Source organism: Nicotiana tabacum, chromosome 1, assembly GCF_000715075.1.
Source record: "Nicotiana tabacum cultivar K326 chromosome 1, ASM71507v2, whole genome shotgun sequence".
Classification (NCBI taxonomy): Eukaryota; Viridiplantae; Streptophyta; class Magnoliopsida; order Solanales; family Solanaceae; genus Nicotiana; species Nicotiana tabacum.
In genome coordinates, this window is record NC_134080.1 from 14,375,367 (window position 1) to 14,447,455 (window position 72,089).

The window sequence follows — 72,089 nt, forward strand, 5'->3', positions numbered from 1 at the left end:
TTGGAAATCCAAATCAAGGAAAGACACGGTTACTGCAGTGTAATCGAGGCGGGATCAAATACGCAGCCTTGGTACCATGACATCAAGAGGTTCCTGAAGACGCAAGAATACCCAGAGCATGCTACTAGAGATCAGAAGAAGACCATTAGGCGACATGCAAGTGGTTTCTTTCTAAGCGGTGAATTGTTATATAAGAGGACCCCGGACCTCAATCTCTTACGATGCGTCGATATCGAGGAGGCAAGAAAGATCATGCACGAAGTACACGCAGGTGTGTGTGGACCTCACATGAACGGGTATGTCTTGGCGAAGAAAATCCTTCGAGCAGGTTATTACTGGATGACCATGGAAAAGGATTGCTTTAGTTTCGTTCGGAAGTGTCATCAGTGTCAGGTGCACGGTGATTTGATTCATGCACCTCCCACGGAACTGCATCCCATGTCCGCACCATGGCCATTTATCGCCTGGGGCATGGACGTCATTGGACCAATTGAACCAAAGGCCTCAAACGGACACAGGTTTATACTAGTTGCCATAGACTACTTTACGAAATGGGTAGAGGCTGTCACTCTCAAGTCGGTCACCAAGAAAGCTGTAGTGGATTTTGTACACTCAAATCTTATCTGTCGCTTCGGTATTCCTGCGACTATCATTACAGATAATGCGGCAAACTTGAACAGTCAATTGATGGGAGATGTGTGCGAGCAATTCAAGATAACACACAGGAATTCCACTCCTTATCGGCCAAAAGCCAATGGTGTTGTGGAAGCTGCAAATAAAAACATCAAGAAGATTTTGAGGAAAACAATACAAAGTTCCCGACAGTGGCATGAGCAGTTACCTTTTGCATTATTGGGGTACCGCACTACGGTACGCACATCGGTGGGAGCGACTCCTTATCTTTTGGTTTATGGGACCGAGGCTGTAATACCGGCAGAGGTAGAGATTCCTTCGCTTCGAATCATTGTCGAAGCAGAAATCGAAGACAGCGAGTGGGTTAAGGCTCGACTGGAGCAATTGACGTTGATTGATGAAAAGCGAATGGCCGCAGTTTGTCACGGACAGCTGTACCAACAAAGGATGGCCCGTGCTTACAACAAGAAAGTCCGACCCCGGAATTTCGAAGTAGGTCAGCTGGTACTAAGGCGTATTCTGCCGCATCATGAAGAAGCAAAAGGGAAGTTTTCCCCAAATTGGAAAGGCCCATACATCGTAAGGAAAATATTGCCAAGAGGAGCATTGTATTTAGGTGATATCGAAGGAAATGACCCCGACACAGCAGTAAATGCAGATGCGGTCAAGAGGTACTACGTCTAAATCATACTCCAATAGTCCTGACACGTTGAAAATGGCGAAGGTGTTTATTCCCCACTACTCCCCAAAAACTACCCAATTCTCTCTACCAACTTTTGAGCCGCTTACAAAACAAAACAAAAAAAAAAAGAAAACAAAACAAAACATTGATTGAGGCCTGAACTACGTTTGACTTGATTCCGAAAGGATACGTAGGCAGCCTCTCCCTGAGGTTCAGTCACACCAACAATAAAATCCCATTCACCCTGAAATTGAAACCGGGGCACGTCGAGCAGTTTAGAAGTTAGTATCATCTACCAAGCACAAGCCTTCAAATCAATTACCAAATATGGTGGGGAATCAATAAGCGTCACAAACGAAGACCATCACACTCTGAATTGAGAGAGATAAAATGAGAGAGCCTCGGCGGTGAAAACCTTCGGGCACCACGAGGCGACGGGAATAGAGAAACCAAAATGAGAGAGCTTGTTTAGTAAAAACTCGCAAAGAGTGCTATCAAGCGATGACAGGAAGAGAAATGAGAGAGGTCAGCCAGCGAAAACCCGCAAAAGGGCGCTGTTGGCCGAAAAGAATGACTCCATCCCAAGAAAGTTTCGGCAGAGTGCCACCAGTTTGGAATCACAGATCCGTTCTGGTTCAGGAAAACGCAAGCCCTTAGAAGGTCAGACGTCCAGTCCAAAGAGCATGTCATGCCATTTAAAGCCAGCGTTTATCTTCCTCAGATAAGTCTTTCTCATCCCGAAAAGGGTATTCCTTTTCTGATTTGTTTTCCCTTTCTTTGTTTCTTTTCGAATCCCTTTCGCATTTTAACCCCGAGTTCAGGACACACCGGAAAGGACAGGTGGCAGGTTTGTTTGCACGGAATCCCGTCTCATGAAGGAAAGCACCTCATCTCGTTGATATGATTACCCAAGCATGATGAATCATGACGTTTGATGGTGTTCCGGAGTAAAGGAAAAAGAGAGAAATCTTGAAATCTTCCCCAGCAAGTCCACCTTCGGACAAATCCCCACAGAGTCTCCCCCTGTACAGAACCCCACAGAGTTTCTCTTTTGTACAATCTCCCACAAAGTCTCCCCAGTATAAAAAATAAAAAAAATAAAAAAAATCCCCGTTGGAATTTCATCAGCACATCCCCAGCGAGTCCTTTTGTAAATATTCCCCAACAAGCTTACCCCAACAAACCCTGGGAAACTCATTTTGAGATAAATCCCCAGCCCCATTGTACAAAAATCCACACAAAGAATCCACTTTATAAATATTCCCCACAGAGCTTCCTTTGTTGTACAAATTCCCACAAAATACTTCCAATAAAATCCCCGTTAAGAACCTCCAAGCAAAACGGGACACACACAAAAAAAAAAAAAAAAAGCCTTACGAAGCAAGTCATCACAGAATCCGGAAATACAAGCCTGTGCAGTCTAAAGGTTTCGCCATTCGAATCAAATCAATGGCGGGACTTCGCAACAGAAGTAAAGACGCAACGAAGCAATTGGGAACGATCAAGGTCACCGAACCAACCGTCATTTCCGAACTAACAATTGTTCTTTGTCTGAGAAGTTGAAACAGGTGTTAATCCAAGACAACCGTGCAAGAAGCAGGTGTCGCCCAAAGAAGAAGGTACACGGGTACAAGAAACATTTTGGCAATAAGGAATTCACTCAAAAGGTAAGTTCCCGCAAAACTCCCTTTTTATCTTCTATTAAAACAAGAAAACTCAAAAATAGATCGTGTAGTATTCTCGAGCTTTATCCCCAGCCAATCAGCATTAGGGTTTTAAACCCTAAACTGAATTTTCCTTTTAGTCAGCATTAGGGTTTTAAACCCTAAACTAAACTTTTTCCTTTCAGCCAGCATTAGAGTTTTAAACTCTAAACTGAGCTTTTACATGCAATCAGCATTAGGGTTTTAAACCCTAAACTGAATTTTCCTTTTAATCAGCATTAGGGTTTTAAACCCTAAACTGAATTTTCCTTTTAATCAGCATTAGGGTTTTAAACCCTAAACTGAATTTTCCTTTCAGCCAGCATTAGAGTTTTAAACTCTAAACTGAGCTTTTCCATGCAATCAGCATTAGGGTTTTAAATCCTAAACTGAATTTTCCTTTCAGCCAGCATTAGAGTTTTAAACTCTAAACTGAGCTTTTCCATGCAATCAGCATTAGGGTTTTAAACCCTAAACTGAATTTTCCTTTCAGCCAGCATTAGAGTTTTAAACTCTAAACTGAGTTTTTTCCATGCAATCAGCATTAGGGTTTTAAACCCTAAACTGAATTTTCCTTTTAGTCAGCATTAGAGTTTTAAACTCTAAACTGAGCTTTTCCATGCAATCAGCATTAGGGTTTTAAACCCTAAACTGAATTTTCCTTTCAGCCAGCATTAGAGTTTTAAACTCTAAACTGAGCTTTTTCATGCAATCAGCATTAGGGTTTTAAACCCTAAACTGAACTTTTTCCTTTCAGCCAGCATTAGAGTTTTAAACTCTAAACTGAGCTTTTTCATGCAATCAGCATTAGGGTTTTAAACCCTAAACTGAATTTTCCTTTCAGCCAGCATTAGAGTTTTAAACTCTAAACTGAGCTTTTTCATGCAATCAGCATTAGGGTTTTAAACCCTAAACTGAATTTTCCTTTCAGCCAGCATTAGAGTTTTAAACTCTAAACTGAGCTTTTTCATGCAATCAGCATTAGGGTTTTAAACCCTAAACTGAATTTTCCTTTCAGCCAGCATTAGAGTTTTAAACTCTAAACTGAGCTTTTTCATGCAATCAGCATTAGAGTTTTAAACCCTAAACTGAACTTTTTCCTCTCAGCCAGCATTAGAGTTTTAAACTCTAAACTGAGCTTTTTCATGCAATCAGCATTAGGGTTTTAAACCCTAAACTGAATTTTCCTTTCAGCCAGCATTAGAGTTTTAAACTCTAAACTGAGCTTTTTCATGCAATCAGCATTAGGGTTTTAAACCCTAAACTGAATTTTCCTTTCAGCCAGCATTAGAGTTTTAAACTCTAAACTGAGCTTTTTCATGCAATCAGCATTAGGGTTTTAAACCCTAAACTGAATTTTCCTTTCAGCCAGCATTAGAGTTTTAAACTCTAAACTGAGCTTTTTCATGCAATTAGCATTAGGGTTTTAAACCCTAAACTGAATTTTCCTTTCAGCCAGCATTAGAGTTTTAAACTCTAAACTGAGCTTTTTCATGCAATCAGCATTAGGGTTTTAAACCCTAAACTGAACTTTTTCCTTTCAGCCAGCATTAGAGTTTTAAGCTCTAAACTGAGCTTTTCCATGCAATCAGCATTAGGGTTTTAAACCCTAAACTGAATTTTCCTTTTAGTCAGCATTAGGGTTTTAAACCCTAAACTGAACTTTTCCCTTTCAGCCAGCATTAGAGTTTTAAACTCTAAACTGAGCTTTTCCGTGCAATCAGCATTAGGGTTTTAAACCCTAAACTGAATTTTCCTTTTAGTCAGCATTAGGGTTTTAAACCCTAAACTGAACTTTTCCCTTTCAGCCAGCATTAGAGTTTTAAACTCTAAACTGAGCTTTTCCGTGCAATCAGCATTAGGGTTTTAAACCCTAAACTGAATTTTCCTTTTAGTCAGCATTAGGGTTTTAAAACCCTAAACTAAATTTTTCCTTTTCAGCCAGCATTAGAGTTTTAAACTCTAAACTGAGCTTTTCCATGCAATCAGCATTAGGGTTTTAAACCCTAAACTGAATTCTTCCTTTGTTCGGCGTTAGGGTTTTAAACCCCAAACCGAACCTCTCCCCAGCTAGCCGGTGTTAGGGCTCCAGCCCTGAACTGAGCATGCATATCCTCTTTAATCAATTTTATGAACTTCCTGGTGAATAATTAACGAAATTTTCCTAGTGAAACTGGGGCAGAAAATTTCGTTCGTTTGTTTGTTTTTTCCCGCAGGTCTAACCTCGAGCCACACGGATCGAAATGACCCACGAGATGAGTCTCAACTCAAAATCAAAGAAGAAAAAGAAGTGTCCCAAGATTCGGAGTAAATGGAAGGCGGATTGACTCCAGCATTTAATTAAGGTCCTGAACCCTGCCAGTCGCGCCTCACTCAGTATCCCAGAGATTAAACAGGTCACCACAACTCGCAAGCATCAAGATTCAGATCGGAGTCTACAAGCAGAATCAGCTAAGACCCAAGATCAAGTCGTAAAAGAATCATAGATAGGAATCTTGTAACTAGCAGTTGACATACATATAAGTAGTTAGTTCAGTTTCTAATTTTTGTTTGGTTGTAATAAGGCGGTCAGTGACGTAGCAGTGACAACAGCAGCAGCAGTAGCAGCAAGCATTGCAGTCCCATGGTAGTCCCAGCTACCAAAACTTCTCGAACTACATTGACTTGATTCCTGTTTAGCCCAAGATATGTAGGAAATCTTTGAAGCAAGATTCGGTCAGATCTTTCAAAAAAAAAATGCTTCATACGGAGTGGTCCATAGGCAAAAATCGCTCATACACGCTCACTTTATCTTTGCACGAAAACTCTTCGTGTTTCCGAACAAAGAGGGCAGCTGTGAGCACGTGATTTTTGTTTCGCACGACAATCGCTCCAAAAAGAAATAAGAAAAAAAAAATAATTGGCCCTGCTGCACAATTTTTGGATTTCTGTGCGGCACCTTGTTGATTTGTTTGTAACTTCGGCCCGTTTTTATTTATTTACTTTATTAAAACAAAATTTAAAAAAATATGTGTCCTGCATAATTCGAACCGTAATCCGGTCGTTAAATAGAAAATCATGAATAGGCATCTTCGTCCGTGATTTTATTTTGTTTGACTTTACCTGTTTTGAAATATTTTAGTGTGTGTGCAAATAATTGTATTGAGTGTGTATTTAATTTTAATTTGATTTTTTGGCTTAGTTTTGTTTTAAAATAAATGAGAAAAAAAAGAGAAAAAGAAATAAATAAATAAATAAAAAAAAGGACCCCTTCCCTTCCGGACTTGGGCCAATTTTGTTAAAATTGGCCCAAACGAACAGCCCCAAGACCCAGGCCTGCCCGGTCCAGACCACCTGATACCCAGGGTGTCCAAACGACGTCATTTGAGTCGTGCCTGATCTGGGCCGTTGATCTCAAATTGATCAACGGCCAAGATCAATTCCCCATAACCCACCAATAAACCCGACCCGTCTCACCCGGACCGACCCCAACCCTCAACCCTCAAAACGACACCGTTTCATTTAAGACCATCAGATCCAAACCGTAGATCTAGATTGATCTAACGGTTGAGATCAACCCACCCACTAACTATATAAGCCTAGATCCTTACCCTGCCCCCCTAGCCAACACCCCCGCCTTCGTCTTCACCAAACCCATCCCCTTCAAACCCTAGCCGCCCTTGCACACCTTCACCAGAAACCCGGCGGCCTGAACGCCGGTGACCTCCACCTGAACACCATAGAACCCCCATGCCATCCTGAACCTAAATCTACCAACCACACACTTCGAATCACCCCCAGGTCCTCGAATCTTCATTTGAAGATTCGAGTCAAAACTCGATCTACACCAACCAACCCCAGCTTCATACCAGACACTCCCCGGACCCTCCTCGTGACCGAACCATACTTGGTTTGGTCCGAATCTAACCAGGGAAGCACGAATATTAGATCTGAGTTTTGAAACCACAAGGTCCCTCGTCACTGGTTCAAAACGGTTCAAACCAAAGAGATTAAGGTCTAATGGACCTTAATCGAAGTGTTTCTCATCTGAGAAACACTTCGATTAAAGTCCGTTCAGCCTTAAGAAAGGTCTGTCCAAATCCGGGTTCAAACTTTTAACTTTTCAAGTTTAAGGTGAGTCTGCTTTCTTTTCTTTTATTTGTTTTTAGCCCGTGTGATTTGTTTTAAAAGACTGTTCATATTTGTTTTAATTTTATCAACTTTTGTTTGTCCACTTTGTTTGAACCTCTGTGTTTGTCTGAAGCCCTCCCCTCCTATTCTGATGAGGCATGTGTATTGGTTGTATTCCAAATTTGTACTGACTAACTAATTCCTCGAAGTACAATTCTGTTTTAATCAGTATAAGTCGAGTCATGTGTCCCATACTTCTGAATGTCTGATTTTTGGCTACGATTGTGTATGTTAATGCTAATATAGTCGAGTCGACATGAGTCGTCAATTAGTTTCAACTGTCTGAGCATAGTAAATCAACTTGCTTCTGTTGAACATTTGTTGAACCAATTAAAAACCAAATTTGTTTACTTATAGCTGTTGATTTGGATCAGTAATGTAAAAGGGATGTTTGGTTTAAATGCTGAATTGGAGGGCATGTGCACTCTTGCACAGCATGTGCATTGGTGCACCTCATGTGCATTGGTGCACCTCATGTGCTTTGTGCACAGCCTGTGGCCTGCATAAAGGTTTTTTGTTTAATTTTAAAATGGTTTGACAGCATATGCTGTCAACATATCCTACTGCCCATACTTGCTTTTAGTTAAATAAAATGGAAAAGTTAAATCTACCAGGGAATGATGGGGTTTTTATGCCTAATTAACTAAAGTGGAACTGAAAAAGGTTAAAGGCACATGGGAGGGGTATGGTAATAGTCTAAACAGGCTGTTTAGAAAGGGGTAAGGAAGGCTTATAAAGAGGAGGGACAGACATACAGAAAGGGGGACTGACTTTCAAGGTTAAAAAGAAAAACACACTGTGAGGAGTTTAGACAGGAGAGCTGAAATACATACAAAATAGATACACATAGATAGAAAGAGTTTAAGGGATAGAAGGGATACAACCAACAATCAGAAGCTTTTTCCTCCTATTATTACTGGGTTTCAGTTGTTCAACCTGTTCAAATCAATTCTGATTCTTTGAAATTCCAGTTGTGTCTATTAGTCGAGTGTTTTCATTGGTTTACTACTGGTTTGGTCTGTCTGGATTTCTGATTCTATTCCACTGGGTGTTGCTGCTATTTGGCTATTGCTTTCTATTGGCCATAGTTGCATCTCTGCACTCGAGCCTGTTTCTGGCTGTATTGTTTTGCCTGCTGCTATTCTGCCTTGTTGCTACTGATAGTGCTGTTACTGCTGCTGCATTTGTTCATTGTTACTCTACTGATTGCCCTCTTCTTCAATTGCAAATATTCCCAGGTACACAACCTTTGAACCTTGTATTTTTGAAAGTTTGAAGTTGAAGCAGAAATAAAGAAATGAACATCAGTTTATGTTATAGCATTGGTGTAAAAAGATAGTTCGAATGTTAGTTGGGCCTGTATTTTTACTGCGAACTGCAAATATTCTGTATAAACTAGCATACATTCTGTTTAAGATGAACTGTTAGATAGCATGGTTCAACAGTAATGACAGCATGACATAGACAGCATGTTCTGATTTAGTATATATTCAGTTCAGTATAACACTTGTTTGGTTTAGTTATGACTGTATAACATAGAGTCATGGTAAGCACTTGTATGTATTTTGCCTAGACCACTGAATTGACAAAACTGTGGTACTGGGTCCGGGATAAATGTATCCCAAACAAACTCCCATACAGTCACATTAAGAGTCTGGCTATGAATGCCAGTTCTCCTGTCAGTTTATTCGTTCCAATGCAGGTTCGATACTGGGTTTCGGTATAGATTCTTTGTTTCGAAATGATGTGATGATTGTTGAGAAAAACTAATAATCATTTTTGAGTTCAATTAGTAGTAATTTCCCTAATAAAACAGCCGATTTCGTTTTTTTATCAATTTCAAATAGGTTAGAGTGTTAAAAATAGAACTTGGAGGTCGTTAAACATAACTCAATATATGTTGTTAGTTTGTTTGCAATCTCACTTAGCGAATTAATAAGCATATTCACTCGATGAAGACAAAGCATGCGGTAACCCTCACCTCATGAACAATCAATCAGGTAATCAAACAAGTTTAGGTTCGGCAAACATAATAAGGATTCAGTCCGTATTTGTCCAAACCAGCAAAATTCGGCATCATCCTTCTCTTTAAAGATAAATGTAGTAGAAATGTAGTCATTATAGGGTACCCTTCTAAAATAATGAGACGAGCCTCGCCGAATAAAAAATGCAAATTGCGGGGCCCTCAATAATTGATCATAATAAATACTTAGAATTTGGGACGGGCTGTTTAGTGAATTCCACTGCCCTCCCCAAAGACAATAACGCGTTAGATTCTTTAGGCGCGACTTAATTAAATTACATTCTTAAATTCGGGTGCGCATTTATGTGACCCAAATTCAAATCTCAACGGAGTCGAAATGTGTTAACAACTACGGGTGCATTGATTGTGACGTGGTTCGAGATGCATTTTCACGACGTTGCAATTCTATAAAAATAAATGATAATAATAAAAGCGGTTTAAACTTAATAAAAGCACGTAAGTCGTAACATGTATTTAAATCAGATATTTAGCCATTATAACAATTTAAGCGACCGTGCTAGAACCACGGGATTCGAGGGTGCCTAACACCTTCCCTCGGGTCAACAGAATTCCTTACTTAGAATTTCTGGTTCGCAGACTTCATTTGGAAAAGTCGAAAATTTCCTCGATTTGGGATTCAAGATAAACCGGTGACTTGGGACACCAAAAGTCAAACCTTTCCCAAGTGGCGACTCTGAATTAAATAAATAATCCCATTTCGAATATTGTCACTTAAATTGGAAAAACTCCACCCGCGCATCTTACCCCTCGGGGCGGGGCGCGCAAAAAGGAGGTGTGACATATGTACTCACGCTACACTTCTGCAAAAATGTGCAGGATCTGAGGCAGGTGCATCTGGATATCAGTCTGACGCACATCCCTGATTCCCGAGACTTTGCGGTGAGCTTCCATTCTGAGCCCTTTCTGCAGCAGTCGGAATCTTTCTTTTGCTGTATTTTTTGTTTATTTCACTTCAGACGGTAGACTAGTATTCTTTTATATATTCTACTAGTTGCTCATACACTTGTGACACCAGGTCTTGGCACATACTAATAGACTTGTGGTGTTGGTTTATTTCTATGGTTATGATTCCATTCAACTGCTTTCGTTTTATTTATTTTAAATATGTTATTTCTTAAATTCTTTAAATTAAGGAAAGTTTAATTACTTAGAAATCTTAAAAGAGGAAATCACGAGATTAGTTCACTGTTGGCTTGCCTAGCGATGGCGCTGGGCGCCATCACGGCCTATAATAGAATTGGTTCGTGACATTTATAGTTGGGAGGTTCTTTGCCCAAAGAGAGAGGAGGGTGGACAAGCAGTGTTCTGTTTATACAGTGTCATCCTTTTTTTAATTCTACTGAATATTACTATTTAAACTTCTCACACTCGGTATATTAGTGTTGATATATCGTTATTAAAAGTTCATTAACTCAGTTAATGTGAATTCATATGGGGTAGGCGCACCATGGAAAGTAAAACTACCCCGTAAAAAAAAATCCATTTTCAGAACTTAAACTCAAGATTGTGGGATCCCAGCAACTCATAATGTGAATTTCATGGACTAAATGCAGGTAGGCAACAAAATAAACACACAATAGACTTAATAGTAAGAATATTTGTCATAATTATATTTTATCTTTCTCTTAAATGTCCAACTTAATGAACACTTAAAGATAAATTTGAAAAAGAAAGGTAATAGAAACTTTTTTTGAAATGACAAATACCTTGGAATAAATTTAATTTGTCAAATGACAAAAATATGAACTGAATATACTATCTTGTTGCATATTTCCGTACTGATCATAAACTCATGATGTTTAATATATGTTATATACATCTTTACATGCTCTTAAATTAAATGTGGTAATGAGATGCAAAATTTTTAGCTCTTTTTCACGCTTAATTACCTTTGTGACCTCATTTCTGGGTTCTGGTACTTTTATTTCGATTTTCTTCTTTACCCATTTCTATTTTCAAATGTGTCCACCGATTTTTACTCATAGCGGAGCTGTAGCCGGCGAATGATGGCCAGTTGAATACCCTTTTTCAGAAAATTATAATCACATATTATTTTATATATTAAATTTTGAACACTTCTAAATAAAAATTCTGATTTCGCTACGTACCAAAGATGTCTCTTAATGACCTTAGCTTGTAGCATGAAACTCTCTCGAAGTATTTAAACATTTAAATCTTCAATTTTTGCTAATTTGTTCTTCTACTTGATGTCGCGGTTAACAGGAAAATTCGATAACATTGGTCACTTGGTCGGTAACAGATTGCAAATACTAAATCAGTCAACCCCTGCATGCATTTAGGGAGTGAACTTGTAAATGCCAGGTCTGCACCAAGATATGATAAGCTCAACTATTTTTACTTAAAGAAATAGAAACTTTCACAAACCACTATGTTTTAATGGTTATTAGCTAGTTGTAGCTATCATTTATTATATTACTTTATATAACTGTGTTTTTAGATTTTTTAGAGTGTATTCGATGTATTTAAGCTATTGTAACAGTAGCATTTCTATGCGTGAAACATGGGATTATAGCTAGACAAATTTTTATATTCAAGTGTATTCGACTGTATTCATGGCGTGATGCATGAGATTACATCTGGACAGATTATTGTATTCGACTGTATTCAATTGTATTCACGACGTGAAACAGGGGATTACACTGTGTTTAAACGAAAAGTGAATCAATTAACATAATAGACTCCTAAGTCCTAATATAACTTAACAAACTCAATTGTAACACACAAATTTTGTATTTCCAGTTATAAAAAAGATTCTCAACCGAAAAAGACCCCAAAAACATAGCAATCTTCAGAGAAATTATATAATACATCTGAATACATAGATTATATTAATTAAAAAAACATATGAATACATTCATGGAATATAGCGAGACAGTGAATACAATGAAATACATAGAATACAACGGGATACATTGAAATATAATGAAAAAAAGAACAATGATACAATGAAATACATAGAATATAGCGAGATACATTGAAATACGATGAAAAAAAAAAACAATGAATACAACGAGATACATTGAAATATATTAAAATATATTAACAGAAAATTCAAGTTGCTTAGTCCCCAACTCCGTCGTCTTTGTTCAAGAACAACCCTAATGTCGTCTCGTTGAAGCAGCATCAGTATCCAATCCTCGCTCGCCGTCACCGTTGCCGACGATTAGCAAGTAATTACTGGCGAAATAACGGAGGCTTTTGTTGATCTGATATGTTGTATCAGAGAATGAGATTGGGAGGCTGAGGGCGACGATATCAATGAATAATGGCCACGGTCGAAACAGTGATGGTGGCAATTGCTCCAGCGTCCAGCGGAGGAGAAGACATCAGGAAGTAGAGAGAGAGATGGAGAATAGATATGGGGTAGGGGATAAGAGAAATTTGAGGGGATATGAGAGAGAAAAATAATACAAAGCTTATTTTATGGCTTAAGGGTAGGAGGTGACCATAAATAGATATTTGGCTATAAAAAATCAAAAGGTAGCTATGGAATATAATTTTTTAAAAGGATATTTATTTAAAATAAATAAGGTATCAACCTTTCCTACAGGAGGTAACTAATCCTTAAAAAAATTTAGGCCCAAATTATTCCCTCTACCCATGAGCTTTGTAAGATTAGGAAAATTTACGCGACACAACAAACATAAAGTACACTATATTTACCATTCGTAGCTATACTTTCAGAAAATTACCGTTCGTAGCTATATTTGAATTTTATAGCAAATCCACTTGTAGTACTGAAACAAGAGATCAATTGTTTTGAACTAAAATAAAAGAGCAACAAGCTCTTGTAATTCAGTTAGTTAGAGCACCCGATTAGTATGTGGAGGTTTTGAGTTCGACTCTCAACGAAAGCATTCTACAGTTGATAATTATGCAAACTATCCAACGCATTATGCATTGACCAGGCTCATAGTTATATAATCACAATTTAAGTATTATATCATTACTTCGTAGGCCTATCAATAATCTAAAAAGAGTTTAAAGTAACATTACTTATTAAGAGGTCAAAAAATTAACTACGGATATGAAATAATGTTGGTTCAATGATTGATTATTAAATCTTATCAACTTGTACCTTTTTAAACACTGAGTGCGCGAAACGTTTAATTGGTCAAAGTCCATTTATTCTAAACAAATGAGCCATGCGGTTGGACGAGTAAATGAGTTCTATTTTAGACCCATAGTTTATCATCTGGGTTGTAATTGGGCCTGGTTCGGGTCAACTTCTCATAAGCATGCCTCATATACTAGTGTATATATATATATAGGGATCCATCTAAAATCTTTTCTATTTATCCTTTTATCTTTCCAAAATATTGGTACACAATCAAATTAATTAAATCATGTAACTATCTCTTTACACAATCAAATTAGTTAAAAGATGTAATTATCTGAACATGAATGGTAACTTAGAAAAGATGTTAGGTGACATGCTTAAGAGGTAGCCCAGTGCACAAGGCATTCCATATTCACATAGGGTTCAGGGAAGGGTCGTACTCTAGGGGTGTAATGTAATCCTAATGCAAGTATTAATGGTTGTTTCCACGGCTCAAATCCGTGGACTATAGATCACACGGAGACAACTTTATCATTGCTCCAACACTCTCCTTCAATAGGTGACATGATTTTCGAAAGATTAAATAATATTGAAAGTGTAAAATTTATTTATGATAATAGATAACATGTTTCAACACGTCAAATTATATTGAATGTATAACATTATTTATGTGTCAGTGGACATAGAAGCTAGAGATAATTATCTACACATAACATTAGCCAGTATAAGAGTAACTAATTTATACAAAGAGACAGACAAACCAAAAAGTATATTCTCATCACTTCTATCATCCAATTGGCATATCATTTTCAAATTATTCGTGAAATAAATACCATTACAGCATTCAATACAACAAAAAAGGAAAAGAAAAGAAACAGAAAAAGTTGCACCTCCACCTCCTATGATAGGGAGTTCACATCTTCCCAAAGAAACTCAAATCAGAAAATGACAAGACAAAAGACAAGCCAACCCCAGCTATTAGAACTGAAACATAGTTGATTCATTCAACAAGACAAAACAAAAAATAAATATGAAATTTTCTCTAAGTTTCAAGCTATTGGTGTTTTCCTATTTGGCTTGAAAACATACTCAATGAGGGATTCCTTGATTGATTTCATTTCAGGGAATTCCTTGCTCAGTTTGGAAGCATCAAGCTCATTGTTACTCCTAGGAGCAACAATGACCTTTGCTTGCTCCTCAAGGGTGAAATTTTTCCAGCTAAAGCTCGGGTCGACATAGTCACGGTACATTTCAAGAATCTCATTATGGCTAACAACTCCAGGATTTGTGAAGTTCCATATGCCAGTGAGGTTTCTCTTTGCCATCTCGAGGGATATTGGGAGAAGTTCATCCAAGATTGTCATTGAGTTTGGGATGTCGACTACCTTCTCGTATCGAGTGATCTTGGTGATGAAGTTTCGTGGGTTTGTCAAGTCAGCGGAGATGGGCATCCTCACTCGTAAAGTACAGACATTCTCATAGTTTTTCAGCAATTCCTCTACCTGAAACAATAATAAGCCGAAATATGAGTACCTTAAAGGTTTTAAGGACACGCCAAACATTAGGCATGCCTCAAATTGGTATAGTAGTTGGCGAGTGATCAAGATTGGACACTTTTTGCCCAGATGGACAATAAACAAATTAAATACCAAAAACAGAATATTTTCCAACAAGTACCACAAACATAGACAGCCCTAGGTCAAAAAGTTACAATCTAATCGGAGCACGAAGACACAGAATAAATCAACCTAAGAAAGTGTTGACAGACAAAAAGAACTAATACTGCAACATTTAGAAGAATTGTGTCTGCTAAAAGGTTTTGGAAGCATCTAAGGTAATCAACTTATTAACATTGGACGTTAACTCTGCCTATTAACTATCATTCATCTCAAAAACTCAAATCGATTTCCACAAGCACAACTACATATCTTAAACATAAATCAATAGATCCGACCTAATCAGTAAACTAACTGCTCTAAGAGAATATAGCACACCTAAATTTAGCAAGTCAGTTCATCACAACAAATAATACATTCCATATAGGATCTGGCTCCAGCCTTTATAACGCTGAACAAAAGCTCTAACCGTTGATTATATATAGCACTCCCCACTCAACAATCAAGACCTAACATTTAAAGTTTCCATACCCATTAAACTTCTACTTCTCTTACTTAGATTAGGGGAAATACTAGGTACCTGCATTGGATCATTAATTCAACAATCAAACAATTACGCCTCAGTTCCAAATAAGTCGAGTCAGCTACACGAATCCACACTATATCCATTCTGCTCTCTTCATGACCATTTCATTCCAATGCCAAATAATTTGCTCACCAACACGGTAACTAGCTAAGTTCCAAGAAGTTGGTATCACCCATATGGATCCACATTTTAGATCATTAATTATTACAGTACACAAATTTACACAATCAGGTCATTAACTCATACAGTACTTAATAAGCATTCATTAGTAACCAACAATAAATGGTAAGTAACATGCTATTAAGAGGTTAAATCAGTGCATATAACTTAAATCCATTAGATCCATACAAGAAAATGCATTATCTAATAGATCTAAAAAAGCACAATAAGAACAAAACAAGAAATGTAACACCAGTGACCTCACCATAGCTTTAGTCTTTGAATAAAAAGATCCAGTGAAATTAGGAGTATCCTCTTCCTTGAACCCGATACCCGACCCTAACGGATGACCCGCATCGTATTCAAATATACATCCAGTAGCATAGTTGATAAGGATCAAGCCCTTCTCTCTACAAACATCAGCAAGCGTGAGAGTACCGACCACATTAGTTCTGATGGTCTCCACCTTATGGGATTCGCACCAATCAACGTTAGGCCGGCCAGTGACTCCAGCTGCGTTGAATACATGGGTCGGTTTGATGGTGGATATGTCGGATTCCAAAGAGCTCCGGTTTTCTAATCGACCCGACCCGTATACGTAGTCTATACCTTGAGCTTCACAGAGCTTGCCGAGTATGCCACCAATCCAGCCGGTTCGGCCATAGATCAAGAACTTGAATGGCTTTTCGCTGTTAGCTGGGAAACCCATAATATATGGAGAAAAAGAGAGAGAGAGAGAAGAGTGAATCTTGAAAGAGAAATGAGAGAGATGAGCGACTTAAAGGAAGGAATGGTCGGTGTTAAAATGGAGTATTTATATACAGACAAACATAAGCTTAGATACAAGAAACAGGTGGATGGACGGAATAGAGACAAAACTACTCTACTTAGTACGTAGTTAAAGTTGAGTAAAGTTTACTATTAATACCCCTATGTTATAAGTAAAAATTTATGTAGAGTTTACCCCAAATAAATAGATACATCACATACATTTGTGTTACACAATTTTCTCATTTAGTTATATATAAGTAATAGACTATAATAACGGAGTGTTTATATCATATCAATATTACAAAATATTTATATCAGATCAATAAATATTAAATATGTGTCTTCGTTATACATATTTATCACTTAATTATGATTAAGTAATATTTATAATCATTTTAATTTTTAATTCTACGATTTAATTTACTTGATTTGATATAAATAATTGGTGACCGTAAGTATTTACCAGTAATTAGTGTGTACATTTATGTGTGTAAATATATGTAAGTACTCCATCCATCTCATATTAACCGTCGTAGTTACTAAAACTATTTGTCTCAAATTATTTGTCATTTTAGAAATTCAAGATAAAATTGATTGTTTTTTTTCTTTTTTTTTTACCCTTAGTAATAATTATTTTGAAAATAAAGATAACACATAAATAGAATAAATATTCAATGGCGAGAAATTTTATCTTAAGACATAAATAAAAGTAGAATAGTCTAATCTATTTTTTAAATAATACTTCCTCCGTTTCATATTAAATGAGGTACTTTCCTTTTTAGTCTATTCCAAAACAAATGACACATTTCTTAATTTGGTAATAATTCAATTTTAAACTCTTTCATTTTATCTATTTATCCTTAATGAGAAGCTTTTATAGTCACACAAATGTCATGGCATCACAAACTTTTTACCCCTTTAAGCTTTTAAGGCCACAAGCTTCAAAAGTCTTCTTCTTTTATCTTAAACTCTGTGTCGAGTTAAACTACTTCATCTGATATGAAACGGAAGGAGTATTTGTTAAGGGGGAGAAATATGGCACGTAATACGAGGAGGAATAGACAAGAGGGTTGGGTGGGGTAAAATAGTATTGTATGTATTTGGAATTGACGTAAGAAATAAACAAAGACTAAGATTGGATCTATGAATATGGGCAGGCGGTCACTGAGATGCTTGCTTGGACCCGACGTGGGGGAGGGGTGTGTGTGAGTGGGTAGGAAAGGGGAGTCGTGGGTGAGACATGAGCACTAATTTTTCGGAAATGATATATGTAACTGTAAGTAAATATTTGAGTATTCAATTTAGTTCATTATTATTATTAGAATTCTATGAGTAAAATCTTACTCTTACTAATAAATCAAGCTATGGAGTTGACAAAATTTGCATAATTGTTGTCGTGACACCTAGGTGAATTCCAAATCGACAATGGGAAAGATGTTGGATATATAAGTAAACAAGTCTTAGACTCTAATGACGTGTTTTAAAGTCGTGCGGGCCTAGGCACAAAGCGGAGACTATCACTAGTGAGTTGGGTTGTACATATGGTATCTGAGCCACTCCGCGTGCAACCTTGAATGGTGGTGGGGCAAACCTCACGAGGATCCTAAATACACCTTAGGCGAATCCCACATTGATTAAATACGGGAGATATATTTAGTATGTAAGTAAACAAGCCTTAGACCCTAATGACGCATTTTAAAGTCGTGCGGACCTAGGCCCAAAGCGGACAATATCACTAGTGAGTTGTGGTAAAAATTGCACGGGACGCCATATTAGGTCGCCCCCATTTAACATATACCTATTTTTTAAAAAACTTTTAACTTGTACCCACTTTTTAAATAATTTCAGCTCCATTTCTCCTCATCCTTCTCCCAGTGATCTCCATATCTCTCTGGAACTTAACATTGATATAACAATATCTCTCATTGTATGGCTTCACTCAATTTCTCAGACATTTCGATCCAGAATAAATCAATGTTTTAAAAACTCCAGCGGTACATACTCAAAGGTTTTAAAAACTTCAGCTCTCGCCAGTTACAAACAAAAACTTCAGCTCTAGAGCTGAAGTTCGTCAGTTACAAAACAAAAACTTCAGCTCTAGAGCTGAAGTTCGCCAGTTACAAAAACAAAAACTTCAGCTCTAGAACTAAACTTCAGGCCCGACTACTAGAATACTGAAGTTTTGCGTGATTGTCTTTGCTACTTCAGCCCTGTATGCTGAAGTTATGCGAAAAAACGGGTACGTTTGCAATTTTTTTTGCAAAACGGACACAAGTTAAAACGTGACACAAAAGCGGATATAGATGCAAATGCCCTGGGTTGTGCTGTTACAATTGTTTAAAAGAGAGAGATAATGAAGAAGATATTAATAGTACTTTAATAAATTAAAAGAAAAACAACTAAAATGTAGTTAGCACGAATTATCAAAGATTGTGAGCACCAATTAGGTAATCAATTGTAGTAGGCTCATATAGATCAATGAGAGAAGAAATAATTTAAATAAAACCTATAGTCCAAATTTGAAAAAATGAAAGTCAAAAGTACAAAAATTAAAAAAAAAAAGTAAAAACAAAGAAGTTTAGGAAAAAGAATCCTCACCACTTTTTGTTGGATGACGTCATTTAGCAAAAAATATGCGTGAGCTGAGGAGATGTTTGCATTTTCTGAAAAGTAAAGGATGACTTGTATTTGTGTGATTATTACAAGTGGAAATCTCCCAATGTGATCTTAGTCTTCCTTTTTTTTTTTTTTTTTCCTTTTTCTTTTTTAATTTTATTTCAGCCTACATCATTTGTGCTGATCAGTTTACTTTCTATTTTTTTGTTTGACACTCGGTGTCCGGTATTCATATTGGAGCCCAATTATATTCTGATTCGCGTTGCGTGGGACCCCATTCGGAAGGAAGCGCTCCCTACTAAGAATTTTTCCATACCCAAAACTTGAACCCGAGACTTTTAATTAAGGGAATAACAATTCCATCCACTTCACCATATCCTTCGGTGGTGATCAGTTTACTTTCTAACTTCAAACTACATGTTAACACTCTGTGATTGCCCAAATAAAGCAAATATGATTAGATTCTTATTAACTTAGATATCATTTTCTTTTTTAAAAATAATGTACAAGTGCACACTAGAATCATCAAAAATTATTAGTATGTGATATTAATTTCAAATTAAGTAATTTAACTTTATAAGTCGATTCGAAAGTTAACCTTTGTCAAAGGAATCATACATACATCACTATATAATAATATTAATATTAGAATTATTATCAAAACAAATTGTGAAAGATGATTTTTTTTCTTTTTCTTTCTAGTCATTCCAAAGACATAAGTATTACAAAAATAAATTAAAAAACAGTGAACACTTCATTAACCGAATTATATTGTCCCTTCTTATTTGGTTGTTTAGAAACCAGGAGATTATAAAAATGACAAGAAATAAATGGAATTTAGGTGTATGAATTGGGAGAATGATTTTGGGACATGGCAGTATGATAAGATATTAGAAAGTTAAAACTCCTAGAATTTTTTATAAAAAGAATAAGAACTCGTATATTTTATTTCATGAATTTTAAACAACTAACTTTATATTATTGCACAGATCTCCAGAGATTCTTTTTTCTTTGAGAAATATTAAAATCATTTTTCTATTCTTGTTGTAGGCATGTAAAATTTATTGGATTCAAATTCAATACATAATTTGCTAATATAATTGAATTAATTATATAAGACCAATATGTATGAATTAAATAAATAAGTCTTAATCCATTGGGCTAGCACATTTAATTGGGTTAAAGTGATGAGCCCACTTTATCAAGCCCAAAATGTAATCTTCCTAGAGGCCCAGTTTGGTGCCACGTGTCAGACGACGTGGCGCGCCAAGTCAAGCGGAAGAGCCAATGGGATCATGCCACGTGTCAAAATGACAAGGCATGCCCAGTCATACTGAAAGGCCAATGAAATCGCGCCACGTGTGCAAGTGACATGTTCTGGCCAATCAAATGCAGTCATGTCACACTTCAATTTGATTGGTCGGAAAGAGTTTGTTCTTATCACAACTCTTCCCTTCCACAACTATAAATAGGGGTCTTCATAACTCAGAAAAGACACCAGAAGTTATAACAAGAAGCAAGAAAGAGCTCGTGGATCAAACGCTGCAAATTCCTCCACAAGTTTCAGGCTTCAAGTTCAAGTTCAAGAAATCAAGTGCAAGTCCAAGAACGAAGAACAAATCAAGGTCAAGCACTGCAAATTCTTCCACAAGTTTCAAGCTTCAAGTGCAATTTCAAGAAATCAAGTTCAAGCTCAAGAACGAAGAACAAATCAAGTTCAAGCTCAAGAACGAAGACTAAATCAAGTTCAAGTCCAAGCAATCAAGCTCAAGCTCAAGAACAAGATCATCGTTCGTGGCAACAAATATAGATTCAAGATCAAGTTCAAAGGCCCTTGAATTTATTTACCATTGAAAAGAAGAATCAGAGGATTCATAGAGATTGTACACTCAAATATTCGAAATTAAATACTACAATTGTTGTGATATTTTCGATCTTGATTTTATTTTCTCGACGCAAATTTATTGTCTATACTTGTTTCATCCAATCCCAAGCCATGCATTAAAACATCTTGTTGTTTGGTTTTCTGTTTTTGGCTGAACAAACACATCACGAATTAAATGTCGGTCAGAAGATGGTAAATTTGATTTTTTTCACTATTCAGAAAAAAGAAGAAAAACTAACTCCGAGTTTTTATACTTGTTAAGAAATTTGTCTTTGGCAGACCAGCTAACAATACATGACTATTACATAAAGTCTGAAAACACTTTCACGGTAAAGTTATTTTCCTGTAACTTATAGGTCATGGGTTCAAGATTTAAAACAGTTACTAATGTTTGCATTAGGGTTAGACTGTCTACATGGGTTAGACTGTCTACATCACAGTCCTTAGGATTCAATTTTTCCCAGACCCTACGTGAATACGGGATGGCTTGTGCACCGCCCGCCCTATTTTTTAGTAACACTTTCACGTAGTAACTATTTTCTTCAGATCAGATCTCGAAGCTCAAACGAAATAACACTATTTAATCAACTATTTGTTGTTGAGATGTCTAGTGACTAGTGTACGGCTGGTCTAGCCTATGATTTACGCAAACATTTCAATGTCCAAGATAAAATAAGGGAAAGGATCAATGAGGCTGAGTGCTCTCGGAGAGAATTGGATGAGATGCTACTTCATTATTTAATTAATCAGAAGAATCATAAAGACTTTTCTTTTAACCAATGTTATTGCATTTCTAATCAAAAGCATCAGAATACATTGAAACCTTTTCTCACTCTAGTTTGTAAAACCAACGCTAGGCAAAAAATGGAGAAAAGAATAGGAAAATCTACCCATAATGGGATTATAAGCTGGAAATTATGGCCTATCTGAAACATGGTGCAGAAACAATACAAAAAAGATACTCTCAAACTGTAGAAATGAGGATTCTTGAAAATTTTCAAAAGCTACATTAGGCGGAATTCCCTTGATCAGATAGTGAGATTTTCTTGAACGCCGGTGAATGTACCTATTATCTTCCCTCCAATATCTGGGAAGGTTTCACAGCCAGGTAGTGACTTGACCTTTCCCGTTCGATCAACTTCAACAGGATACTTAAGAAGGTGGCCTCTCATCTCAGTTACTTCATCAGCCGCGTATTGTAGCCAGTTGTGTTCGCCAAATACTCTTATCCGTCTCACACACTCAAGACTCTCTGGATGCTCAAAACATTGCTCAAGAGTTCCCGTGTGCTCTGCCCACAGAGACATCCTATAGCCGTATACCTGCAAGTCGAGATGAAATAGCAACTGAGTCACACATTACAACTTTTCTTGGAATAAAATGCATTAAAAGATAACAATGGTTCTGAATATCAGTTCATATCATCAATCCTAAGCAGATATTTTATCGCAACAATTTGCTTCAAATTTTACCTGTCCATGTGGTCGAGAGTGTTTGGTTGCCCATGTATGATGGGGCTGATATGAACCCATTGCAATTTCAGTATCTCTGGTGCCTTCCAGAGAACGTTGATTAATGTTTGCAGATCCCAATATAACATACTCATCATCCACTATCATTCCTTTTGAATGTACATATATCATAAAACGTCGACTTTTCTGACTGAGTTCCTGAGGTGTAGTTGGCTTAGAACTTTTGACAACTGTATTGTTTCCATCTTCCTGAACCTCGCGATTGCCAAGGCAGAAGAAATTCAAATAGTCTTGGGGTTCATATGTGTTTTCCAGCCCTACCTCTACTAAAGCTTTGTAAATTGTCTCATACATCATCTGCATGGTATTGTGCTGCAAATACAAACAAAAATGCATAAAATATGCAGCAAAATCATAACATTAGCATGCAATTAGAGGTCTAAATGCATGCAGATTAACATAGGAGTTTTGAAAGATTTATTGCATTATGGAGCAGCTAGTGACTGTTCAAAATACAGGTAAGTGAATATGTAGATATCTTCCTGAAGTCATAGTACAAGGTAAGAATGTCGTGATTGTTTTTATTAATTTGAATTGGTGGTGTAGAGTAAAGGATTAACTAAATTGCGATGGATAAAAAAAAAATTGAACTGAGTAACTAGGAAAGAAGGGAGTATACTTCATGTGTTGTTACTCATCCTTCTCCACATCATCCCCAACCTATTGGTACCATCTACGAAACACAACTACATTATTCTGCCGATTGATTCTGAAGTGCACCATAATTACCAAAACTAACTCATTTCACCATACATCTCAGCTGAAAACCTTGACAATGAACTGAACTATTCAGAAGGAATTGACATCAAACAAATTAAACCAGTGACATCTATAGGAGGAAAATGGTATGTGCCATCTGTTTAAGTTGGGTAAAGAAAGATTTGAAGAGACAAACTACTAAATTGCCTTATGACAAAAAGAAGAACAACCAATTAAAAGAAAAAGGAATCAAATAACTAAATCATCTCAGATTAATGTAATCAGATTTTGTAAAGAAAGATTAAGTCACTGAGACAATGGACAAAAATTTACCTGCCAAAAAAGTATTCTCTGAGTAGCAGTACTGGTTGGAACACCCTCTGGCCACATAGGAACAATTATATATACTGAAAACCTCTCATTTGCCCGTATTTTGTTGGCAATTTTTAGAGCAATCTCCATCGGTATCAAGTTATTTGCACCTAGAGATAGAAAGCAGATTTACACAATCATTATATAGTAATTCTTACTTTCAAACATGTCATGGTGATCAATAAAAGAAGACTTTTGAATTCACAATCGCCATACAAGAAGTGGGCTTGACTTCAGCAGCTCAAATATAACAAAGAGGAAGAAAACTAAACAAGATATGAAGCAATTATCGCAAATCTTTTATCACATGGACTTTCTAGTCAGTTGTGACATCAGACCGAATTATGTTGAAAGTATTCCAGACAGATTGATTCAGAGTTCATTAAAAGAAAAAGAAATTTGTTTCCCCTTAAAGCAGTATTTTAGAGTCCTCACCTAAATTTTGGTAGTTACTCCAATTGTAAGAGGACCCTAGGAAGTACTGGTTCTCAATGTAGATGAAATGTTGGGCAGCTCGGATTGCCTTTACATAGGCAGTATGTATGCTCATATCTATCAGCACATTCTTGCCACAAACTAGATTCTGTTACAAGAAATGGTCAACACAATGGTTAGCTTACAGCATATCGATGGCTTGCGTTTTATAGAAGAAACATTTAGAAGCAAATATCTTGCCTTGTTAGTGGCTTCTTTGGGATCTTTGGGGAAACCTTTAACAGAGTTGGAGTCAATCGACCGGAAAATCTGCATGCGAAACAACGTTAGTCAGAGGCAAACAAAAGGGAACTTAACAAGCAATGCTAGATTCAACTTTTAAGTACCTGCACGTGCCACGTATCTGCATCATCTTCTCCTAGGCAAGGGACATCAGCTATTTTTAATATGTCGGGAATCCTGTCAAGTTGGAGTAATGCATCATCTTGTGAAGCTTTCATCTTTTGAAGTCCATGGCGCTTTGAAGCCTTCAACCAGCGCTCCTCGAAGTTAGTTAGGACATCATATGCAGCAGGCCCCTCGATCCGACTATGTAAATCATGCCAAGGTTCTCTAGGACAACCGGTAGTAGGGCCCTGTCAAAGTTCAAGAAAAGATAATATGAAACAAACAGATCATGATGACAAAGATCAAATTGCAATTGCTTGTTATAAGAAGCTAGCCTACACCTTTTCCTGAGGGACTTATAACGTTATGTAAAAAGACAAATATATCAAAAGTTTCCACTTAATTAGTCACACAAACAGGAATTTAAGTAAAAAGTAATGAATCATAGACATTCAAGTATTACCGTGTAGTTAGGCTGATGATAGTCATCTTTGTGCACATTTTGCAATGTTTTAAAGATAGGGTGTTGTGGAGTATCATAACGCCCTTTGCACAAATCAAGGCCACCAACGAAAGCGATAATCTTTCTCTGGTAATTACCAGCATCCACATCCACTATTACAGTTTTCTGATGATGTGTGTATATTGTTCCAGTTTCCTGATGACAAAAATCAAAGCGGCTCAATACCTAAACCAATCTCAGAAGACAAGTGCTTCAGAAATAATTACTCAGGCAAGAAGAAGAAACTATATAAGGGAATATAATCATTCTAGAAAAATTTCTTAGTCCTAGTTAACCTGGCACCTTAGGGACCAAGTGCATTTACTAGCTGCGAGGGTTGAGAATTGCTATGGTCCAAGGACAGATCCAACCTCAACTTCCTTAGAAATAAGGTTAGACCTCAGCAGTAATACATATTATCCACCTGAAGCTATATATATATGGACTACCAGAGTCAGGTAAAAACACAAGTACAATGTGAAAATAAGCTTTTTGAATGTTGGAGTAGAACAAAGACGACCATATAGTATTCAAGATGGCAGAAATCTATCAGCTCCTGAACTATTAGCGTACTTCCTGCTTCTTTTCGCTTGAAATATAGACTATTTTCAAGTCATTCTTGTATAGGCTTGCAGCTTTAATATTATCTTCTATTTTCACTTTTCTCCTTTCTCTGTATTTTCCTGAACACTACAATTAGCGCATGTATACACTACTACTTTGTTTCAATATTACGATATTGGCAGCATTGTCCAAAATATTTATCAAGCAGGTAATGGTATCTTCTAATTTGTGCAAAATCTTGAATTGGAAGTGGATACCTCATCATATGACCGAGTCATTTGTGGTGTTTGCGGTCCTTTGACTAGGGAGATGACCCCCAAGCCATATCAGAGAAAGAACATAGACACATACATCGAACACGAGAAGATATAAGACAACATGAATATACTTGAGAAAATATAAACTTCAGAAACTTAACCATTTATCAATCAATCTATATTCAGTGCCATGAGAACCGTGAGAATTGGAGATGCAAGTACAGGAGTTGCTAACATGATATGGTTGAGGAATACAAGAATTTCAGAAATGGTAATTAAATACGGTAATGCATAAGTCATATGTCAGAAGTGAACCTGTTTTTTGACCCAGCTGTGCCCTTTTCCAGCAGAACGGGGACAAAGTAGCACGTGCACTGAAGAATGCTTAAAATAGCGACGAGTTTCTTCATCACTAGTTCCCATGATTCCTTCCTACATGTCACAAATAAGTCATACTGTTAAGGCTTTCTTTAGGCATCGCAGAACAAGATATTCACTGCTTGAACCACTGAATAAAGCTTCTGACTTGAGTCAATAGGATATTACTTGCAATATTTAACGCCACACAATGATAATATAATACAATCTGGTTGTTCACTCTTAATGGCACATAGAGTAAGAATTCAAGCTAAAAAGTAATGGTACATGTTTAAGCAACCATCAACTCGAATGTAGGTTGAATCTATGTTAGATGATACTAATTAGTTGCTTATTCCTGAATGGCATACATATAAAAATTAGTCTGGATTATCCAATAACTGAATTAAGCATTCTATCTATGTTTCTCAAGTACAGTAAAAAAACGAAAGTGATTACCTAACTCATATTGGTCAACGAAAACAGAGAAAAGAAATTGAAATTTTGGTAAGCAAAAAAGAGAACTGTTTTGTAGGTACTTACACTTTTGTATCCCAAGATGCTCTTCGAAGAGGTAGGATCATCCCATATGAGAAGCAGTACTCTCACACCTTCTTGGGATTTCCTCTTGAGAATTTCCCCTAACATGCTTTCCTCAGCTTTTCCATTATCCCTAACAAGTGTAACTAGGTGGTACACTGACCATCCTGTAATGTAAATCAACCGACGAGCCTGATTTATTGCATTGAACATATCCTGCCAACACTGTCCATGCTTATACTGCACTCCATTTTCAAGCCACAAATTCGGAAGGCTGCCTTCGGGTACATGAGCATCTTGATAAAGTGTTACTTTTCCGCCTCTTCTGAGCGGGAAATAAGTTCCCGGCACACCCTTATACTCGTGATCTCCTCCTACACCACCATAATAAAGAGGTACCCTCTCCATTGGAGTGAATTGAATTGATAAAGTCAAGACAGCTCCTTCCTTACAAGGCTTCCCACTACCATTTAGAATTGGAAATGTTCCCTCAATGAATTCACCAGAACATAGTCGCTCTACCGGAATTCCAACAGCACCTATAATTTGAGATCCTACAACATCATTATCTTTAACAACAAAGTGAACTTCTGGTGCATAATGTGCTACTGGTACATAAAAGTGTTGCATCCAAACCGGATTTTCGCTATTGGTAATCACATATGTTCTAGCAACCACAGCATTAGATACTGAAACTGTAACATAAGGATCACTAGTAATCTTCGTGGCGCCTTCCTTTTTACTGCCAAGTTTTGCCAATCCTCCAATCAAATTATCCAATTTCTTATGAAATAAATCCATGTTTGGCAAATTCTTAGCCTCCCTCACCCAAATATCCAAATTTCCATGTAACAGCAACACCCTAAGTGATCCTGTAGATGTCTTAAATGGGAGAACTTGGACACCTTGACCATGTTGTGAACTAATAGAATCAGAATAAGACAAATGAGCCATAAAAATACCTTCTTTTTAAATCCTCAACCCCCTCAAATTTAAACCCCTTTATAACAAAACTGACCACAAAAGTCAAAATTCTAATTTCAGCAATGGCAGATCATATACTAAACAGGTAAGCACTCAAGTATCAGTTACAATCAATGTAAAGATCTCAACTTTAACACAAATTACAAGATTTTACAGTCACCAAAACAAATCTTGGTAGAAAGATCAAAACTCCCAAAGAAAGAGTAAAATAGAGAGAAAGGATCAGCTTAACAAGCCAAAACAAGAAAAACCCCAGATGGAAATAATGAAGAAATGTGTATATATAGAACAAAAAAGTTGAAATTGGAAAATGGGGTTTGTGCGTGAACAAGAAGAAAGAGAATTGACTTGGTAAATGGCTGCTGCTAGAACTGAAGGAGACTGAGAAATCAAGAATGGAGACAATGACAGAGTTGAACGAGTTATATAAGAAGAAGGATCCATGAGACTTTCGTGAATGTTTAAAATATAAACCAAGTGGACTGCTTCTAACAGAAAATAAATGCTAAGATAGGAGGAATAATCCATTGTTTTACAATTACTTTTAGAGGCTCGGACTTTTAGAAGTTGAAGTAATAAACAAGTTGGACAATTGTGAAATACTATGATTATTTGGTATAAAGCTATAGGCTGCATTTTTGGTATGACGCCAGCGGAAGGAGATTACAAAGGAGGGCTTTTCAGTCAAAGAAAGAGCGTGTCATTGGAAGCTTCTTGTGTTATTGTTCGGCAGCCATTACTGTTTTGCCGGCCAGTAGGAAAGACAAGTAGTACTCATTTTAAGACATTTTGAAATCATTTACAGTCTTAAATAAGGATTTTTAAAAGTTGTGGTTTAATTTAGATATATTTATGTAGCTATAAATTAATTTTGTTAAAAATAGAAATTCTAAAAATAAATTGTTATTAACCAAGGAAAGATGATAGATTGCTCGGGATCAACTAAAAAGAAAATAATATCACATAAATCGGGACAAAGTAAATATATATTTTCATGAACATGATTATTATTAAACAAGAGTTAATTAAAGCACGTTGAAATCTTAACCAGGGTAAATCCGATGTGTGGTAATTTTTATCTCAGAAGTATTGCTCCCTCCTAAATTATGTCATTATTTACTTATTAAAAAAAGAGATTTATTTAAATACAATTTAATTTTAAAATTTTTATATATTGCTACAACTATTTACTAGTATTTGTAGAACCTTCTTGTGGACCGGGAATGCTCAAGCATCTAAAAGAGCTTTAGTGGCTTGGAAAAACTATATATGCCAAAATCTGTTGTGGTCTAAACATAATTGATTTCTTCATATAGAATAAAGCAGCTATGCTTTGGGAATAGCTGCTTTGGGCAGTAACATAAAAAAAAGATATTCTTTGGGTCAAATGGATCCATAACTTTTATATAAAAGGCAAACAACTGAATAGTATGAAGACTCCACAACAAGCATGCTGGATTGTAAGAAAGATAATTGATGCTAGACAACGGTTGCTAGGTGGTGACTCTCAACATGAATTGCAGAACTTTGTCCAAGGAGGAAAGTTAATATCAAGAATGCATATCTATCTCTCACCCCCAGTACCAGAAAGTAGAGTGGAAATATCTGATCATGAAGCCAATGCTACCACGACATCAATTCATTGTTTGGCTTGCAGTACAACAAAGATTAGCTACAGCTGGTCGATTAGAAAAATGAAAGGTATATGTCCCTAAGCAGTGTGTATTATGTAACACTGGTACAGAGCCTTAGTTCATCTCTTCTTTTCCTGTACATTCTCTGCTACTATTTGGAATGTGCTACTGAAATGGATGGGAGAGCACACACAATTGGGAACATGGACAGAGGAAGTTAAGTGGATAACCAGGAAAGTGAATAATAATAAAGTGCGAACAGAAGTGTTGAGTTGGCTCTTTGCTGCAGCAATATATCACATTTGAGGGAAACACAATGCTTGAAGATTCCAACAGAAGCAACGACACACCAAGCACATCATTAGGGAGATTGTACCCCAACTACATATTAGAGGACAACAACAAAGTAGATGGAGGAAGATACTAAACAGCTTAGATAGCTTTCCTTGCTAGTCATAGCGGATAAATATAGAGTTTAATTATGTCTATGTGATAGGTAGAATACGAAATATAGGCCTTGTTCTTATAGTCCAAAAAGAAGAAGAAGAATAAGAACAACAACAACCCGGTAAAATCCCAAAAGTGGGGTCTGGGGAGGGTAGTGTGTACGCAGATCTTACCCCTATCCCGAAGGGGTAGAGAGGATGTTTCCGAAAGACTCTCGGCTCAAGATAATAAAAAGATAAAAGGAGAGAATATTAGATTTACCACGGAGATCATTGGGAAAAAGGAAAATAAAATGCAGAAGAAAAATGCAAAGCAAAAACGATGGCTAGTAATTGGATCCTACGTCGAAAATAGAAAATAGTAAGACACGACATTGCCCCTAGATATCTTAGACAAAACCCCACCGGACTAGGCTCATAAAGGTACAAAGTAACGCAAGACTCAACTACCTCCTAGCCTACAACCGTAATACTCAACCTCCACAACTTCCTATCAAGTGTCATGTCCTCGGAAATCTGAAGCCTCGCCATATCCTGCCTGATCACCTCTCCCCAATACTTCTTGGCCGTCCTCTACCTCTTCTCGTGCCTTCCATAACCAGCTGCTCACACCTCCTTACTGGAGCATCTGGGCTTCTCCTATGTACATGCCCAAACCATCTGAGTCTCGCTTCCTGCATCTTGTCATCAATGGGAGCCACGTGCACCTTCTCCCGAATATCATCATTCCTAATCTTATCCATCCTAGTGTGCCCGCACATCCACCTCAACATCCTCATTTATGCTACTTTCATCTTTTGGATATGTGAGTTCTTAACAGGCCTACTCAGCCCCATACGTCATGGCCGGTCTAACCACCGCTTTATAGAACTTACCTTTGAGTATCGTTGGCACTCTCTTGTCACACAAGACTCCAGATGCTAATCTCCACTTCATCCATCCTACCCAAATACGGTGTGTAACATCCTTGTCGATCTCCCCTTCTCCGTGGATAACTAAACCAAGGTACTTGAAGCTGCCTCTACTTGGGATAACCTATTACTCAAGCCTCACATCCAGATCCACTTCCCCCAGCCTAGCGTTGAACTTACACTCGAGGTATTCCGTCTTCGTTCTGCTTATCTTGAAACCCTTAGACTCAAGAGTCTGTCTCCAAACTTCCAATCTCTCATTAACACCGGCTCGTGACTCATCAACCAGAACTATGTCATCGGCGAATACCATACACCATGACACCTCCCCTTGAATATGGTTTGTTATCGCATCCATCACCAAGGTGAATAATAACGGACTGAGCACAGAGCCTTGGTGTAATCCCATTTTAACCGGAAAAGGCTCAGAGTCCTCTCCTACTGTCCTAACCCGAGTCTTAGCCCCATCATACATGTCCTTAATTGCCATAACATAAGGAACCGACATACCTTTTGCCTCCAAGCATCTCCAGAGAACTTCTCTAGGAACCTTGTCATACGCTTTCCCTAGGTCAATAAACACCATGTGCAGATCCTTCTTTCTCTCTCTGCACAGTTCCACCAACCTCCTAACAAGGTGTATAGCTTCTGTGGTGGAACGACCCGGTATGAACCCGAACTGGTTTTCGGATACAGACACTATCATCCTCACTCTCGCTTCAACCACCCTCTTGGTTAAATAAAATTTTAATGTTTGAACAAAACTTAATACTAGTATACTTTTATAAAACAAGAACCTAATAATTGCATGTTTAACAACATAAATTTTAAAGTTTTTTTTTTATTTCTTAAATTTATTATCTATTCAAATTAAAATTACGTGATATAAATTAAAATGAAATTCTCTAAAATGAAATTTATTTTGGATAAAATTTGTTTGATTAAAAGATATTGAAAATGGATAGTGTTTTACCAAAAAAGGTATTAAGCCTTTCTTTAAAAACGAATTATAAGAAAATAGAGGATAAATTCTAGCCAAGGATAATTAACTCTAGATCAAAGAATATTGAGTAAGAAAATAGGAAATTAAACTCATAAACTCTTTAAAATTATAAAAGGTGTCAAATGTAAATGACGAGCTTACATTCTTGACGTACTGTTCCGTAATGTAAGAATGAAGAAGAAAAAGAAGGAATACCATTAACATCTGCAGGATCTATCTTTATTGATTCAATAATGATGATTACAAAGACTAGCAGCCAAGTTCTATACCTTCTCTTGTTTTTCCTGAGAATCATTCTCCCGTTCTTCTATGTTTTTAAAAGAAGAGAAAGAGTTCCCCTTCTTGTTCTCTTACCTAGTATATATATAGTAAGTATTCCCCTTTATTCAACGGTCCTTTGCCAGGATGCCCTAATCTATCAATTGTACTTTAGGTCGTCCCCCCTAAATGCCATGACATGTACTTTACCATATAGGCTTTATGATGGTTCGACCTCGGCCGTGGCCGATATACTTGTCGTTATGGTGCCTTATGGGTACAACCACGGCTTAATCGACCCCTCGTCATTCCTTTTTTGCACCGATTCTCGTGTGGTCAGATTTCGACCCATATAGTTAGTCCCTCGGCCTATTGGGGTTGTCTTTTGGCGAGCTCAATAGGCGGACTCTATCAATTCCAAAGTTGTGAGAAATTTGAATACTTTGGGCGATGAGCGAGTACCTCGTAGCAAAGTAACAACGTGACGCTTTGAGAGTTGCATCAAACCGTTACGTTAGTTCAGAATGTCATTAAAACTCCTCATGCGTCGTCATGGCACACATTTCCTATGCATTATGTTGTTTTCCGTGCCCTTACCATTTTCAAAAATGGCGGCGTTTGGTTTTCCCGCTCAGGATACTTATATCCTTATAAATAGGGGAAAATTTTACCTTTGAATCCTGTGCTTCTCAATTGCTCTAGAGAGACTTTTGCAGCTCTTCTTTACCTCCTTCAGTTTATCATATTTTCTTTTGTGTTAAAAATTCTTGTGGCCTCTATCTTTTTCCTTTATCATTCCCAATTTTTGCAATCAAAGATGGCTAGCGCATCCTCCAACCATGATTGAGCCGTTGGTGCTCCAGTGCCGAAAATGACATAACCCTTCTCGAAGAGAAAGTGGATCTAGTGGAGGACGAGGGTTTTCCGACGGTAGATAAGGTGATTCCCCGCCCAGGAAAGGCGTGGACTGACTTCAATAGCCCTACTGGGGATGAGCCGGAACCTATTTTTTCTACTGTGGATGTTGCGATGCTCACGACGTTCAAAGCCAAATGGGGGATCCCTAATCACATTGAACTAGTTCCAGTGAATCAGGACATAGTGCATATACACCATCCGGGCTACTCCACATTTTATGCGTATCCATTTGTCATCAGATACACGCTTCCCTTTCCTTCATTGGCGGTGGACTTCTGCTGCTTCTATGAGTTGTGTCCGGCTCAACTCTCTCTGCACGTATACAAGCTCTTCCTTATGCTCATCAAGTATGCGAAGCTGACCGACCGAGGAATTTCTCTACAAAACACATGCTCCACCTCTTCGCCCCCCCATTTTCATAGGGGCCACGATAATTCACATGCGTCACCGAGGAACCAAGAGTTTTTTGGTGAAGATGGATGACAAGGCAAATCGTTGTTTTTGGGAGAACTTCTTCTACGTCCGAATAGAGCACGTGGTATCGAATCCGGTGAGGTTTCCTGAGATGTGGAATTTCGCCCGTAGGTCTTCCTTTCTTTTTACTTTATACATTTTTTCTAAAGATGGTTGTTGGTCGTCTCCCTTTTAACGACCTCGTCGAGTGTTTGTTTTTGTTTTTACAGCTGAGAGAGTACCTCCTCCGCTAGTTGCTAATATTTGTGAGTGGGTGAGCTCTATTCTCCCCCACACGATGGGGATTCATGAATGGGCACCTTTCCATGAGAAGTTTGGGCGCAAGCCTTCTGCTGGTGAGTTGGCTCGTTTCGGTCTTAGTTGCTTTGTTCTTTGCTGTAGCACCCCGAAAAATTTCGAAGTACTTAAGCGCTATTAAGAAAGTTGACGTGTGCTAATTACATTATTTTGTGTGCAGACGAGGACTATTAATATGATGGATATTAATTTGATATGATAATAAGTGTACGAGGTGTATTTGAAGTGATATAGGTCATAAAGAGAGTCCTTGGGGCAAATCAAGATGGAAATTACATGATAGACTAAAGTTCCAAATGAGTACGCACAAGATCTAATTTTGGACGATCATGTATAGATATATATATATATATATAAAGAGATATGTGGATTAAAACCTATAAAATGAAAGGTCTTTGAGTCTAGTTTCTAATGCTTCAAACCGTTTGTCATTTGGACATTCCTATAAGAAGTTATGACCAAATTATCAAAGGCTGGTAGAGGAGTCTGCGGATGCGTAGCATCCAGGGCCGCGTACGAAAGAATGGATGGCAGTGAAGTGCTGCCATAGCGTCCAACGACGCGTCCAAAGCCCAGAAATATGGTCCTATAAACACCAAGTCGGGGGAGAGAGTATTTTGACTATTAGGGGTTAGGGTTCTTGAGGTGAAGGGGAGATTTTAAGCTCAAATCAAGTCCAATCGACCAAGGTAAGTTGTTAATGTTGTTGTGGGTTGATTCTTACTCAATATACATGAGTTATAAGATCATTCTAACATCCAAATTCTAGATTTCATCATCAAATCCTCAAGAACATAAAAATTACCAAAATTGTAATTTTTCAAGATTGATCTACTAGAGGTAATTTCAATGCTTCAAACTCGTTTATTATGAGTAGTTAGAAGTATTTGAGGTATTTCTTACAAGTTTTATTGGTTGAAAGATTGGATTATAAAACTCTAATTCATGGAATGAATAGTACTTTTGAAAAAATAAGAGAGAAGATGAATGGTGAATCTTGGCGATGAAATTGATTGAATACAAAGAACCTATGGAATTATTTGTTAGGAAAAGATGGAAGTGATCAACTAAGTAATCATTCGAATTGTATATTGTGCAAGTTTTGATTATGGAAGATGATGAATAGTAACTTGGTGACATTGGACAATTGATGTAGTATCATTAATGACTTTGAATGGGTATTAAAATATAAGGATGAAGCTGAAAGGTCTAGCTTGTAAATCTAGTTGGCGATTTGAGTTGTTGGAGGCTTGTAGCCAATTTATGAGCCATATATGGATATTGATTAATATCTTAGGTCATATTATGATGCAATTAGGATATCTAATTATAGATATCGACTTGTTGGTGAGGTTGAGCTTTTTAATCAACATTGGAATGATGGAAGACGATTGAACGATTGTGAATGTTAATAAAGTGAAAGCGAGGTAAGTTGATTAAAACTTACTTTTCTTGAGGGACTTTCTCTAAAAGCATGTTTCAAGTTAATACTTAAGTTGTTTGCAAATGTGCTTTCGTGCTTGTGGGGACAAACAAGTACGGATGTCTCCATGTACTAAATATTATGTTGCACATGTAGTGTCATGCCATTTTGTAAAATTTTATTTTAAATCTTTTTGGCAAAATGACACTCAAGGTAAATGTTATAAGTTTTTTTTTATCAAAACTTACGTATTGACAAGAGTATACATATTTGAGTTCTAAAGATAAGTTTTCATGGAAAGTATTTCTTTTGGAGTTTGATGTTAAATTGCTAAAGGCTTTAGCATGAAAAAGGTTGTTTATTTAATTTTTGTTCAAATAATTTAGATTTTCTATAAATGCTATGATTTGATAAAAATAGATCCTTTGAAACTACTATGCTATGAATATATTTTGAAGTATCAAATGTTTTGGGAGTTACTTGTGTTCACCGAGATTGACTTCGAATATATTGTGTTCGTTGTCATGAAACTACATGTACCGGTGTAGGCGTAGATGGCCACTTTGTGGTATAGACTACGATAGAGTGCTCTCCCTCGAGAGAGTACTACTTTGTGCTATTATTAGCATGGCTGAGTTGATTCGTACGACACTACGATGAGATGGCTTGAGCAAGTAGGGTATATAATACTTGCCGCTAGGTACATAATCTAGTTGACTTTCTTATGTCGGTGATGGTATCGTACTCCCAGTGAACGGTAATGATGATTTTTTTATGTTTAGGCCTAAGGAGCCGAAAGCGATTTTAATGACTTAAAGCATATGTAATGATTTTGTACGATTTATCCAAAATCTTGGATTGATGTAAATATTTTAAAAGTTTATATTATGGGTTATATTTCACTTGCTTGTTATTTAAAATAACAAGGGTCATGAATTGATAAAATTTCTTATCGTTTTATATCAAATATTGGTGCATTATTTTTTTAAAATAAAGTTTGTCCCAAGAACTTAAGTTAGAGAGAGTCTATGACACTTATTGAGTACCGATGTGGTGTACTCTGCCCTTAGGGGCCCCCCTCCAGGGCCCTGCTCACTTTATATGTTTCAGGATGATGTATGATACGTGGCATGTAGTCAGGCCAGGATGACTCTCTTTTCGATGTATTATGAAGCACCACTTTTATTTCGTGGTAGCTATCATGTTCTTCCTTATTTTATTTTGTTGGAATTACTCCAACCATTGGTTCTATTCTTTGGTATAGAGGCTCCATAGATAGTTACGAAAGGTTGTCGTAACAGGATTGTACACGACATTCATGAAAGTATATTTTACTTAGCTCATTATTATTATTACGAAAGGGCATCATGTGTGATTTTGAATTGGAAAATATTTTATCATTTAACTTGAAAATGTATAAGATTTTCAAGGAGCTTCCGTAGTTAAATTGGTTTTCATGCATATGATTTGGGTGCATCACATGGTTTGGTTCGCTCGGGACGGGTAGATGTAATGACCCGACCGGTCGTTTTGAGCTTTTGCACTTCGCTCGCTAGTTATCGACCATGACTAGCCTCGTATGGTGTATTATGACTTATGTAAATCGTCGGTTTTGATTTCAAGGTAATCATAATGAATTTGGAAGAACAGTTCTCAATTTGAAGCTTAAAATTTGAAAGGGTTGACCAAGTTTTGACTTATTTGTATATGACCTTGGATTGGAATTTTTTTATGATTTGGTTAGCTCTGTTAGGTGATTTGGGATTTAAGAGCGTGATCGGAATGTACTTTGGAGGTCCGTGGAAGGTTTAGGCTTGAATTAGCAAAATTGGAAGTTTCGCATTTTCCGGTTGATAGGTGAGATTTTGATTTAGGAGTCAGAATAGAATTCCGGAAGTATGAGTAGGTTCGTTGTGTCATTTGTGACGTGTGTGCAAACTTTTAGGTCATTCAGACGAGGTTTGCTAGACTTTTTTATCGAAAGCGAAATTTGGAAGTTTTTGGAATTGTTAGGCTTGAATCCGATGTGATCTTGGTGTTTTGACATTATTTGAGAGTTCCGAAGGATGGAACAAGTTTGAATGATGTTATGGGATATGTTGGCATGTTTGGTTGAGGTCTCGAGGGCCTCAGGTGAGTTTCGGGTAGTTAACAAACCAATCTTTGGTTTTGAGTGTTAGTAGATTTTGCTGGTTTGTGTTGCAGAAGGTTTGTTCATCGCGTTCGCGGAAGGGCTTAGCGTTTGCGAAGAGTGTTCTCTGAGATGGAATTTTTTTTCTTCGCGTTCACGAAGGTGTAGACGCGAACGCGAAAGGTGAGCTGTGTATTCATCACGTTCGCTGGGAGGCTGTCGCGTTCGCGATGGTTGAGCTAGTAAAGGTCCCCATTCTTGAGTGGGTCAGCGTGATCACGTAGAAGGATTTCGGGGTTTGAGGTAATTGTGCTTCGCGAATGTGAGGGAGCTACAGCGTTCGCGAAGGGTTAAACCTGGGCAGTGAGTTTATATTTTAAAAACGGGGGTTTAAGTCCAATATCACAAAAACCATTGGAGAGCTCGGGAGAAGGTGAAATTTGAGGAGATTTTCAGTAGAGCAATTGGGGTAAGTATTCTTCATTCATATTTTGTTTAATTCCATGATTTAGTCTTGAATTTCATCACTTAATTTGAGAAATTAGAGTGGAAACTGGGGAAAATGGAAGAAAAGTTTGAGAATTCTTTTGGGGACTTGAATGGGCAATTGACGTCAAATTATGATCAATTTGATATGGGTAGACTCGTGAGAGGATGAAGATTCTATTATTGTAATTTTTATCGGATTTCGATACATGGGCCCGGGGGCCGGGTTTAAGCAATTTCGGGATTTTTGATGTAAATTGGATATTTTCGAGTGAGCTTTGTTCCTCTACCATATTTTAATGGTTATATACTGATTTTGGTTAGATTTGGAGCATTTGGAGGTCGATTCGAGAGGGCAAAGGCATCGCGGGTTAGAGTCTAGACCGGATAGAGGCGAGTAATAATTGTAAATGTTGTCCTGAGGGTATGAAACCCCGGATTTCACATTGTTGTGCTATATTGAGGTAACACACATGCTAGATGACGAGCGTGGGGTCGTGCACCATTGGGAATTATGACTTAGTCCATTCCGAATGTTTGTTTTACTGCGTATTTGATTGAAAACTGATTGCTATCATCATGTTTTGGGTTGAATGCCATATTTGGGCCTCGTGCCAATTGTTTGGACCCTTGGGGATTTTTACTGCTATTTCCTCACGGTTTTGATTTTATATCTGTACTCAGTCATGCTATATTCTATTGTTTTCATAACTCGGCCATGTTTACTCTGGTTTAATACTTTAAAAAATATTTTGGGCTGAGCATTATATTTTACTATGCCCGAATGACTTTTAGATATTTCTGACTGAGTAGGGCCGAGGGCCTAAGTTGTGAGGATTATTATGGGATCGAGATACACGCCGCAACAATGTTGTACTGATTATGATTATGAGGCCAAGGGCCTAAGTTGTATGCCACAAGGTGGCTTGATATAAGGTCGAGAGCCTATTGATTATGCCACGAGATGACTTGATATTGCGCTTGGGCCGTAAGGGGCTCCACCCGGAGTCTGTACACCCCTAGTGAGCACGGGTATCGTCAGTAAGTGATATATTTATTATGCCATGAGATGACTTGTTATTGCACTTAGGTCGTAAGGGGCCCCTCTCGGAGTCTGTACATCCCCAGTGAGCGCGGGTACCTAGTGTGTTATGTGATATAGCCCGAAGGGCTGATGTTGTTCCATGTTATTGCCCGAGGTCCGGTTCTTGATTTATGTTATGCCCGAGGGGCTGATTACGAGTGATTGTGAGGTAGCTCGAGGGGTTGGTTCTGTTGATATTATGCCCGAGGGGCGGTTTATGGTACATGTTTTGCCGAAGGACTATTTATGTTTCCATTATGTTTACTCATTGTTTTATCACTCGTTTGAAACTATTGAAAATTGTTTTTAAAAGTTGTTTTACCGAAACTGAGCATGATTTACGAAGTAAATGATTTCTGTATTGTGTTGGAAATATACTGTATTTGTTGTAGTGTTTTGGCGTGGTTTACGTGCTTTCTTACTACTCAGCTTTCATTTACCTTTATTACTCACTGAGTTTACTCACTTTACTCTCTGCACCCTGTGTGTAGATTCAGGTATTTCTGAACCCGGTAGCGGGTGTCGATTACTCGGAGGCAAAGTCATCGGAGTTTAGCAAGGTAACTGCCCGATGTTCGCAGCATTGCTTTTCTCCCTATTGTTTTTATTAGATTGTATTCAGTACATTTTCAGAATTTTTTGTTGTATTCAGACCTTAGTAGATGCTCGTGATTTGTGACACCTCGATGTCGGGCTTGTATATTATTTCTGCACTATTCATTTAGACTTATATTATGAAACATTTGTTTAAATTAAAGTCTTAAACATGATTCTTATTGATAAATGGTTAATTTGGGAGTTGTGTCGGCTGACCTATATGCGCCATCACTACTGGGTTGGTTTTAGGGTCGTGACAAGTTGGTATCAGAGCCTAGGTTACATAGGTCTCACGAGTCATGAGCAGGTTTAGTATAGTCTCGCGGATCAGCACAGAGACATCTGTACTTATCCTTAGGAGGCTACAGAACCTTTAGAAAAAACTTCACATTCTTGAATTCTTTTCGTGCGTCTTTGATTCAGCTTGAAATGTAACTCTTTGAATTCCTTCCACATGTTCGTAAGCACGCATGAGCGCTCGGTATCAGTTGTGCATTGGCAGCTTGTGATTCCCTGATCGAGGGGTGAGATGTGATTTCTATGTGTTGATATTGGGCCAGTCTGGAGGACTTGAGGCCGGATTTTGCCTATAGCTTGAGCTCTGAGGCGTTGATCGTGTGAGCATATGCTTTTGGATCTATATGTCCAATAGTGTCCCTATTAGTGAGAGTGATGACTGGATAGTTATGTGATGAGTGTGATGTGACTGCAAGATGTGTTCATTTGAATTGAATGAGACGAGACGGATCTGCGTGAGGACAGAAAAAACTATTTGGTGCTTGATTTCCATCTTGATTTGATGTTATGTATAGGAGTGTGAAGAATCTTTTTATGTTTTCTAGTTGGAGAGTGAAGTAAATTTCATGTTGTGACATGAGTTCGGACTCAGGAAGATTAAGTGACTGCGTAATGTTTACGACGGTTGAAGGGTATAAAGAGATGTTAGTTTGAGGCGAAGCAGGTGGGTTATCTCCTGTAGGTTTTCTGAAGTTTGTGTGATCCTTATGTTGTCTGTTGGAAGATCTCATTTACAAGTGAAATATATGTGTTGCAATTTAAATTTGGGTCGCTTAAGAGAGTGGATTTAACTGTTACGAGAGTGAATGCGAGATTTGCAGAAGATTTAAAGTACTAGATGGTCTGTGTTTCACGAGCTTATGAAGGATTGAGTTTAATCTCACTATGGTATTATGGTAGTAATAGAGTATATGCATTATGAGTTATTGTGTGTGTTTTTATCTATGGCTTCGAGCCAAGTGGGGGAGTCTGCTATTGATTAGTTGATTGCACGGTTATGTGCTATGTTGGTTTCAGTTTGAGTCCTGCAGGTGAATCAGTTATGGCTTACAGAGATTGAGACCGAGGATGGCTCGAATAAAGGAAAATTTTGACAAAGGTTATATTATGCTTCATAGATGTATGAGAATCACGGAATGTCTTGAGTGGTTATTGGTAAAGGATGTGTGGTGCATAGAGTAGGAAGTTGCTTGGTTGTAGGTGAGGTTACATTCTGTGATGTTGGATTGCTATTGGAGCACAGGTCGTCCGGTCCGTTTGATCGATCTAATTATGGTTTGAGTAGAGGGGATGACTCTCGGGAATGGTTCTAATGAGTTCAAGATTTTACATGTAATAATTGGAGATTTTCAAATTATATTTGGCTAGAAACTGAGTTCTTTATTGGAGGGTGTCAAGACTCATGGTATTTCTATATCATCATGGGATTCTATATATCAGTATCAGGAAGGTGAAGGAAACAACTTTGGGATCACAGGAAATCCCTCCAGGGTAGGTATTTTGAATGTGGTGTTTTTGGGAATATTCAAGAGAGTATTCAGCGGCTTATGAGCCTTAGACGGTGTGATTTTATGCTTGGGTCTCGTGTGGTGAGTCTGGGTTGAGGAATTGTGGTGTTATAGCAAGAAGAAGTATCAAGTTGAAGGTAAATCAGAAGGAACTTGGATAGATGGGATAGCTTGGTAGTAGGCCGGATCGGCATGGTAAGGATATGATTAGTTCTTTGGATACGTACAAGGTAATAAGTTTCTACAGGTGTTACGTGTAAATTCTCTTGGGTTTTAGTGACATGCGTAGCTTGGTTGAGTTAGAAGGATTCAGTCCTGATAGTTTAGTTTTGTGCAAATAGAATTCGGAGAGTTCTTGGTGGTTTCTACCACAGTTATAGATGCGTATTATCTACGAGTGTGAGGAGCATGGGATGTGTAGTGATTGTTTTCTAGATGGAATCAATGAAAAGTTTTTGGCTAGTTGAGTACATAACTGCTTATGGACCGGAAGGGATATGAAGTTCTCATGTTTATCCTAGAATAGTATGGTATATGCAGTATGTTGTGTAGGATTAAGATTTGCATGTGTAAGGTCACAGTTCAGATTTGAAAGGAAGGTCACAAATTCTTAGATAGCATGGGCAGTTTTAGATGACTAGATAAATGAGATCATAGATTGGTGTGACTTGATGAGGGTATACATTTTAGAAAGGGCGATGTGTTTGAGTTGAGGATACATCATTAGTGTTGCGACACTCTCTTGTTGGATCGACTACTAATATTCGAGTTTTCTTGGTGGCACAGAAGAATTATAGGGGTACCTCTCGTGGGATGATTGTGTATTATAGGTGTGTTGTATATTCGGACAACGGAGTTGGGATTGGATATGGTGATTCGCGTGCTGTATGGATTCGGAGACTAGGAGTTCTCATAGACAGGTTAGGTCGTGGTTGTGGACCGTATATATCGGTCTTGTGTGGTAACTATGGGAGGTTTGAAGACCCGAGTGGATCTTTGTGCTTGGTATGTTAGGTTTTGGAGGTGATATTGGGTATAGGCTGGTTGTCTCAATGTTGTGTCATTCTGGGCTGTTATGCTAAGATGGCGGCGTTGGCTATGCCGAGAATGCCACGGAATGAGTGGCGAGGTTCGATGGATTATGTTCTCAGTAGGTTGGTTTTATATTTTGAAGACCCAGCGGATGGCTGGGAAGGATTGCCTTTCTTATTTGGGCCTTCGTGATGGATGTCAGTGCAGAGACTCCTACCATTGATTCAGTTCTGGTGGTGAGGGATTTTTTGGATGTGTTTCTTGCAGCCGGGCATGTCGCCAGACAAGGTTGTTGATTTCGGTATTAATTTGGTGTCGGGTACCATATCGTATGGCACCGACAGAGTTAAAGGAGTTGAAAGAGCAGCTTCAGGAACTCTTGGTAAGGGGTTCATTGGTAGACCAAAACGGATGTATGTTCAACATCGAGTCGGCTTGGTTGTCTCCGAGTCGTATTATTGAGAGATGTGTTGATTCTATTGTTATTGAGCTTATTAGTGATCTAGGGAGATCTGTGAGTTACCTTTCCATGTTGCGAGGCATTGGGATTTGTTGGTTATATGCACATGTGGTGCGGTCTTGTTGGGGTCTCTCATTGGAATTCGAGCGGAAAGAGCATTGGCCATTGCTCCGCGGAGGGCGTATCGGTTGTATCCCCTTCAGGTTTGTGTAATGTTATGTCAATTTCTTCGCCATGGTTATGATGATTTGTTTGGTTCTAAACATCAGATCGCGCGTGGTGGTCTATTTTGAGCATAGTGACTTGAGGTGTTTCATGTGGACAAGTGTTTGGATAGGGTCGTGCATTGCAGTGAAGTTATGTGGAGGTATGACCCTTCGGGTTAGATTCGTGTGTTCTGTTTCTATGATGTGTGACGGGTTCCCAGCATTTTGTTGTGGTCGTACTGGTGAGCTTGCGGTACAACTCTTTCATTTGAGTCATTTTCATGAATTGAGTATGTTCGGATTGTTGCTTATTAGTGCACGGATTGCACGAGTTGTGGCTTTAGTTTGTATTGATGTATCATGTCACTAGATTAGTGTGTTGGATTAGATGAGATCGTTGGGATCTATAATGGATACAAACAGATTTGATTTCACCATGTTGGAAGGATAATATCGAGGTTCGACCCAGAAATTTGCTATGGTCCTTGCCAAAGGAGAAGTGGCTTCATGAATGGTTGATCTGAGGAATGGTCATGACTTACTGCATGATTCAGTTATCATTGACAGTATACGGAAGTGTTGGAATGAGGCTTTCTTGGATAAAAGGTATTATCAGTATTCGGTTATTTTGGGCAACTGCTGGGATTAGAAGTTATCTTGCGAGTGTTTGAGTATGTGGTATATCATATAATGACATTTGAGTCTGCGGATATGGTTTGTTATAGCTTGTTCGGGTTTATTCAGAAAATAGATGTGAGATTCTGATCTTGTAGATGATTCTAGAAGTGGAAATGTGGTTCTAAGGTTTATGGGCTAGGTTGGATTGTAAAAATTTCAGTTACATTGTGTTATCGGACCTATTTGAGATAGGGTGACATGGGATCACCCCGGGTGTGTGCATGGTAAGGTTTCACAGCGATTTAATGGTTTTCGGAACAACTCTGGGCACGTTCGAGGACGAACATATGTTTAAGTGGGGGAGGATGTAACGACCCGGCTGGTCGTTTTGAGCTTTTGCACTTTGCTCGCTGCTTATACCCAATTTTTTCATATATATTTTTAATATGCAAAATACTTTCAAAATAGCATATGTATGCATATATAAGTATGTCCAAATGTTTTATTATTTTTTCTAATTTTCAAAGATTTTTTAAATTAATTTATTGCCCTATTTTATCCATGAAAACCCAATAATTATTCCCAAATTATCATTTTTGGTGATTCATTTATAGGAATCTCCTTTTTATGCCAAAATGTAGCTAATGTGATTTTTGCATATTTTTACAAATTTATTTAGTATTTTAAAGCTAAATTGCGTATAATTGCAATATTAGCTCTTTTTATATTTAATTACGTTTATTTCTATAAAAACTAGGTCCAATATTTTAATTTGATAATTATACGCTATTAATCATTTTAGTACCTTTAATTTATTTTCAGAAATTATTTTACTATTTTTGTAAATCAAATAGGGCAAATGGCTATTTAAATGTTAGCCCATTTTTCATTTCAGTTATAACCGGATTTGGCACCCCAATTGGACCCAATTTTAAACCCAATTACCATGACCCAATCCCTGTTTGAACAGCGGTCGACGACCCAATTAAATAACCCGCCCGAATTCCTTTTTAATCCCAATCGTTGATCGCCTGGATCAACGGCTCACATCTGCTCCTTCTTTTTTTAACCTGAACTAACCCCTAACCCTAATCATTTCTCACCTGTAGCCGCCTTTGAATTCCCCCCTCTCCTAATTCTCTCTCAAACCCTAGCCGCCGCCCTCAATTACCACCTGAAAATCTCCCAAATCTATGGCCTCCGAAGCCATTGAAGGCCTATATCTACCTCCCTTGGCTCCTACATGCCCGATCGCTATGGTTTCAAGGCCAGACCTCGATGAAGTTTGGTCCAGACCTTGGTGATTTCAGTTCTATGGCTATCTCCGGTCACTTCTGACCTAACTCTGGCCAGCCATGGCCATTGAAGCCTGACTCTCGACTTCTCTGCTTAAGATCGATGATTTTCCAAGCCTTTCTCACCATCCGTGGTTCTTCCGAAACCCTATCCTTTGAGGTTCTTCCGATTTTTTAGATCTGTTCTAGATATGTGTTTAATCTAAACTTCTAAACGCTTTTCTCAAGGTTTCTTTCAAAACTCTGCCTCCAAAACCCCTTCTCTTTTCCGATTTAGGTTTTGTTAAAGTTGTTTTGAAGCTTTCTCTGATTTTTAACATGTTCTACTGTGTTTCTTTATGTTGTTCTTCAACTAGAGTTTGCATGTTAAAAGTCTTAGTTTCTTTTGAGGTTTCTGAATCTACTTTTTGTTAGTATTTGTTTGATTTACTCATTTTCATCTCTAGAACTCGATTGATGGTGAAAACCCTAAAATTTGGGGTTCAGTCGAGTTCTGAGGCTATTTGATATGTGATTTACTTGGTCGTGATGCTCTGAATTCGATTGATTTCAAAACCCTAACTTCTTTGCACCTATTCGAGCTTCTGAAGCTGCCTCATCTGTTGCTCGACTAGATTCGAAATCTTTTTGTTTCATCCTCCGTTTCTTTATGTGATTTTAACTTCCTTGAACCTAGACTACAATTTTCAGAAAAGTCTTTTTACTTGACCCTTTTGCATGCTATTTGATACTCTCTCTTTTCTCTATTACTGAGTTACTAAGATTGACCTATGTGACTACCATGTTTCGATAGTCCACTACTTACTGACTTCGTGATTGCATGACGCTTCTCTTTGTCCTAAATTCGGCCTTGCATGCCTAATACTTATGCACTCTTTTATATGCTGAATTTCCCTCTGAAATGACCTTCAATTTTGGACTGATTTCAAACCTCCTTGTATAATTTTGATTGCCTTCATGTGTTAAGTGATTGGCACTTTCCTTGTTTCGCCTTACTGATTCCCTGTTTCTTGGGTTGATTTGAAAACTTTCCTTAGACTTTCAATTCTCCCATTTCTGACTTGGTTTATTTATTTATTCATGGGAACCCATGTCACTCTCCTTAAATCAGTGATTTTGAAATCCTTGACTCCCTGATTTGCTATGTACTGATTTTCGATTGTCTCCATATGCTGCAACTTAACTTTGTTTTCTTACCTTATTTGGCTAACCGAGTATTTCAAATATTCTTCCCTTAATTAAACCTCTATGCACTTACCCCTAATTGTCTACTCTGGACATGATTCTTACTTGATTTCCTTCCTTAAATGTTTTCTGCCCATTACCGTTTGATTTTAACTCCTTAATTAAAGGAAGTCCTTATACTGATTTGATTTTAATTGGTACATAGTTCCATAATTACGGCTAAGCTATGATTCTTGCCTTATTTTCTACTTGTTTTCAAACTATAAATAACCTGCTCTTTCATTAACACAGACACACACGAACACTCTGAGTTCTAAAATCACTTACACTAAAAAAAAACACTCTCTTCTGCTTTACTACTTGTACTGTGGCATGTTTTCAAAGTTCTGCTACCCGCCTTTACTATATTTTGCTTGTCTAAACTGGTATGTTCTAATTAAGATTTCAACGTCACAACAATATGTTTACTTAATCCTTTTACATGTTTGTCTTCCTACTGCTTGTGTTTAATTCAATACTTATTTTAGCAATTCTGCCTGTTCTGAATTTATGATGTATCCTAAACCTCTACCCCAATGTGTTTGGTACTGATGGCTTGTTTGAGGCATGACAGTATTGAGTATTTCTGTCTATGACTCAAACTTCTATGTTACCACTATATGTTGTGTATTCTAGTTGATTTTTTAAGCATAACAACACTCCCTATTGCTATGCATGCCCAGAATTAACTAGTGCCTAAGTACATAGGCTCTTTGCAAGCTCCCAATCCCTGAACCCCTTTTATGTGAAGTTATCAATTTTGTAATTGTTTCCATGCACCTCTTTCCTCTCCTTTACTTCCTTAGTCCTTAAAAATTCTGTTTCTGCATTTCCACTTTCTCTTAGACTTAAGTTTTGCCCCCCTCTTGTGAGCCTTGACTTGGGACCTATGAGCTCCCTCTAAACTTGGATACTTGAGGGCTGGCACTTCCACACTGCACTTGTCCCTATTCTGATAATACAATTTGGGTGTGAGCACTATCCGGAGTCTCATTGAGTCTCTTAGGGAACTCTGACACAGTCAAATTGGAGAAAGGCTTTGGATCAATGGTCTTTGAGTTGGTTTATCTCATAACTCAGAGAGGAAGTCAAGAATCAGGCCTCCTTTATTTGTACTTTCTTTGTATTTTTCTGTTCTGATGTAGTTTGTTATTCTGGTTTGTAATAAGTTGTAATAAACACTTGGGGCTGGCTAGTGAAAAAGGTGGGTAACTATGCATGCAAGGGTAGAAAATATGCCTATAGGGTGTTTTAACTTCTGCATATTCGAACTTCACCTAGAGACCATGCCTAGAGGATACCTTTTCAACTTCACGTAGAAAACTTGCCTATAGGGTACTTTTAATTCTGCATATTCAAACTTCATTTAGATGTCATACCTATAAGGTTTAAAACGAGTAATGCATAGAAATCATGCCTATAGGGGTTTCTTAAATCAATCCGATTCACTTTCATTCGCAGTCAATGTTAGATGACATGCTCCTAGGAATTAAAGTCGGTAATAGTAGATACTACCACTTGCAGAACCTGTAACCAGTTCAGTTTTTTTGTTCATTCTACTTCTCTTAATAACCTAATTCCCTCGCTTAACAAGGTTTAACAAGCATGCTTATAGGATTTCAAATAATTTATTTCAAGCTTCTACTATCTGATCACCTTTTAAATTCGGTAGATATCATGCCGGACCCCGTCTAAACACTTAGGCAAGCCCTAGAATAATAACTGTATAACTGAATCTATTAATCACTATAACCAGCAGGCAGGCCTGATTCAGACTTCTTATCTGAGTTATGCAATAAACTAAAACTGCCTCAATAATCTCATCTCCCTCATCTTAACTATTTTTCAATCAGACCTAAGCAGTATGTGTAAGACATGCTACTTTATGTGTTTGTTCGAGGAGGTATATTTGAGCCTATATGCTTATGTGTTTCCCCTTTTATATGCAATATGTGTTTTTGTATGCCGCTTTAGAATTTTTACCTTTGAAACTCCAAATAAGCCCAACATCCCTCCCTTTTAGGATTAGTAGTCCTAAGTGCCTCCTTGATTGATAGGAATGAGACGGGTAATAGCATGCAATAAGTAATCGATACCAATCCGCGCTTTAATACCTTAACGGGGTGGGAAGGGTAAATATGGATATGATGACCACGCGATAATGTCACATGTAGCCCCTCATTGAGGAGTGATTACCAGACATTGTGTGGGGTGATCCATATTTTCAATAAACCTAGACCCCTTTTCCTTTACTCTTTATTCTTTTAGCAATTTAACTCCTTATTCTAAAAAATCAGTTTTTCTAATTGTTCTTTCAAAACTTGTTTACTTTCAAACCATTATGTGTTGAAATCCCCTATTATTTGATCCTTATTTGCTTATATGTTAATTGCATCTCAGTTCGCAATAATTGTCTGGCCGGGAACCACACTAGTGGATTCTGAGGGGTGCCTACCACCTTCCCCTTAGAATAATTTCAAGCCCTTACCCTATCTCTGGTTATTCAAATCGAACTCTTTTGGTGTCCTAATGCACCCTAATCATTAGGTGGTGACTCTCCAAATTCAAAACCAGTTCCCAAAAGGAATGATTTGTCTCTCCAAATGTCATAAACCCGATTTCCGCTTAGGAAACAAAAGGGGGCACAATAACATGGCGACTCTGCTGGGTATCTTTAGGCTTCTACCATTTCAGACTATTATTGTGGATTTATACCTCTTTATGTGCAATTACTTATTTATTTCTTTTAAGCATTCAATTCCCTTTTCAACTGCAACACTGACTTGTCTTCCTTGTTTCTTTCCTTACCACTGCTTTAAATTATGAAACTGTTGTATTTACTGCTTTCTTAACATAAAAATACGTGCCAACATGCTTTTAAGTATTGCATAATCATGCTCAATATCATATTTCACTCGTTCCAAACAAGTACCATAGAAACACTTATAATGAATGGTTGCACTCTTCCGATATTATCACCCCTAAATCCGGAAAAGACATATTTGCGGTAAAACTAGTCGATCAATGGTGTAGTCGACGGTTCCGTGCTTTTCCCCCTTGAGTTGTCCGCTCAAGGATACCAGTATGAAACCCCATAGAAACCTTACTCTGTTTAAACTGTTCATGCATCATGGTCAAACCTAGCCGAGTCAGTTATGTTGTCCGCATAATGACTCTTTAAGATAGCCTTGTCCAAAGTCCACTGGGTTTCCCCAAAACCCAAATGGACACTCCTACGTTCTGTGCATTAATTTGGAGAACTAAATGTTTTCATGCTAATTGTTGATATTAAATAGTCGAGTCCGGTGGGGGTATGGTCTTAACCCTTTTATTTTGCAGAAAATGAAGAACGAGGTCCCCAGCTTCGGTATGGTTAGCACACCCTCACTTTTGCTAGACTGGTGGAGGAGTCTTCCATCAAATGACCAAATCAATGAGTGGAAAGAGAGGGCCGCCAAAGCTAGCGAAAAGTTGGAATATCTAGAATACAGTCTGCTGGAATTGGAAGGAGAAATTGCCAAAACACCGAGGAAAACAAAGGAGAACACATGGCAAAGGCATTTTTACTGGTGAACCTATGCGAGCTGGAGGATTTGATCAACGAGAGCATTCAACCTGCGGAAGGTCCTTCTGGGACCAAATAGATATGAGTTTTCCTTTGCTTTATGAAAAGTAATAAGGCCAATGGCCATTAATGACATTTTATTTCTTGTTATTTAGTGTCGATTTGGGATCCGTCTACTTTTATCAATAAAATGAGGCATTTAGCATTTTAAGTTCTCCAAATCAATTTGTTGCTAGGCCTACCTAGGGAACAAAGAGGTCCCCTAAATTAAGACACGATTTACATTCTTGCACTATGTGTTTAAATATCACAATATTTTCTTATAATCCTCACTAAATTGGTTGCCTTTTATTTTTATTTTTTGTCTTTATTTTTATTATTCCCCTCCCCAAAGCATTACTATTACTTATCTTGATGAACCGATGACTCTGACATGTAACGAGACAACGCAACAAACGGATATAAATTCAGAGGAAGATGACATACTAGAAGAGATTGTTAAAGAAGTAGAAAATTTTGAGAACAGACCTAAGTCCAACCTGGATGAAACAAAAGTTGTTAACCTGGGAAATGCAGAAACGTCAAAGAAACACGAATCATCGTCCACTTATCACCGTCAGAAAAGAAGGAATACATGGAATTTCTAAGGGAATATGAGGATATATTCACCTGGTTGTATGATAATATGACTGGTCTAAGTACATCTATTGTGGCTCACAAACTACCAACTGATCCAACATGTCCATCGGTAAAGCAAAAGCTCAGGAAATTCAAGCCTCATATAAGTCTGAAAATCAAGGAAGAGGTCACTAAGCAGGCCAAACTAAGGTTCTCGAGGTAGTAGAATACCCGACATGGTTAGCTAACATTGTGCCAGTACCAAAGAAAGACGAGAAGGTCAGAGTCTGTGTCGACTACCGGGATCTCAACTGAGCCAGTTCGAAAAACGACTTCCCCTTGACAAACATACATATCCTGATTGACAATTGCGCCAAGCATGAGTTGCAATCATTTGTAGATTGTTTTGCTGGGTATCATCAGATCTGGATGGATGAAGAAGATGCTGAAAAAACGGCTTTCATTACGTCGTGGGGAATATACTGTTACAAGATGATGTCGTTTGGGTTAAAGAATGCAGGGGCCACCTATATGAGGGCCATGACTACCAATTTCCATGATATGATACACAAGGAGATAGAGGTGTACGTAGATGATGTTATTATCAAGTCCAAGAAAGCCACTGATCATATGGAAGATTTGAGGAAGTTTTTCAATAGATTGCGAAGGTACAACCTGAAACTGAATCCTGCAAAATGTGAATTTGGGGTTCCTGTCGGAAAGCTACTTTGGTTTATTGTGAGTCACCGAGGAAATAGAACTAGATCCATCAAAGGTCAAAACTATTCAAGAATTACCACCGCCAAAAAACAAGAAGGACGTGATGAGTTTCTTGGGGAGACTCAATTACATCAGCCGGTTCATAGCACAGTCTACAGTTATCTGTGAGCCAATCTTTAAGATGTTAAAGAAAGATGTCGCTATCAACTGGACTAATGACTGCCAAAAAGCTTTCGACAGAATCAAGGAATACCTGTTGACACCACCCGTCTTGGTCCCACCCGAGCCAGGTAGACCTCTGTTACTCTACCTTGCAGTATTGGATAGAGCTTTCGGTTGAGTTCTGGGGCAGCATGATGAGACGGGGAGGAAGGAGCAGGCCATCTATTATCTCAGTAAGAAGTTCCCCCCGTACGAGGCCCGATATTCTCTATTAGAATGCACCTATCGTGCTTTGACTTGGGTAGCTCAAAAGCTGAGGCATTACTTCTGTGCTTACACTACATATCTTATATCAAGGATGGATCCTTTGAAGTATATCTTTCAGAAGCCCATGCCCACTAGCAAGCTAGCCAAGTGGCAAATCCAATTAAGTGAATTTGATATTGTCTACATGACTCAGAAGGCAATCAAGGGATAGGCACTAGCAGATCACCTTGCTGAAAATCCCATGGACGGAGAATACGAACCCCTGAAAACATATTTTCTCGACGAAGGGGTATCATTCATAGGAGAAGACATTGCAGAATCCTATGATGGTTGGAGAATATTTTTCGATGGAGCAGCAAATTTCAAAGGAGTTGGCATAGGAGCAGTCCTAGTATCGAAAACCGGTCAACATTACCCGGTACCCGTGCACCAACAACATGGCCGAATACAAAGCTTGCATCTTAGGGCGCAAGATGGCCATCGACATGAACATTCAAGAATTGCTAGTGATTGGAGATTCAGGCTTGCTTATACATCAGGTACGAGAAGAATGGGAAACCAAGAACTCCAAGATACTCCCGTATCTGCATCATGTATAGGAATTGAGAAAGAGGTTTATAAAGACATAATTTCAGCATGTTCATAGAATCCAGAATGAGTCCGCCGATGCATTGGCTACCTTGTTATCCATGATACAACATCAAGACAAGCACTTTATTGATCCCATTCCAGTAAAGATCCACGATCAGCTAGCTTATTGTTCCCATGTTGAAGAAGAAGCAGACGGAAAGCCTTGGTTTCATGATATCAAGGAATATTTGGCAAAAGGCGAATACCCAGAACTTGCAAATCCTACTTAGAAACTTACACTTCGGAGGTTGTCCAACAAATTCTTTCACAGCGGAGGAATCCAGTATAGGAGGACTCCTGATTTGGGGTTACTAAGGTGTGTCGACACAAAAGAAGCATCCAGGATACTAAAGGAAATTCACGTTGGGACCTGCGGTTCACATATGAACGGTTTTGTCTTAGCAAAGAAGATACTCTGAGCTGGTTACCTTTGGATGACTATGAAACGGATTGCATCCAGTGTGTCCGGAAATGCCACCGCTGCCAGATACATGCAGACACGATAAAGGTACCTCTAAACGAGCTTAATGCAACAAGCTCACCATGGTCGTTCGCCGCTTGGGGAATGGATATTATTGGACCAATCGAGCCTGCCGCCTCCCAGGGGCACATGTTTATCCTAGGAGCAATCGACTATTGTTGATACCCAATTTTTCCCTACATATTTTCAAAATGACATATATGTGCATATATAAGCACCCCAAAGGGTTTTGGCATTTTTAACGATTTTAAACCAATTTATGGCCTATTTTTACACCATAAAATCCCATAATTATTCCCAAAGCTCGCCATTTTGGAGAATAATTTATTTCATTCTCATATTTACATCAAAATATAGTCGGAATGATTTTTTTGCATATTTTTACAAATTTATTTGGCATTCCTAAAGCTAAATTGTATATAATTGCAATTATAGCCTATGTTACAATTAACTGCATTTTATAATTATAAAATCATTTCTGGTATTTTTGGATTAATATTTATATATTATTAATTAGTTCTGTGTTTTCAATTTATTTTTAAATCATTTTTAGCTATTTTATTAATTAAAGAGGGAAAAATAGCTATTTAAAAGCTGGCCCCTTTTATTTCAATTCTAGCCCAAATTGACCCCAATTTTAAACCCAATTGCAATCCCCAATTAGACGACCCAATTCCCATTTAACCCGACCCAAACCAATTAATCTAACCTGCCCGCTTCCCATCTTTAAATCCTGGTCGTTGATTGTTTTAATCAACAGCCCTCGTTCTTTCTTTCCTTTTTAATTCCGCCCCAGCCCCTAACCCTAATCATTTCTCCAAAGTAGCCGCCCTCGAATTCTCTCATCCTCTCAAATGCTCTCTAACACTCGAAACCCTAGCCGCCTCTGTCGTCGTCTCTGACCAGTTCTCACCGGAGTCCATGGCTTCTCAGGCCATGGACGGCCTGTGCTCTCTTCCCTTCACTCCCAAACCATGATTATTCAAGGTTCTTCGAGGATTCTATCTTCAACAGGCTTGTTCAGGTCCTCCGCCGACCTGAGTTCCTGTGGCTTCTCCGGCTCCGTTCCGACGTGTTCGAGCCTCAAGAGCCTAGATAAGGCTCAGATCTACTCCAGGCCAGATCCTTTCCAAGCCTTCTCGTTTCTAGGGTTTCTGAGAAACCCTAAAAGCTGTTCGAGGTTCTTTCTTTCTTTTGTTTTCTTAGATCTGTGATAGATCTGATGTTATACTCAAAGTTTCAAAGCTTTTCCCCAAATTTCTTTTTTCAAAATTAGTCTGTTCAATTTAGGGTTTTTCAAAATCTTAAAAACGATTTCCGTTTCTTATTTTTTATTTTGTCTTTGTGTGAATCTTTTTGTTTATGCCATGTTTCATGAGTTCTCGCTTATGTTTTGTATCCTTTCCTCGCATGTCTTCTCTTATGTTCTTATGATTTTGCCGTTATTATGCATGTTCTTCTACTTGTGCTCTGTTATCTCTTCTGCTAGTTCCTACAACATACTTTTACATGTCTATCCTATGTGTTCCCTCGCTATTTTCTTACTAAGCCTCTTGTTTGCCTTTACTGGACCTTTGCTTGAACCTCTTTGTTATGACTCTGAATTTTCCTATACTAGTCTCTCTCTTTGTTTCACATGTCTTATGCTTTATATATGACAAACTCTTCTTTCAAAAGGTCTTTTGCCAACTTTTGATTGATTTCGAATTCCTTTTTTATAAGGAGTGATTGAGTGTTACTGATTTTCTTAAATTAGACCCCTTCTCACCTTTTTCTGGTTGGATTCATTCGCACTGAGATTCGAATCCTGATTTTACTGGCTGGTTGATTGATTGTCTTTCCTTGCTTGACCTAAATCGTGTACCACTAGACTGTTTCCTTAAATAGGTTTCTGTGTATTTACCCTTGTTATACTGCCTTAGAAAAGATTGTTCAAAACAAATCCTTTCCTTATTTATGTTGTCCGTTTGAATCAAATCCCTTAACCAAAGGGAAACAGTTTGTGATTGATTGCAAAACTATTCTCTTACTTTTTTTTACTCACCTTCTGCACTATAAAAGGGAAAGGCTTTTCACATGCTTTCACAGACTTTTCTGCACAAAAACACAGGCTTTTACACATTCGAATACTGAGTTCTTTCACCAAAATTCTACTCTCTCCTTCTACTTTGTGCCTTCTGAAACAATTTCGAGCTCTCTCTCGAACAGTTCTTTCTGCATCTTGACAATACACTTCACACCTCAGAAAATCATAAATATTTCTTTTTCAATACTGAATAACAGTTCCCTCTACTACTGCTTTCTCTGCTACTACTGAGCATTCTGCTCCATTCTCTCCTACTGTTTGAATATTCTGGAGTTCCTCTGAACTCCCAAGTGCTTGTTGAGGTTTTCGAGTTGCTCCTGTTAACTGTCTGGCTGTTTACTTGCTGTTGTTTCTCTGTTGTGTTGGAATTGCAACTGGTATGTGTTTCTAGTTAAATAACCCTCCCCAACTATGTGTATTCATTTCTCTTCTTCTACACATTCTTCACTATGTGCTTATGTCCTGTAACTGTGGCATGTTCTATTCTTTCTTCTATGTCCTTGCATCGTCAGTTTGCTATGCTTTCTTATATTTTCCTTAATGTCAGTGTATTGTTTTTGTATGAAAATCCCTTCCCTCTATTCCCTTTTGCATGCTAGTACTGTTCTGGACCATGGCGGCATCTTATGTTCCTGTCCATGATCCAGAACTAGACTCTCCTGAGTATCTACTCAAATGCTTTCCCATTCCCTCTCCCCTTTATGTGTTGAGCTTTAACTTGGGTATGTTAGTGTCCTAATCACCACTCAAACCCTAAGTTTGACTCCCCAGAGTCTGCTCTTATTTGTTTAACCTAAGCAGGGGGTCAAGGGTGTGCCAGCCTATGCCATGGCTGGATATGACCTCCCTCTGCTATGTTTCTTCTCTCACTTTGCACTCATTCCTAGTTTCCTAAGTTCTACCACCTTTTGGTAAGCTATGCTTTGGGACCCTGGAGTTCCCTCTGAACTTGGATGCCTGAAGGCTGGTAATTCCACACTTGCACTATTCTGTTATGACTGTGTCCAGAGTGTAAGCATTGCCTGGGGCTCCTGGAGGCTCCCTGGAACTTTGAAACACTCTGAACAAGAGAAGGCCTTGGAATCTGGAATCCGGATTTGGTGAAACACATGTTATCGGATATTAAGATTGAATTAGGCTGCTCAGATCTAGCTGTAGGCTGTGATGTATTTTTGTTTACTTTCTTTCCCCTGATTTTGTAATAACTTTGTAAAAGGAACTCGGGAAAATATTAGTAAAGGGTGTGGGATGAGTTTACTTTATTACTAAAGGGTAGATACCATGCCTATAGGACCAATGCTGTTATTTAATCACTTAGATATCATGCCTATAGGTTCACGCTTCAAATCATCTAGAGATCATGTCTATAAGTTTCGCATTTTTTTTCATTCAATCATTTAGAAATCATGTTTATAGGATTTAATGTTCAACCATGTTGCAAATCATTAGAAATCCTGCCTATAGGACCTACTAATCAACTAATTGCATATAGAAATCATGCCTATAGGGAATGCATGAAACGTTAGGCAAACCGTAGGGTAATCAAATACTCATTTCCTTAATGTTTAAAAACAGTAACGAGTCTTAAAAATCAAGGTATAGATATCCTTCCTATAGGGTTTCGGACTCGCCTAAATCTGCGTAAGTGATAACCAGGTCATTGGCTTCAGCGTTTTCAAACAAAGCTCGTCCAAACTTGTCTGCAATTTTCCTAAACTTGAATTTTTCTTTTTCTTTTGAAACATTTTCAACTCTCTGCCTGAATATTTATTCGTCTCATGAAGCTCTCTTTCAAAATATGTTTCAAACTCACTCTTCTTTTAAAAGCATTCTTACTTCTGAAAACTCTACTTTACAATTTCACTGTACTTCTACTTAAACAATTCTGCTGATTTTTCAAGTCATCTCTGAATTCCTACAATTTTCAAACTTCTGTCTTAAACTCTTCTGCATTATGTGCTTAATCGGTAACTTGTTTAAAATACCTCAACTGCTGACAATTGGATCCGGGCTGCCTAATGTAGACTTTTTATCCAAATCTACGTGTAGAACCAATCTGTCCGCTGTTTAATTTTTTAAGGACCAAATCAGTACACGCAAGACATGCTAAACTAGTTGCTATGTGATTTATGGGGATTATATGAGCCTTTTGTGTGTTTGTTTCATTCCCTATTCATTTGCTATTTGTTTTGATTGACGCCCTAGTATTTTATCCTTTTGCAACTCCATATACGCCTATACTTCCCTTCCTCCTCCCCTTAGGAGTAGAAGTCCTAAAACCCCAAAAACCCCAGGACTGATAGGTTGGGACGGGTATTAGCATGCAATAAGTAAATGAGACTAATCGCGTTTAATACCTTAACGGGGTGGGAAAGGTAGAATATGGATATGATGACCGGTGCGCTAATATCTCGTGTGAGAATGATTGCTGGGTATTGTACCAAGGTGATCCATATTGTATTTAAACCTAGGACCTTTTTCTTTATTTATACGATGTGATGTATTCTTAAAAGTAATGTTTTCTTCAATCAATCTTTTCTTTCCAAAACCACTTATGTCTTTTTTCTCTCTCTTTTCCTTCAAAACTTTCAACTTATTTGTATTCCTTATGTGCAAACATTGTCTGTTACTTCTACTCTTCTTAAAGTCACAACTAAGTACGGCCAAGAACCATACTAGTGGATCTTGAGGGGTGCCTAACACCTTCCCCTCGAGATAATCTCAAGCCCTTACCCGAACTCTGGTTTCTCTTTCAAAAAATCTTCTTCTTTTCTTTAAAAGTGTCCTAATGCACTATAATCATTAGGTGGCGACTCTTCAAATTCCATAACCCGATTCCTCAAAAGGGAATAAGAGTTGTTTTGTCCATAATGTCGCAAAACCCGATTTCGCCTTAGAAAAAGGGGGCGTCGACAGCATGGCGACCCTTCTGGGGAAACCTTTAAGGCTTTTATCATTACGTGTTTTTGTGACTTTATTGCTTCCTTAATTGCATTTACCTTCTGTCTTTAATTATTTCATCAAAATACTAACTTGGCTCTTCATGTTTTTCTTTCCTTTTAATTTCTTCTTTTACTGCCTTATTATTTCAATTCTGTTGTAATTATTGAGCATTTATTGTAATCTTTACTTTATGAATGTGAAAATACATGCAATTTGTCTCATTATTATAACTGCATTCCTCAACATCATATTCCACTCGTGCCAAAACAAATCCTATAGCAATGCTTATAATGAGTGGTTGCGCCCTTCCGATATTATAAACCCCCTAAATGTGGCAAAGGCATATTTGCGGTAAAACCAGTCGATCAACGGTGTAGTCGACGGTTCCGCGCCTTTCCCTCTTGAGTTGTCCGCTCAAGGGTACATTGTCTAGCACTTCAAAAAGTAGAAACCATATTCCCTTGAAACTGTTCATACATCATGGTCAACCCTAGCCGAGTCAGTTATGTTGTCCGCATAATGACTCATTAAGATAGCCTTGTCCAAAGTCCATTGGGTTTCCCTGAAACCCAAACGGACACCTACATATTCTGTGCATTTATTTGGAGAACTAAATGTTTTTATGCTGATTATTGGTATTAAATAGTCGAGTCCGGTGGGGGTGAGGTCTTAACCCTTTTGTTTTGCAGAAAATGAATGACAAAGTTCCTGACTTCGGTATGATAAACATGCCTTCACTCTTGCAGACTTGGGGGAGAAACCTCCCATCGAGCAACCAAATCAACGAGTGGAAGGAGAGAGTCTCCAAGGCTAGTGAGAAGATAGAATACCTGGAGTACAGCTTGCTGGAATTGGAAGGGAAAGTGAGGAAAAGAGTCATCGACTGTCAAAATGTTGAGGAAGGCAAAGGAGAACGTCTGGCGATAGAATTTTTACTGGAAAATCTGCGCGAGCTGGAGGACTTGATCAGCGAGAACATTCAACCTGAAGAAGGTCCTTCTGGGGCCGAGTAGTTAGGAGTCTTTCTTTTCGCTTTTAATGTAATAAGGCCAATAGCCATTAGTGACATTTTTACTTTCCGCTATTTTTGTGTTGTTTTGGGATTCGTCTTATTTTTATCAATAAAATGAGGCATTTAGCATTATACGTTCTCCAAGTTAATTTGTCTCTAGACCTACCTCGGGCACAATGAGGCACCCAAATTAGGACGCGATTTATATTCCTGCACAATATGTTTAAATATCGCAATATTATTTATCAGAATCCGCACTAACTTATTACCTTTTGTTTTTCTTTTATTTTTTATTCCCCTCCCCAAAGGTTAGTCTGTGCATTCTGGCACCATCACCATAGTCAACAAGATCCAAGGGTCTTCCACCTCCTCCTCCTCCGAGTCCTACCAGAAATAGGAACAAAGGCAAAATGGGAGATGCAAGCGCTAGAAAAGAATGTGAGGAAACTTCTCAGAATGATCACCTAGGAGACTGTTGCTCATCTGGAGCAAACTTTGCTAAGATTCCGAGAGGAATTGGATCAAGTTAGAAACCTGGCAAGCCTGTTAATCACTTTTGCTGCTCCTGATGTTAACACCCAAAACCCCGCACCTCCATAAAACACCCCACAACCTCCGATGCAACCCACTCATAATACTCCACTGCTCATTCCTGAACCACAAAACACCACAAAAGACCATAACACTCCTATATTTATGGACGCTATGCCGCACTACGGTCAGCCAATCACAAGTGTAGCCAAGTCAGATGACAAGAGTTCCCTCATTCAGAATTTGGTCGCTGAGATCAAGAAGTTGACTAGCCGGGTTCAAGGTTTCGAAGGTAACAAAGGTGTCGAAGGGTTGAATTACAAATATCTCTGTGTTCAGCCAGATGTTGAGCTCCCGAAGGGGTACAAACCCCCCATTTTTGAGATGTTCGATGGTACAGGTGATCCCAGGGTCCACTTAAGAATGTATTGTGACAAGTTGGTAGGAGTCGGAAGGGACGAGAAAATCCGCATGAAACTGTTCATGAGGAGTTTGAAGGGTGATGCTTTATCATGCTATATTAGCCAAGATGCAAAGAAATGGACTAGTTGGGTGAACATGGCGTCTGACTTTATGGACCGGTTTAGGTTCAACACTGAGAACGCACCAGATGTGTTCTATATCCAGAATCTCAAGAAGAAGCCCACAGAGACCTTTCGCGAATATGCTACTCATTGGAGGTCAGAAGCTGCTAAGGTCAGACCGGCCTTGGAGGAAGAACAAATGAACAGGTTTTTTGTCCGTGCTCAGGATCCGCAATACTACGAGAGGTTGATGCTAATAGAGGGCCAAAAGTTCTCCAACATCATCAAGTTGGGAGAAAGGATTGAAGAAGGCATCAAAAACGGTATGGTCACTAACCTCGAGGCATTGCAAGCTACCAACAAGGCTTTATAGTCTGGTGGCTCGTCGAAGAAAAAGGATGTAAATTCCGTAATGGTTGCGCAATGGAACAATTCCCCTACGAAGTACCAAACCTATCCCTCAGCTTCACTCACATATCAACCTACCTTAAACTACCAAGCACCATCACCCACTTACCAAATTCCACCACCTGCTTACCAATCACCTCCACCACCTACGTATCAACCCACTTCACCCAGATATTCTCAACCCTCACCCGTATACCAAGCATACAACTCCCAACCTTCTCACTACCCATCACCTCCTACCCGCCAAAACTTTCCCCGACCTAGGCTAAACTTCGACCATAAACCTCCTAGACAATAACCGCCATAGCCGAGCCAATTGACCAATTATATGAAAAAATCAAAGCAGCCGGTTACGTTACCCATATTCCAGCCGTAACTCCAAAAAATCCTTCCCAATGGATCAACCCAAACAAGACTTGCGCATACCATTCCGGGATGAAGGGCCATACCGTCGACGAGTGTCGCTCGTTGAAAGACAAGATTCAAAACCTGATTGACAACAAGATCATTATAGCAAAGGAGCCTGCTCCTAATGTCCGCAACAACCCCCTGCCTGACCACAAGGGTGGAGGCATCCATATGATCGAGATTGAAGATGATTGGGACCCCAAGGGGTCAATCGGTTTGATAGTTGAAGGAGACGAACCTAGGAAGCCAGCAGTTACTCTCAATACCATTGTTGTTCAGATTCAGCCCTCTAAGGGCGATGTGGTAAATGTGTCCGTACCGCTCGAGTTTGAAGCACCTTCCGCAAAGGCGCCAAAACCGATTGAGGTTGAGTTCGGAATTCCAAAGGCGCTTACACCTTTCGAAGTTACTGTGTTACCTCCCAAGGTGCCTATTCCGGTCTCCATGACAGACGTGACCCCGTTCAAGACAAATGCTATACCTTGGGATTACATCGCTGAGGCTAGAAGGAAAGGAAAGACATATACCGGGGAGGCAATTGCCGCACAGGGCATGACTAGGATAGGCAGGGTATACACCCCGGAGCACTTGGCTGAGTCCAGCAAGCAAGCCTGTGGGCGGGTTGTTGAAACCGGACCCGATGACCTTTGGAGGAAGGTACAGGCCAAAGAGTACTCAGTCGTCGAGCAACTGAACAAAACGCCAGCACACATTTCTATTCTGGCTCTTCTGCAAAGCTCTGAGGCACATAAAAATGCCTTAATGAAAATAATGAGTGAAGCTTATGTTCCCAGCAACATAACAGGAGGCGATTGGAAAGCCACAAGATCACCTTTCACAAGGACGAATTACCACCAGAAGGGCTGGGTCACGACAAAGCATTGCACATCACTGCGCAATGCGAGGATCACTTTATCACCAGGATTTTAGTCGACGGGGGATCCAGCCTCAATATTTGTCCATTGATAACTCTTAGGAGATTGGGTAAGGGATTGCACGAGGTCAAAGACGGGGCTATCAGTGTCAAATATTTTGATGGATCTCAGAGGTCCACCATTGGAGAAATTAGCCTATGCCTACAGATGGGACCCACCTAGTTTGATGTCGAATTCCAAGTCATTGACGTACCAGCATCCTACAATTTGTTGCTGGGACGACCCTGGATCCATGCCGCTGGGGCTGTAGCATCAACTTTGCATCAAGCTGTAAAATTTGAATGGAATCATTAGGAAGTAATCATTCATGGCGACGGTAGCAACCCTATATACAGTCGCCAAACCATTCCGATGATTGGAGGCAGAAGAAGAATAGGTGGAGAAACATATCATCACATCGAGCGAGTCAACGCCATAGACAAAAACAAGTGGTGGGATAACAAAATTGAGAGCATTCTGAATTAGAGCGGGTATGAGCCCGGAAAAGGACTTGGCAAAAATCTCTAGGGCATCACCAAGCCTATCAAGTTGAAGAAGCATGGTACCACTTTTGGCTTGGGTTATGAATATACTTGGGAAGAGTTCAACCATTGGTCACCTTCATGGAGCGGACCATACTATCCGCTGGATCACCCTATACCTCAGTTGGAGTAGACTTTTCAGCCAACCGACACTTTGTATGGATCAGAGGAAGACGAGGCACTAGCAGCAATAAAGAACCTGTTTCTGGAAGATGATATGGATTGTTGTGTTATCTTCGAGGATGGAGGGGAGGAAGGCCCTTCCATTCAAGCCGTGAACCGAGGGGAACACCTCACCAATTGGTCGGTCAAGACCACCAGTGCCCGGACATCTCCGGGGTAGCAAGGCTAAACGAGCATCATGCATCGCATCTTTATTTTCTTAGTTGCTTTTCCTTTCTGCATTGTCTTTACTTTCCAAAAGAGGTCTGATGTCTCGAACGATTATGAATTTCAATCAAAGCATTTCAAATTCATTATATATTGCACTCTTATTACTTTTCTCTATCATTTACTTTGTTTTACACAACATTACTCTTACATATCTTGATGATGAACCAACAACTGTGACTTGCAATGAGGCAATGCAACAAACGGATATAGATTCCGAAGAGGATGATATACTAGAAGAGGTTGTCAGAGAGGTCGAAAACTTTGAGAATAGGCCTAAGTCTAATCTAGATGAGACCGAAGTCGTTAATTTGGGTGATACTGAGAATGTCAAGGAAACACATATCAGCGTATATTTGTCGCCATCAGAAAAGAAAGAGTACACAGAGTTCCTAAAAGAGTATGAGGATATCTTTGCATGGTCTTATGACGATATGACTGGCCTCAACACATCCATTGTGGCTTACAAGTTGCCAACAGATCCTACATGTCCGTCGGTAAAGCAGAAGCTCAGGAAGTTCAAGCCAGACATGAGTTTGAAGATTAACGAAGAGGTTACTAAGCAAGTCAAAGCCAGTGTTCTCGGGGTGGTAGAATATCCGATATGGTTAGACAACATCGTGCCGGTACCAAAGAAGGATGGGAAGGTTAGAGTCTGTGTCGACTACCGGGATCTCAACCCGTCTAGTCCCAAAGACGACTTTCCTTTGCCGAATATACACATCTTGATCGACAACTGCGCCAAGCATGAGCTGCAGTCATTCATTGATTGTTTCGCTGGGTACCATCAGATATGGATGGATGAAGGAGATGCAGAGAAAATGGCGTTTATCACGCCATGAGGGATGTACTGTTATAGAATGATCCGCCAAGCTCAGATCCCATGCACCAACAACATGGCCGAATATGAAGCCTGCATTCTAGGGATTAAACTAGCCATTGATATGAACATTCAGGAGCTACTAGTAATCGGAGACTCGGACCTACTCATATATCAGGTTCGAGAAGAATGGGCAACTAAGAATCCCAAGATACTCCCTTATCTACGTCACATACAGGAATTGAGAAAGAGGTTCAGAAAGACGGAATTCCAGCATGTTCCCAGGGTACAAAATGAGTTCGCCGATGTACTTGTCACTTTGTCATCTATGATTCAGCATCCAGATACAAATTTCATAGACCCCATCCAGGTCAATATTTATGACCAACCAGCTTATTGTGCTCATGTTGAGGAAGAAGTCGACGGGAAACCATGGTTCCACGACATCAAAGAGTATTTGACCACATGAGAATATCCAGAGCTTGCCAATGCTACCCAGAAACGCGCGCTTTGGAGACTATCCAATAATTTCTTTCACAGCGGAGGAATCCTGTACAGGAGGACTCCTGATTTGGGTTTACTAAGGTGTGTCGATACAAGGGAAGCAACCAAGTTATTGGAGGAAGTACATTCAGGGACCTGCTGACCGCACATGAATGGTTTTGTTTTAGCAAAGAAAATACTCCGAGCAGGATATTTCTGGATGACTATGGAAACAGACTGCATCCAGTATGTCCGAAAGTGCCATCGCTATCAGATACATGCAGATATGATAAAAGTGCCTCCAAACGAGCTTAATGCAACAAGCTCACTATGGCCGTTCGCCGCTTGGGGAATGGATGTTATCGGTCCAATCGAGCCTGCCGCGTCAAGCGGGCACAGGTTCATCTTGGTAGCAATTGATTATTTTACTAAATGGGTTGAAGCAGCATCATACAAAGCAGTTACCAAGAAGGTGGTAGCAGATTTCGTCCGCGACCGTATTGTTTGTCGGTTCGGAATTACAGAGTCAATCATCACCGACAACGGTTCCATTCTTAACAGTGACCTGATGAAAACAATGTGTGAGACTTTCAAGATCAGACACAAGAACTCTACGGCTTATAGACCGCAGATGAATGGAGCCGTAGAAGCGGCCAACAAAAACATCAAGAAGATACTAAGGAAGATGATCGAGAGGCACAAACAATGGCATGAGAAGTTGTCATTCGCCTTATTGGGTTATCGTACCACAGTCCGCACATCAACCGGGGCAACTCCCTACATGCTGGTTTATGGTACAGAGGCGGTCATTCCCGCTGAGGTAGAAATTCCATCATTAAGGATCATACAAGAAGCCGAGTTAGATGACGCAGAATGGGTAAAAGGTCACTACGAGCAGTTAGCCCTCATAGATGGAAAGAGGATGAATGCAGTCTGTCACGGTCAGTTATACCAGAACAGAATGTCCAGAGCCTTCAACAAGAGAGTTAAACCAAGGAAGTTTACACCAGGACAACTGGTGTTGAAGAAGATATTTCCACATCAAGACGAAGCCAAAGGGAAATTCTCTCCCAATTGGCAGGGTCCATACATGGTTCACCGAGTTCTAACCGGAGGAGCCCTTATTCTTGCAGAAATGGACGGAGAAGTCTGGCCGAAGCCGATCAATTCAGACGCAGTTGTAGACGCGTGATTTTTGACCCTCCCCGAGAATTTTCACATTTTTCAGCGTAAATATTTAATTTAGGTCTAATATAGCTATTTTAGTTATTTTGACTATTTTACTTTATTTCGTCGCAAAAGAAAAATTACAAAAAATATATATAAATTTTAGTTTATGTATTTCTCGTAAACTTGAAAAATACAAAAAAAAATCGTACCTTATTTTTGTACTTTATATAATTTCGAAAATTACCAAAAAATATAGTTCTATTAATGTTTTGTAGTCATTTTAATTTTGAAAAATACAAAAATGTTACTTTATATTCTATCTTTATATAAAAAACGAAAATTACAAAAATAGTTTTTATTAATGTTTCGTAGCTATTTTAATCTTGAAAAATATTAAAAAAAAGGATATAGTTTTGTTTTAAATATTAGTCTTATTTTGGTAATTATTTTGCTTATATAGGATTAGTTGAACAACGTCGTGTTCTTATTCTCAGGTCCGGGCAAAAGAATAATATTTGAGTTTAAATTACCCGTTCTTAGGCCTAATTTTCGGACCTGACCCATAATAATCCAAACCCCACCGCGCATGGGGGACACATGTCTTGGACCCCTACATACGTGGGGCCCAATTTTTTGAACAAGACACAAAAATGCACGGGGGGGACAAGGGCAAAGGGGAGGGGAAATTTTAAAAGCAAAAGAAAGATTTTGAAAGGAGTGGAGCGGACAGAAGGTGAGGGAAAAGAGGAGTGAAAAATTTTTAAAAGCAAAAGTTTTTGAAAAGGGGGATGGAACGTGAAAAGTAGGGAAAAGAATTTAAAAAAGCAAGAAATTTTGTTGAAAAAGGGGGATTTTTTTTTTGGAAAAGATTGGGGACTTGGTTTTTCTTCTTCCGAAGGGGACACGAGCACTGGATTTTGAAAAACAAATTTTGGGACTTCATCTTCTTCTTAAAAAGGAAGAAAACAATGGAAAACCCTAGAACAAAACCCTAAACCATCGTCACCCCTCCAAACCTCTCTGTCACCTTCCCGTCGTAACCAAAAACCAGTCGCTTCCAGCAGCCCCCCACGCACCAGCCCCGTCGAGCAGCAGTTGTTGCTGCTGCGTCGTCACTGCCCCTCGACCCTACTGTCACTCACCGGCGAACGCCACCGGACAACCCCGACCACAGCTGCTTCACCATTTTTCAGTCCAACGAGCAGCTGTTGCTGCGTGCCAAGCAGTTGTTGCTGCGTTTCCGAGCAGCTGTTGCTGCGTTTCCGAGCAGCTGTTGCTGCGTGTCTTCGCCTTCGTCGCCAACGACCCCTCGTATTCTCAGCAACCAATAGCAGCGTCGACCACTGCCCAAACGACCCTCCATAGTTGCTCCTTCCTTAAGCCAAACGACCACCTAAACCAGCCTCTCCTCGTTTCAAAACCCCCAGAAACGACCAACTAGTGCGGCCATGAAACCACTCTTGAGGTTGTCGTTCGTGTTATGAGTTCCGTCGAGGTTGTTGCTGTCCATTTTTTGGCGAGTTCGAGATGTTGAAACTCAACGTTGCTGTTAAACGTGAGTATTCATGTTACTTTTGTTGGCTCAGTGTGTTCTTTGCTTTCACGTCTTGTCTCGGTAAATTTGAGTAGTAGTAATATATTTGTCATATTTTAAAGTTTATATCGTCATGTTAGTTTATCACTGATTGTTAATGTTATGTTCTGTTGTTAATTTTATATTTTGTTTATCCCTGATTGTCAGATGTTTGCCATTTATTGTTAGATTACTAACTTATACTTCATTAAACTAGATTAAGAAGAAAAAGAATGATAGTTTATAAATAGCGTCCAATTAGTGATTTGTGGCAACATTGTTGTTTATATGTAATTAGATTAAAGGAACCGGGAGTGCATTTCATGTGACCCGGCTCCAATTTGGAACAAGGTTAAATAGAACTTATCGTGAACCACGAGTGCATTACATATAACATGACTTGCAATATGTTTTAAGTAACCTTGAATTAACTCTTTAAATAAGTATAGCGGAATATAGTTATCTTTTAAATAATAAATGAGACGAGCCTCGCCAAACAAAAAATGCACAAGTTGCGGGGCCCTCTAAATGTATATATATTAAAATACTTAGAATTCGGGACATGCCGTTTAGCGAATTCCACGGCCCTTCCCAAAATAACAATACGTTAGTTGCTTCAGGCGCACCTTTAACAATTTATTTTCCTTAACTTGGGTGTGCATTTCATGCGACCCAAATCCAAATCCCAAAACATCAAATAAAATCTGTTCCGGATTGTGGGTGCATTTTATGTGATACAGTCCAAAGACGTGTTTTAAGCGATGTTCACATTCTTTTTAAAAAATAATAATAATAAAGTGGTAAAAGTTAAAATTGGCACAACGGTTCATAATTGTATTAAAATCAGATAAATAAGCCGAATATGATAGTTGAGCGACCGTGCTAAAACCACGGAACTCGGGAATGCCTAACACCTTCTCTCGGGTTAACAGAATTCCTTATCCGGATTTCTGGTACGCAGACTGTAATATGGAGTCATTCTTTTCCTCGATTCGGGATTAAAATTGGTGACTTGGGACACCCTAAATCTCCCAAGTGGCGACTCTGAAATAAATAAATAAATCCTGTTTCCATTGTCCTTTAATTGGAAAAAACTCCCCACGCCCCTCGCGGGGGCGGAAAAAGGAGGTGTGACAGCTCTGGCGACTCTGCTGGGGAACTGCAACCCAGAACCACTGGTTCAAGGTTAGAAATCGAGCTTAGAATAAATTGTTATGTTCAGCTTTATCTGATTTTGTTACATGATCTGTGCTTAATGTGCTAACTAATTGCTTTTACCGCTTTGATATTTTGTGAACTGTATATAAACTGTGCCGAAACCCATCTTCTCTCTGAGTCTTCTGAATCATGAAGAAGGGTGTACTTCGTACGACTTCTTTTCTGTATAGTGTCAAGTCCCAATTTAGAACGAGGTTTGGATAAGTCGCAAAGCCGGTGAAGCTTCTGTATTCCCGGACTGCCGCCTCCTCCTCGGCTCGAGCTGTCCGCTCGGGTAAGCCAGGTCTAGAACAAACACCCAGGTTCTGAACCTAGTATAACAAAGCCACATGCCGGATCCCTAGTAGGAACGTTTGTTTGCATCACGTGCATCTGACTTTGGATGCTCAACACAGGGGTTGGGTCTGTCTAGGACAGGTGCACCAAAAATGAAAATGACCATCCTGATGCATCTTACTTGTTGCTACTTGCGCATTTATTCGATTCGGACTTGTGTGTTGACAGATTTTTGAATATCAGGAATATTGTGAAATTGAGGAAAAAAGAATAAAAAAAGAAATAGCGGTTAGGGAATTGATTGTTTATTTTTGAAAAAAACCCAATACACAAATACTGTCAAAACTCTGCCGAAATTTTGAGAAAATGAAAAAAAAAATGTCTTATTAGTTTGTTTTATTAAAAACAAAGGAAAAAAAAAGTCGTTGTTCTGTCTTGTTTTTCAAAAAAAAAAAAAAAGGAATAGTTTGTTTTGCCATGAAAATGAAAAAGAGTCTTGTTTTTTAAAATGATTTTTATTTTTATTTTTTGTTTGTTTATGAAAATGCCAAAAATAAAAAAAAAAAGAGTCGTGCGTTGAACGTGGTTTTATTATTTGTTCCAATATATATATAATCCAAAAAGTATTTTTCTTTACTTCCAATATATATATATATATCTTTATTTGTTGCAAAGAGTATTTGTCTCGCCAAGAAAATTCAAAGTAAAATTCCCAAAAAAAAGATATGTCTTGCAAAATATAAATCCAAAAATATTTTCCATTATTGATTTCTTTAGAAAGTCTTTTTAATTGTTTTTTTTTAAAAAAAATAAAAATAAAAATAAAAATAAAAATATTTTCTTTTAATTTCTTCCAAAAAATCCGAAAATATTTTCATTCTTCTTTCAAAATTGAAAAGAAAAGTCAAAATTCAAAAAAAAATTTAGAAGCATTTCTTTCATTAAAATTAAAATTCCAAAAATATTTTCTTTCTTCTTTAGAAGTTTCTCTTTCAAAATTCAAAAAGAATTTTAAAAATCCTTCTTTGAAAAATGCTCCATTTCTTCTTAATAATAATAATAAAAAGAAAAAGGGTTAGTTTATTTACTTTATTCATGATTGCCCGAACTACGCGGGTTTGATTCTCACCGGATGTGAGATACGTAGGCAACCCTCATCGGGTCCAACCCCACCTTTTGCTAAAATAGCCAAAAACAAATAAATAAATAAATAAATAAATAAAAATGTCAAAATTTTAATTTTATCATAAAGAAGTCGGGTGACGCTGTTTTGTCAAAACATAGCCACCTTTGGGTCATTTATTTTTTAGATTTGGTCCAGTTGACCCACACAGCCTTAAATATTTTCGTCCCCGAGACGTTGAAAGGCCGTGTTTGCAATATTGAGTTTTCCAATTTGAAAAACGATAAAAAGAGTCATGAATAAGTCAGGTGATGTTGTTTTGTCATAAATAACCGAATGTTCCCGAAAGGGACGCCGGAAGGCTGACTTTGCATAAACAGCCACCTTTGGGTCATTTTAGGATTTTGATCCAGTTGACCCACTCAGCCTTAAAAATCTTCGTCCCCGAGGCGCTGAAGGGCCGTGTTTGCAACACCAGTTTTTTTTGTAATTTTGAAAAGGAAAAAAAAAACAAAGAGTCAGCGGTCAGGTGAATACCGTTTGGATTTTTAGTCAAAATAAGCCGAGCCAGCTTCGCCAGTGTCTTAAACCGTTCTTGCCGAAATAGCCTTAGAGTATCTTTCAGTTGTCGAAAGGCTATTTTTTTAAAAAAATGGACAAGTTTGTAAAGTGTCATAAAATAATCCTCCCGGCCTCAAAATTCATGTGAAATTTGGAAGGGGCCACATTGGCAAAAATAACCATTTGGTTGCATTTGTCAATCGGAAAAAAGAACTGACCGTTTGTTTTTGAGTTTGTAAATAGTTTGATTAGAGTATGCGGGTTGTTTGATTTTTAAGTTTGTAGGTCATCTTTAAATCTTTGAAATCCAGTTTGTTTTATTATAAAAACTGATAATTCCAAAAAACAAATGTGTCTCATTGTTGTTACCTTTCATTTTGTCCGAACTACGCAAGGTCTGATTCATGCGGGGTCATGATACGTAGGCAATCTCCATAAGATTCGACCACGACAAAAAAAAAAGCAAAATGAAAAAAGCAAAAAAAAAAAGAATGAAAAAAAGAAAAAGAAAGAAAAAAAAAGAGGAAAAGAGAAAAGAAAAAAATGGGAAAAAAGAAAAAGAAAAACATCGAAAAAAAAAGAAAAAGAAAAAGATGTTGTTAATAATGAGGACCGACTGAGTCCATTCTAACCTGTTTGTTTCGCAAATAAAGTTAAGGTGGTTGGTTTGTGGTAAGCCGGACAATGACACTCAGAATCCTTTACTTGCACCTTATGATACACACTCTGCGGGGATCAGGCCTGATAACAGAAGCACTTGAATCCTATTGGGAACTTGTTGACGGAGGTTGATGATATTGAAGCTGGTAATGGTCTTGGAAGTATTGATGCGAAGCTCAGTGGCTAAGATGCCAATTTTGATAAAGTGGGAGGACGCTCCGTTCCTTGGTTAGCAAGGGAGAAGCTTGTGGTGGCTTATTTTGTCGTCATTTCTGTTGTTCGGATTATTAGGATTGTAATTCGGATATTGTTTTGTGTCAATATCTTTCCGCTTATCTTTCCGTTTTGTCATAGCGGTTTGTTTAAGTTTTGTCCAGGTTGTTTAGGATTTTATTCCGGTTTGTTTTTGTTTTTTCAAACCATTTCACCGGTAATCTAATGCAAAATCCGGTCTTCTATTATTTCCAGTTTTCTTTTGTTTAGTCCTTTTATCATTTTTATTCAACGCCGATTCTAGTGACATGACATGCACACAGTTTGGGCCTAATCTTAAAAGTTAATCATAAAACCCCGAAAAGATGATCAGACTATTTAAAGGAAATAAGGACGGTTGAGATTATTCAGAGCTCGAGTCATATAGAACTGGGGCAAGTAAAATATGAAGAAAACCGTTAAAAGCAAGATTCGCCAAATTGGCATGAGGGTCGTTCATGATAATGAGAGTGTCGCCCAACGGTGCCTTAGAAAGGACAAATGAAAAAGCAAATGTTGAATATAATTGTCAAGTCCAGCACCATCGGAAGAGGCTACAAATCCTTGTTTAAATTGTGTTGTTTGCATTTGGCATGTTTTGAAGACTGGAATGACGAAGGCATTTTGTTCTGCTACCTAAACACTTTATCCTTCGTTAACCCCTTTTGAGCCTTATTTATTTTCCTTTCATACCCCTCATTCGAAATCGGTAACAACAGATTAGAAACACAAAACATGGAAGATAAAAAGAAAAAAGAAAAAAAAAAGAAAAGAAAACAACAAAACGCAAAAAAAAAAAAGAATGAAAGAAAAAAGAGAGAAAGAAAAGAAAAAAAAACGACGAAAAGAAAGGAGAGATGAAAAAAAGAAAATGATAACGAAAACAAAAGAAAGTCAAATGAAACAGAGGAATTGGGAACTACGTTTGACCTGATTCCTCAAAGAGGATACGTAGGCGCTTCACGGCTCGGTCATAGTTTTGAAAAATGAAAAAAAAATCAATTAAAATATCCCCAAGCAAGAAACTAGGGCAAAGGTTGCGTTTGTTGTAAATCTAGTTCCGAAGGTTGTAACTTTGAACCCAAAATTGATGCATTTTTTGAGCCTTTAATACCCTTTCTTTCTAGCCTATCCAAAACCCACATTACGGTCCAAAGAAAGACCTTCTGATCAGTCTTCAAAAGATGCCAAGTCAGACAAATGAGAGTCTTACCGGTGAACATAACACTCTGTTCCACAGCAGAAAGGACTCTAAGCCCCAGCAGAGAGAGTCATACCGGCAACACTCCAAATCCCCAGCTGGAAAGTGATACAAATGAGAGAGTCTTATCGGTGAAAACCTTCACAGGCACCATAAGGCGATGAAAGCTGAGAGAAAAACCAAAATGAGAGAGGCTTGATAGTGAAAACCCTTCGGGCACTACAAGTCGAATAAGATTGGGAATCAGATGGGGAATCGTCAAGGGAAGGTCTTGAAAGACGATTGACGGCGGAGGATAGGCCACATATGCATGTCATGACCATTATAGTCGGTATCTGCGTTTGATAGATTTTTATTTATAGTTTCTTTTGTTAAAGAGTCATCTTTTTCCTTTGTCTTTTATTCGGTTCCTTTTTATCTTTCTCCTTTCATAGAAACATTCCCCAGTAGAGTCTGTTTGGTCAAAACCAATGGGAAATGACTTCAAAATAGGCCATCAGCTTTCCAATTCTGCAAGACGGGATCTGACTAGTACACCCAAGTGGTATAAGTCAGGAAGGAACAGGCGCAAAACCCGTGTCAAGAAGGGTATCCCCATCAAGATGAGATTGATAAAAGGGATGGGCCAGTGTCAGCAATTAATATCATCCCCAGCAAGTTTTGATAGCATAATG

General features: G+C 38.4%; 2 protein-coding genes across 2 annotated transcripts; both read right to left on the reverse strand.

Moving 5' to 3' along the window:
* Positions 1-14,095: 14,095 nt before the first annotated feature.
* On the reverse strand, positions 14,096-16,466 carry LOC107759475 (bifunctional dTDP-4-dehydrorhamnose 3,5-epimerase/dTDP-4-dehydrorhamnose reductase). Its single transcript, XM_016577436.2, has 2 exons — positions 15,940-16,466; positions 14,096-14,815 (listed from the first exon to the last, which is right to left on the reverse strand). Exons 1-2 carry the CDS (start codon positions 16,381-16,383, stop codon positions 14,363-14,365), a joined length of 897 nt encoding a protein of 298 aa, XP_016432922.1. The 5' UTR covers positions 16,384-16,466; the 3' UTR covers positions 14,096-14,362.
* Positions 16,467-21,711: 5,245 nt separating this feature from the next.
* On the reverse strand, positions 21,712-28,111 carry LOC107759472 (phospholipase D beta 1). Its single transcript, XM_016577426.2, has 9 exons — positions 26,595-28,111; positions 26,010-26,126; positions 24,835-25,029; positions 24,371-24,619; positions 24,225-24,293; positions 23,985-24,132; positions 23,511-23,659; positions 22,419-22,790; positions 21,712-22,268 (listed from the first exon to the last, which is right to left on the reverse strand). Exons 1-9 carry the CDS (start codon positions 27,543-27,545, stop codon positions 21,975-21,977), a joined length of 2,544 nt encoding a protein of 847 aa, XP_016432912.2. The 5' UTR covers positions 27,546-28,111; the 3' UTR covers positions 21,712-21,974.
* Positions 28,112-72,089: the final 43,978 nt, after the last annotated feature.

Coding starts and splice junctions, on each gene's coding strand:
- LOC107759475 (XM_016577436.2), bottom strand. CDS start 16,383: ATGGGTTTCCCAGCTAACAGCGAAAAGCCATTCAAGTTCTTGATCTAT. Junction 14,816..15,939: donor ATTCAAAGACTAAAGCTATG/GTGAGGTCACTG, acceptor TTATTGTTTCAG/GTAGAGGAATTGCTGAAAAA.
- LOC107759472 (XM_016577426.2), bottom strand. CDS start 27,545: ATGGCTCATTTGTCTTATTCTGATTCTATTAGTTCACAACATGGTCAA. Junction 26,127..26,594: donor GCATCTTGGGATACAAAAGT/GTAAGTACCTAC, acceptor TGTGACATGTAG/GAAGGAATCATGGGAACTAG. Junction 24,294..24,370: donor CAGATACGTGGCACGTGCAG/GTACTTAAAAGT, acceptor TTTCGCATGCAG/ATTTTCCGGTCGATTGACTC.